Source organism: Grampus griseus (genome assembly GCF_964374135.1).
Source record: "Grampus griseus genome assembly, chromosome: 13".
Lineage (NCBI taxonomy): Eukaryota > Metazoa > Chordata > Mammalia > Artiodactyla > Delphinidae > Grampus > Grampus griseus.
Genome location: NC_139007.1, coordinates 440,680 through 512,768, shown reverse-complemented (window position 1 = coordinate 512,768; position 72,089 = coordinate 440,680). Strand labels below are relative to the sequence as shown.

General features: G+C 36.4%; 1 protein-coding gene and 1 pseudogene across 2 annotated transcripts; both read left to right on the top strand.

Annotated features, from left to right (window-relative positions):
- Nucleotides 1-8,578: 8,578 nt before the first annotated feature.
- On the top strand, nucleotides 8,579-10,007 carry LOC309831933 (Krueppel-like factor 4; annotated as a pseudogene). The gene has a single exon. The product of its transcript is annotated as a Krueppel-like factor 4 (transcript).
- An 11,844-nt stretch (nucleotides 10,008-21,851) lies between these two features.
- Nucleotides 21,852-51,072, top strand: LGSN (lengsin, lens protein with glutamine synthetase domain; the record flags this gene model as incomplete). The annotated part of the gene is made up of 5 exons (XM_082669395.1): nucleotides 21,852-21,881; nucleotides 35,651-35,780; nucleotides 38,242-38,439; nucleotides 47,555-47,721; nucleotides 49,873-51,072. 5 exons carry the CDS (start codon nucleotides 21,852-21,854, stop codon nucleotides 51,070-51,072), a joined length of 1,725 nt encoding a protein of 574 aa, XP_082525521.1.
- Nucleotides 51,073-72,089: the final 21,017 nt, after the last annotated feature.

The window sequence follows — 72,089 nt, the reverse complement described above, 5'->3', positions numbered from 1 at the left end:
AGTGTAGATAAGCAATTTACTCAAGAAGAAATTCAGGGTAGTGATTGTAAAGATGATCAAAGAACTCTGGAGAAGAATGGGTACACAGAACTAGAAGTTAAACATTTTTAACAAAGAGTTACAATTATAAAGAAGAACCAGAGATGAATACAGTAACCAAAATGAAAAATACACTAGAAGGAATCAACAGTAGATTAAATAATACATAAGAATGGATCAGAGAGCTAGAAGACAGAGTAGTGGAAATCACTACTGCTGAACAGAAAAAAGAAAAAAAAAGAAAAAAATTGAGGACAGTTTAAGAGACATCTGGGACACTATCAAGTGCACTAATATTCATAATACAATGGATCCTGAAAGAAGAGAGAGAGAAAGGTGTTGAGAGCATATTTGAAGATATAATAGCTGAAAACTTTCCTAACCTGGGAAAGGAAACAGACATCCAAGAAGTCCAGGAAGTCCAGAGAGTCCCATACAGGACTAACCCAAAGATGAACACATCAAGACACATTGTAATTAAAATGGCAAAAATTTAAAGATAAAGAGAGAATAGTAAAAGCAACAAGGGAAAAACAACAGATTATATACAAGAGAACTGTCATAAGTCTATCAGCTGAATCTTCAGCAGAAATTTGGCAGGGAAGAAGGCAGTGGCATGATATATTTAAAGTAATAAAAGGGAAAAACTTACAACCAAGATTACTCTACCCAGCATGGTTCTACTTCAGATTTGATGGAGAGATCAAAAGCTTAGCAGACAAGCAAAACCAAAAAAGTACCACAAAACTGGCTTTACAAGAAATGTTAAAGGAACTTGTTTAAGCAAAAAAGAAAAGGTCACAACTAGAAAGATGAAAATTATAAAATGAAAAAGCTTATTGGTAAAGGCAAACATATAGTAAAGGTAGGAAATCATCCACACACAAATCTACTAGGAAGGTTAAAAGACAAAGTAGTAAAATCATCTGTATCCACAACAAGCAGTTAAGGGATATATAAAATAATTAGATGTAAAATAAGATATCAAAAAGAGTACTTGTGAGGGGAAGAGAGTACAAATGCAGGATGTTTAAAATGCATTTGAAACTAATATCAGTAACTTAAAACAATCATGTATACATATAGATTACTATGTAAAAACCTCATGGTACCCACAAAAGTCTATAATAGATGAACACACAAAAAAGAAAAAGGAATCTGAACATAACACCAAAGATGGTCATCAAATCACAAAAGAAGAGAACAAAAGAAGATGAAAGGAATAAAAAATACCTATGAAAACACCCCAAAACAATTAAAACAAGATGGCAATAAGAACTTAAATATCAATAAATATATCCATAAATGTAAATGCGGTAAATGCTCCAATCAAAAGACATAGAGTGGCTGAATAGATATAAAACAAGACCCGTATATATGCTGACTATAAGAGACTCACTTCAGATCTAAAAACACACAGACTGGGGATTCCCTGGTGGTGCAGTGGTTAAGAATCCACCTGTCAATGCAGGGACACAGGTTTGAGTCCTGGTCAGGGAAGATCCCACATGCCACAGAGCAACTAAGCCTGTGCACCACAACTACTGAGCCTGCACTTTAGAGCCCATGAGCCACAACTACTGGAGCCTGCATGCCTAGAGCCCATGCTCTGCAACAAGAGAAACCACCACAATGAGAAGCCCATGCACCACAACGAAAAGTAACCCCCACTTGCTGCAACTAGAGAATGCCTATGTGCAGCAACAAAGACCCAATGTAGCCAAAAATAAAATAAATAAATAAATTCTTAAAAAAATAAAATAAAGCACACAGACTGAAAGGAAGGGATGGAAAAAGGTATTCTATGCAAATGGAAATCAAAAGAAAGCCAGGGTAGCAATACTTAGACAAAATGAACTTTAAAGTCTGTTATAAGAGACAAAGAAGGATATTATATAATGATCAAGGGATCAATTCAAGAAGATATAACATCCAACGTAGGTGTAACTAAAGTCCTAAAGCAAATATTAACAAGCATAATGGGAGATATTAACAGTGACACAATAATAGTAGGGGACTTCAACACTCCACTTACATCAATGGACAGATCATTCAGACAGAAAAATCAATAAGGCTGTAAATGACACTTTAGAACAGATAGACTTACTAGATATATGTATAGAATATTCCATCTGGAAGCAGCAGAATACATAGTCTTTTCAAGTGCACATGGAACATTTTCCAGGGTATATCACATACTAGGCCACAAATAAGCCTTGGTAAATTTAAGAAAATTGAAATCATATCAAGCATCTTTTCTGAAACACAATGCTATGAGACTAGAAAACAACTATGAAACAAACACTTGGAGGCTAAACAATATGCTACTGAAGAATCAATGGATCACTGAAGAAATCAAAGAAGAAATAAAAAAATACCTGGATACAAATGAAAACAAAAACACAGCAATCCAAAATCTATGGGATGCAGCAAAAGCAGTTCTAAGAGGGAAGTTTATAGCAACACAAGTTTACCTCAGGAAACATGAAAAACTCAAATAAACAACCCAAACTTAGACCTAAAGGAACTAGAAAAAGAAGAATAAGCAAATCCTAAAATTAATAGAAGGAAAGAAATCATAAAGATCAGAGCAGAAATAGAGACTAAGAAAACAGTAGAAAAGATCAATGAAACTAAGAGCTGGTTCTTTGAAAAGACAAACAAAATTGATAAATATTTAGCCAGACTCATCAAGAAAAAAAAAAAAAAAGAGAGGACCCAAATCAATAAAATCAGAAGTGAAAAAGGAGAAGTTATGACTGACACCACAGAAATACAAAAGATCATAAGAGACTACTGCAAACAACTATATGCCAATAAAATGGACAACCTAGAAGAAATGGACAAATTATGTATAATCTCCCAAGACTGAAGCAGGAAGAAATAGAAAATATGAACCGACCAATTACCAGTAATAAAAATTGAATCAGTAATTTAAAAACTGCCCCCCAAAAATGTTCAGGACCAGATAGCTTTACAGTGAATTCTATTAAACATTTAGAGAAGATTTAACAACTATCCATCTTAAACTGTTCCAAAAAATTGCAGAAGAAGGAATGTCTCTGAACTTATTCTATGAGTTCAGCCTCACCCTGATATCAAAACCAGACTAAGATATCACACAGACACACAAAAAATTATAGGCCAATATCACTGATGAACATAGATGCAAAAATCCTCAACATTATATTAGCAAACTTAAATCAACAATACATTAAAAGGATCATACACCATGATCTAGTGGGATTTATCCCAAGGATGTAAGTATTTTTCAATATCTGCAAGTCAGTCAATCACCTCATTAACAAATTGAAGAATAAAAACCCTATGATCATCTCAGTAGATGCAGAAAAAGCTTTTGACAAAATTCAACACTCATTTATGATAAAAACTCTCCAGAAAGTGGGTATAGAGGAAACATACTTCAACATAATAAAGGCCCACAGCTAACAATCATACTCATTAAACTTATCAAGCAGAAAAATTTTTTCTAAGATCAGGAACAAGACAAGGATAGCCATACTCACCACATTTATTCAACACAGTATTGGAACTCCTAGCCACATTAATCAGACAAGAAAAAGGAATAAAAAGAATCCAAATTGGAAAAGAAGAAGTAAAACCATCACTGTTTGCAGATGATGTGAACTATACATAGAAAATCCTAAAGACACTACCAGAAAACTACTAGAGTTCAGCAATGAATTTGGTAAAGTTTCAGGTTATAAAATTAACATACAGAAATCTGTTGCATTTCTATGCACTAACAATAAACTATCAGAAAGAGAAATTAAGGAGACAATCCCATTTACCACTGCATCAAAAAGAATAAAATACTTATGTATAAACCTACCTAAGGAGGTAAAAATCTGTACTCAGAAAACTGTAAAACACTGATGAATGAAACAGAAGATGACACAAACAGATGGAAAGATATACCGTGTTCATAAATTGGAAGATTTTATGTTGTTAAAGTGACCATGGTACCCAAGACAATCTACAGATTCAATCCAATTCCTATCAAAATAACAATGGCATTTGTCACAGGACTAAAACAAATAGTTTTAAAATTTGTATGGAAACAAAAAAGACCCTGAATAGCCAAAACAATCTTGAGAAAAAAGATCAAAGCTGGAGGTATCCTGCTCCCTGATTTCAAACAATACCACAAAGCTACAATAATCAAAACATTATGATATTGGCACAAAAAATAGACACGTAGACCAATGGAACAGAATGATCAATTAATATATGACAAAGAAGGCAAGAATATACAATACAGAAAAGACAGTCTCTTCAATAAGTGGTGCTGGGAAAACTGGACAGCCACATGTAAAAGAATGACATCAGAACATTTCTCTCACCATATACAAAAATAAATTCAAAATGGATTAAAGACCTAAATATAAGACCAGAAACCATAAAACTCCTAGAAGAAAACACAGAACACTTTTTCACATAAATGGTAGCAATATATTTTTTAGATCTGACTCCTAAAGAAAAGGAGATAAAAACAAAAATAAATAGATGTGACCTAATTAGACACAAAAGCTTTTGTACAGCACAGAAAACCATGGACAAAATGAAAAGACAAGCTACTGAATGGGAGAAAATATTTGCAAAAGTGGTTAATACCCAAAATATATAAATAGATCATACAACTCAACATCAAAAACACAAACAACCCAATTAAAAAATGGGCAGAGGACCTGAATATACATTTTTCCACAGAAGACATACAGTTGGCCAACAGGCACATGAAAAGATGCTAAACATCAGTAATCATCAGAGAAATGTAAATTAAAACGAGAATGAGATTTCACCTCACACCTGTTAGCATGACTATTGTCAAAAAGACCACAAATAAAAATGTTGGTGAGGATGTGGAGAAATGGGAACAGTCATACACTGTTTCTGGGGATATAAATTGGTGTAACCACTGTAGAAAATGGTATGACGGTTTCTTAAAAAACTAAAACTAGAACTACTGTATGACCCAGCAATTCCAATCCTGGGCATATATTTGAAAAAAAATGGAAACACTAATTTGAAAAGATACATACACTTCAATGTTCACAGCAGCATTCTTTATAAGTTCCCAGATAAGAAGCAACCTAAGTGTCCATCAACAGATGAATGGATAAGGAAGATGTGGTATATATATACAATGAAATATTACTCAGCCAAAAAAGAATGGAAGTTTGCCATTTGAGACAACATGAATGGGCTTGGAGGGTATTAGGTTTAGTGAAATAAGTCTGTCAAAGACAAATACTGTATGATATCACTTAAATGTGGAAACTAAAAAGTTAAGTAAACTAGTGAATATAACAAAACAGAAACAGACTCACAGATATAGACAACAAACTAGTGGTTACCAGTGGGGAGAGGGAAAGGGGGTGGGGCAAGATAGAGGTAGTGGATAAGAGATACAAACTATTATATATAAAATAAATAAGCTACAAGGATATATTGTACAACACAGGGAACATAGCCAATACTTTATAATACTATAAATGGAGTATAACCTTTAAATATTGTGAATCACTATGTTGTACACCTGTAACATATATTTTTTTACATCAACTATACCTCAATAAAAAAAGAATATAATCCATCTTAAGAAAAAAAAAGCAACCAGATTACCATGCATAGAAAGATAGTTAAATGAATTTGATTTTTTCCACTATGGAGTATTATGTTGCTTATATGATCAAATTTTTATAAAATTTACAGGAGCAATAACAACAAAAAAACAGATTTATTCTTCAGATTCACACGTGCTTGCTAAGTATCTTTTAAATATTTCCTTTTAAGCATTCTTTTCCTTTCAAGGTATTTTCTTTCTCTCTGAAAAATTGAGAAAAAAATCAAATTGGCAATTTCCGAAAAAGAAGAGACAAAAGTATGTGAAATACATTTTGGTTTCAGATTCTCTATAAATGTCATTCTGAAATTTTTCCTTTCCTTAAACTTTCAGCTATCACTCACTTTCTACAAATGAAAGAATTATATTTCCTCCTATGTAGACTTCCAACTGAAGATTTTACTATTTAGAAATGCTAAATATATGATATCAAACATCACTCCTAAAAACTCTAAAACACCTGTGCCCTCATAAAATCGATTGACAATTTGATTTTTGCTGTAAGTGGTCAAATAAATTTCCCACTCAGATGGGACAATTTTAGAGACAAAGAAATGATACGAATAGAGCTTCTTTAATCTGAATGGCTCCTGACAGTCTCACTAATGAAAAGAGAAAAGGGTTATTGAAGCTTCCTCACCTTATATTTATGCATCTATTTATGGTTTCTTAGGTGCTGAATTTTTTAAAAGTCTGGATTCCTTCCCATCTTGCCTTTGTGGTTGAGGGTATGGACTCTGGGCACAGGCTATTGGAGTTCATATCCTGGTTGTGCCATTTACTAGCTGTGTGAGGCTTCCACAAGACACTTAAGATTTCGGTGCCTCAGTTGCCCCCTCTGTAAAATGGTGGTAGTAATGGTGTTACCTCATTGGTTTTGGTAATTAAATGAGTTACTATCTGTAAAGCACTTAGAAGTTCACTCTAAGAACTATTTAAGTCTGTCTTATTTTATTCATTACAATAATGTAGTAGTGCTAAATATTTGTTAAATCCTTAAAGCTTTTGTTGTAATTACAAACTTTTACAACTGGAGTGGAGGAAGCAGTGTGGATACTCCAGCTTCATCTAGGTCACAGTTCCAAAGTAAAGAGACTGATATACACTGTGCTGTGTAGGCACATGGGCTCTCATTGAAGAAGCTCGGTTAATGAGCAGAGGAAAGAAGTTTTTTGGGAAGTTTTTAAAAATTTTTATTTCTTTTTCTAAAACATGTTTGCTTAATTAAAGACATATTACTTTAAAATTTATGATACCATCAGAAATTTATTTATTGTGTTGTAACATAAAACACACCAATGGACAGGCGATATACACCATTTAGATTATTATCTATCATCCTTTATAATAGCCAGTATACAATGGAAACTAAAGTCTTCAAGTGATTTTGGGCCCTATTATTTGAGAATCTAATGTCATTATGGTTTTTAAAAATATATTTGTATATAGATTACAATTATATCTGTTTTGCAGACAAAATTATTCATAAGTCATCTAGACTCAAGTAGAAGGTACAACTTATCTTTAATTCTGTCTACTATCTAGGAGGCAATGTGGTACGAATATCAAGTTAATTTTGTGAATCTTAAATGACTCCCCTAGAATGATTCTTAACAAACCCGAAACAGGAGTAGATAATACAGATTACATTCTAAATCAGGAATGTGGTTAGAGAACACTAAAGTGTTTGGTGTGTAAATTGTGTGAAGGGCTCTAACTTTATCTGAAAAAAAATTATGAATATAAATAATTACTTATGGGTGAAGATGTCTGACAGTAGATGTTTTCAGTCCTTTATCTAATAGAAAGAAGACACTGTGGCTATGGTGATTGACAGGAGTATAGAGGATATCACCAGAAACTAGGTCATCATAAAAATTTGATTTGGTGCAGCAGAAGAGAGTATTTGTTCTTTGGCAATACATACTTAATTCTCATAATAGAAATGTAACATATTTTCCTAGATAATAAGTTCCATTTTTCTCATATATCATTCATTCATTCAACAAATGTATACTGATCTCTTGTAATGAAATAGGCAGTGTTCCAGGTGCTCAAGTTACAAAAGAGAATCCAAATTCTAGGATGTGAACCCTCTGCTATGTGAAACTCTAGGAATTCACAGCTTAGGTGGGAGATATAAAAACAGATAAAATACAGTAAAACTTGATGAGCACTATATAGTTATATGAAAGCCAGAGGATAGAGTGACTAACTGTACATAAATTAAATAAGATATCATCAAATAAAGAAAGATCAAATAAATACAATTGAAAGAACTGCTTTTTGAAGAAAGAATGTCAACAATTTATTCATTTCTCTATGCCCCCATTTTCATATTTTTAATTTTATGTTGGAGTATAGTTGATTTACAATGTTGTGCTAGTTTCAGGTGCACAGCAAAGTGATTCAGTTATACATATACCTATATTCATTCTTTTTCAGATTCTTTCCCCATGAAGATTATCACAGAATACTGAGTAGCATTCCCTGTGCTCTACAGTAGGTCTTTGTTGATTATCCATTTTATAGATAGTAGTGTGTAGATGTCAATCCCCAACTCCTAATATATCCCTCCTCCACATGGGAGACAGGGTGTGGTGTGGACGCTGCTGAGTGGAAGAGAGCACAGCCCGGCCATCAGACCTACTTCCTCATCTTGCTGATTATCTATTTTTATGGGTTTACAACTTTCCTAAGAACTTTTGTATACAAAGGAACTTTTTTTTTAAAGTAATTTCCCCTTTATATTTAATCCAAAGAAGGATCTCGGGCAATTTGGGGTTTTTGGTTTTGGCCTCGTTTCTAAGTCTTTTTTCCTCTTTGTTGACTTTGGTGTTCGGGCACCCCCACTGCTTCGGATTCCTGAGGACCTTCTGGGCACCCACATTAATGAGGCAGCCACCTGGCGAGTCTGACTTGGCTGTCAGCGACGCACTGCTCCCATCCTTCTCCACTGTCCGTTCCGGCCCCCAGGGAAGGGGGAAGACACTGCGTCCAGCAGGTGTCCTAAATAACCGTGGGTGGGGGAGCTCTCCCACGTGAAGTGACTTCCCCCCGGGGCTTCCTGTCTGCCCCTACGACCTGGCGGCGGCGACCGTGGCCACCGACCTGCAGAGTGGCAGAGTCAGCGCGGCTTGCGACAGAGCAACCCGGCTCTCCTACCCTGGAGGGAGACGGAGGAGTTCAGTGATCTCCTGGACCTGGACTTTAATCTCTCCAACTCGCTGTCCCATCATGAGCCAGTGGTTTCCACCGTGTCGTCGGCATCAGCCTCATCCTCGTCCTCCCCTTCGAGCAGCGGTCCTGCCTGTGCACCCTCCACCTGCAGCTTCAGCTGTCCAGACCAGGCTGGGGGCGACCCAGACTTGGAGCCAGGCAGCAAGGGCGGTGGCCTGCTCCATGACCGGGAATCTGCACCCCCTGCAACAGCTCCCTTCAACCTGGCAGACATCAACCACGTGAACTCCTCTGGCTGCTGCGTGGCTGAGCTCCTGTGGCCCGAATTGGACCCAGTGTACACTCCATGGTAGCAGCCGCAGCCGCCAGGTGGCTTGATGAGCACCTTGATGGGCAAGTTTGTGTTGAAGGCATTGCTGAGTGCCCCTGATCATCGGTGTTAGCAAAGGCAGCCTGGATGGCATCCACTTGGTGGTGGCGGCATCCTACAGTGGTGGGCCGCCCCACTTGTGCCCCAAGATCAAGCGTGAGGCTGTCTCCTCATGCATCCTGTCGTTCTGACCCTAGAGGCCCACTTGGTCACTGGACCCCCTCTCAGCAATGGCCACTGGCTGCTGGCGCATGACTTTCCCCTGGGGTCGCAGCTCCCCAGCAGGAGTACCCCAACCCTGGGTGCCGAGGAACTGCTGAGCAGCAGTCATCCTGCCCTGCCGCTACCCCAGGCTTCCATCCCCACCCAACTACCCTCCCTTCCTGCCCTACCAGATGCAGCCGCAGGTCCCACCGCTCCATTACCAAGAGCCCATGCCACCCAGTTCCTGCATGTGGGAGGAACCTGAGCCAAAGAGGGAAGAACGTCGTGGCCCCAGAAAAGGATGGCCACTCACACCTGGGATTATGCAGGCTGCGGCAAAACCTACAGGAAGAGTTCTCATCTCAAGGCACACACCTGTGAGTCCACCCAGGTGAGAAACCTTACCACAGTGACTGCGACGGCCGTGAGTAGAAATCTGCCCTCTGAGATGAACTGACCAGGCACTACCACCAACACACCGTGCACCACCCCTTCCAGTGCCAGAAGTGCGACCCAGCATTTGTGAGTTTGGACCACTTCGCCTTACACGTGAAGAGGCACTTTTAAATCCCAAAACAGTGGGTATGACCCACTTTGCCAGAAGATAATTCAGTATTTTTTACCTTTCACACTGTCTTTCTGGTGAGGGAAGGAACCCAGCTGGAAAGCACTACAATCATGGTCAAGTTCCCAATGAGTGAACTTGTGAATGGATAATCAGGAGACCTGAGGAAACCAAACAACAAAGAACAGATGGGGTCTGTGACTGGATCTTCTATCATTCCAATTCTAAATCCAACTTGAATATATATTCCTGGACTTCGAAAACACCAAGGGGGCTACTGGAAGTGGTGGATATCAGGGTATAAATTAGATCAGTGAGTGTGGGGGAGGGAAGACCAGAAAACCTTGAATTGTTTCAATGCAATATAAGCATAAAGATCACCTTGTATTCTCTTCTAAAAGCCGTTATTATGATCTTAGAAGAAGAAGAAGAAAATCAGGTACAGAAAATGTGTTTTAATAGCCTAAACAATGGTGCTTGGTGAGTCTTGGTTCTAAAGGTGCCAAATGAGGCCAAAATTTTCAAACTGCTGCATACTTTGATGAGAAAATCTATTTTTGTCTTCGAGTCTACATTTATAACCTAAGTCAGGTAAATGCACCTGGTTTACTTTAACCTTTTTAGGCAGAGAGTCTTTTATGCACTGTGGTTTCAGTTGGGCAATAATTTGTACAATGGTTTATCTCCAAATATGCCTTAAGCAGAATTTTTTTATATATATAGTTCCTTGTCTTAATAAACATGTAATATAAATTTTAAAAAAATGATCTCACTGCAATTTATGTCAAAATGTTCTGCCTATATTTTCCTCTAAGAGTTTTATAGTATCTGGTCTTACATTTAGGTCTTTAATCCATTTTGAGTTTATTTTTATGTATGGAGTTAGAGAATGTTCTAATTTCATTCTTTTACATGTAGCTGTCCAGTTTTTCCAGCACCACTTATTGAAGAAACTGTCTTTTCTCCATTGTATATTCTTTTCTCCTTTGTCGTAGATTAATTGACCATAGGTGAGTGGGTTTATTTCTGGGCTTTCTACCCCCTTCCATTAATCGATATTTCTGTCCCTGTGCCAGTACCATACTGTTTTGATTACTGTAGCTTTATAGTAGAGTCTGAAGTCAGGGAGCCTGATTCTTCCAGCTCCATTTTTCTTTCTCAGGATTGCTTTGTCTATTCAGGGTCTTTTTTGTTTCCATACAAATTGTAAAATTTTTTGTTCTAGTTCTGTGAAAAATTCTGTTGGTAATTTTTTTTTTAACATCTTTATTGGGGTATAATTGCTTTACAATGGTGTGTTAGTTTCTGCTTTATAACAAAGTGAATCAGTCATACATAAACATATGTTCCCATATGTCTTCCCTCTTGCGTCTCCCTCCCTCCCACCCTCCCTATCCCACCCCTCCAGGCTGTCACAAAACACCAAGCCAATATCCCTGTGCCATGCAGCTGCTTCCCACTAGCTATCTACCTTACTACGTTTGTTAGTGTGTATATGTCCATGACTCTCTCTCGCCCTGTCACAGCTCACCCTTGCCCCTCCCCATAACCTCAAGTCCGTCCTCTAGGAGGTCTGCGTCTTTATTCCTGCCTTCTGTTGGTAATTTGATAGGGATTGCATTGAATCTGTAGATTGCCTTGGGTAGTATAGTCATTTTGATGATATTGATTCTTCCAATCCAAGAACATGGTATATCTTTCCATCTGTTTGTGTCATCTTTGATTTTTTTCATCAGTGTCTTATAGTTTTCAGAGTACAGGTCTTTTGCCTCCTTAGGTAGGTTTATTCATAGGTATTTTATTCTTTTCGATGCAATGGTAAATGGTATTTCTTTCCTTAATTTCTCTTTCTGATCTTTTGTTGTTAATGTATAGAAATGCAAGAGATTTCTCTGTGTTAATTTTGTATCCTGCAACTTTACTGAATTCATTGATGAGCTCTAGTAGTTTTCTGGTAGCATCTTTAGGATTCTCTATGTATCATGTCATCTGTAAACAGTGACAGTTTTACTTCTTTTCCAATTTGGAATCTTTTTATTTCTTTCTCTTCTCTGATTGACATGGTTAGGACTTCCCAAACTATGTTGAATAAAATGGTAAGTGTGGACATCCTTTTCTTTTTCCTGATCTTAGAGGAAAGAGTTCAGCTTTTCACCGTTGAGTATGATGTTAACTGTGGGTTTGTCATATATTGCCTTTATTATGTTGAGGTAGGGAACTTACATATGCCCACTTCATGGAGAGTTTTTATCATAAATGCATGTTGAATTTTGGCAAAAGCTTTTTCTGAATCTATTGAGATGGTCATATGGTTTTAATTCTTCAATTTGTTAATGTGATGTATTACAATGATTGATTTGTGGATATTGAAAAATCCTTGCATCCCTGGGATAAATCCTACTTGATCATGGTGTATGATCCTTTTACTATATTGTTGGATTGCTTTGCTAGTATTTTGTTGAGGATTTTTGTATCTACATTCATCAGTGATATTGCCCTGTAAATTTCCTTTTTTTTTTCTGGCATTTTTGTCTGGTTTTGGTATCAGGGTGATGGTGGACTCATAGAAAGAGTTTGAAAATGTTCCTTTTTCTGCAATTTTTTGAAATAGTTTCAGAAGTATAGGTGTTAACTCTTCTCTAAATGTTTGATAGAATTTGCCTGTGAAGCCATTTGTTCCTGGACTTTCGTTTGTTGGGCATTTTAAAATCACAGATTCAATCTCAGTACTTGTGATTGGTTTGTTCATATTTTCTATTTCTTCCTGATTCAGTCTTGGAAGATTGTACCTTTGTAAGAATTTGTCCATTTCTTCTAGGTTGTCCATTTTATTGGCATATAGTTGCTTGTAGTAGCCTCTTATGACCCTTTATATTTCCGGGGTGTCTTGTAACTTCTTTTTCATTTCTAATTTTATTGATTTGAGCACTATTCCTTTTTTCTTGATGAGGCTGGCTAAAGGTTTATCAATTTTGTGTATCTTTTCAAAGAACCAGGTTTTAGTTTCATTGATCTTTTCTATTGTTTTCTTCGTCTCTATATCATTTATTTCTGTTCTCATCATTATGATTTATTTCCTTCTACTAACTCTGGGTTTTGTTTGTTCTTCTTTCTCTAGTTGATTTAGGTGTGTGGCTAGGTTGTTTATTTGAGATTTTTCTTATTTCCTGAGGTAATATTGTATTGCTATAAACTTCCCTCTTAGAACTGCTTTTGCTTTGTCCTAAAGGTTTTGGATCATCATGTGGTTTTTTTCATTTGTTTCTAGGTGTTTTTTATTTCCTCTTTGATTGCTTCAGTGATCTATTGGTTGCTTAGTAACATGTTGTTTAGCCTACACATGTTTGTGTTTTTTACAGTTTTTTTTCTTGTATGAGATTTCTAATCTCAGAGCATTTTTGGTCAGGAAAGATGGTTGATATGACTTCAATTTTCTTAAATTTACTTAGGCTAGCTTTGTGGCTTAGGATGTGGTCTATCCTGGAGAACATTCCATATTCACTTGAAAAGAATGTATATTCTTCTGCTTTCAGATGGAATGCTCTATAAATATCAATTAATTCCAACTGATCTAATGTGTCTTTTTTTTTTTTTTTTTTTTGCGATACGCGGGCCTCTCACTGTTGTGGCCTCTCTCATTGTGGAGCACAGGCTCCGGATGCGCAAGCTCAGCGGCCATGGCTCACGGGCCCAGCCGCTCCACGGCATGTGGGATCTCCCCGGACTGGGGCACGAACCCGTGTCCCCTGCATCGGCAGGTGGACTCTCAACCACTCTGCCACCAGGGAAGCCCTAATGTGTCATTTAAGGCCTGTGTTTCCTTATTGATTTTCTGTCTGGATTGTCTATCCATTGATGAAAGTGGGGTGGTAAACTCTCCCACTATTTTTGTGTTACTGTCAGTTTCCCCTTTTATGGCTGTTAGCATTTGCCTTATATTTTGAGGTGCTCTTATGTTGCGTGCATATATATTTACAATTGTCATATTTTCTTCTTGGATTGATCCCTTGATCTTTATGTGGTATCCTTCTTTGCCTCTTATAACAGTTTTTATTTTAAAGCTTATTTTTTTCTGATATGAGTGCTGCTACTCCAGCTTTCTTTTGATTTCCATTTTCCTAAAATACCTTTTTCCATCCCCTCACTTTCAGTCTGTATGTGTCCCTAGAGGTGAAGTTGTTCTCTTCTAGACAGTGTATAGATGGGTCTTATTTTTGTATCCATTCAGCCAGTCTATGTCTTTTGGTTGGAGCATTTAATCCATTTACATTTAAGGTAATTATCAATATGTATGTTCTTATTACCATTTTGTTAATTGTTTTGGATTTGTTTTTGTAGGTTTTTCCCCTTTCTCTTTTAGTCTGTTGTCTTGTGATTTGATGTCTGTCTTTAGTATTGCATTTGGGTTGCTTTTTCTTTTTTGTGTGTGTATCTATTGTAGATTTTTGGTTTAAGGTTACCATGAAGTTTTGATAGAGCAGTCTATATACATACAACATTGTTTTAAGTTGCTGGTCTCTTAATTTCATGTGCATTTCCAACATCCTGCATTTGCACTCTCCTCTTCTCACAATTGCTTGTTTTGATATCGTATTTATGTGTGGATGATTTCTTTTTTTTTTTTTTTTTTTTTTGCGTTATGTGGGCCTCTCACTGTCGTGGCCTCTCTCGTTGCAGAGCACAGGCTCCGGACATGCTGGCTCAGCGGCCATGGCTCACGGGCCCAGCCGCTCCGCGGCACGTGGGATCCCCCCGGACCAGGGCACGAACCCGTGTCCCCTGCATCGGCAGGTGGACTCCCAACCACTGCGCCACCAGGGAAGCCCATGTGTGGATGATTTCTTACCTTTACTGTATGTTTGCCTTTACTGGTGAGCTTTACCATTTATAATTTTCTTGTTTCTAGTTGTGGGCTTTTCTTTTCTGCCTAGAGAAGTTCCTTTAGCATTTGCTGTAAAGTTGCTTTGGTGGTGCTGAATTTGCTTAGCTTTTGCTTGTCTGTAAAATTTTGATTTCTCTGTCAAATCTGAATGAGAGCCATGCTGTGGAGTACTCTTTGTTGTAGGTTTTCCCCTTTCATCACTTTAAACATATTGTGCCACTCCCTTTGGCCTGCAGAGTTTCTGCTGAGAAATCAGCTGATAGCCTTATGGGGAATCCCTTGTATGTTATTTGTTGCTTTTCTCTTGCTGCTTTTAATATTTTCTGTTTTTTGTCAATTTGATTAATATATGTCTTGGTGTGTTCCTCCTTGGGTTTGTCCTGTATGGGACTCTCTATGCTTCCTGGACTTGAGTGAGTCTTTCCTTTCCCATGTTAGGGAAATTTTCATTTATTATCTCTTCAGATATTTTCTCAGGCCCTTTCTCTCTCTCTTTTCCTTGTGGAACCCCTATAATGTGAATGTTGGTGTGTTTAATGTTGTCCTAGAAGTCTCTTAGACTGTCCTCATTTTTTTTTTCTTTATTCTGTTCCACAGCAGTGATTTCCACCAATCTGTCTTCTAGTTCATTTATTCATTGTTCTGCCTCAGTTATTCTGCTATTGGTTCCTTCTAGCATATTTTTTCATTTCAGTTATTGTATTGTTCATCTCTGTTTGTTTGTTCTTTAAATCTACTAGCTCTTTGTTAAACATTTCTTATATCTTCTCCATCTGTGCCTCCATTCTTTTTCTGAGATCTTGGATCATCTTTACTATCATTATTCTGAATTCTTTTTCAGGCAGATTGCTTACCTCCACTTCACATCGGTGTTCTTCTGGGGTTTTATCTTGTTCCTTCACCTGGAACATATTTCTCTGCCGTCTCATTTTGTCTAGTGTTCTGTGTCGTGGTCGCTATTCTGCAGAATGCTGAATTGTAGTTCTTCTTGCTTCTGGTGTCTTCCCCTTCATGGGTGAAGTTGGTCCAGGGGCTTGTGCAGGCTTCCTGGTAGGAGGGACTGGTGCTCACTGGTGAGTGGAGCTGGGTCTTGTCCCTCTGGTGGGCAGGGCTGTGTCAAAGGGTGTGTCTAGAGGTGGCTGTGGGCTCAGGAGGACTTTATGCAGCCTGCCTTGATGGGTGGTGCTGTGTTCCCACCATGTTGCTTGTTTGGCCTGAGGTGCCCCAGCCCTGGACCTTGCAGGCTGTTGAGTGGGACCAGGTCTTGGTGACAAAATGATGACCTACAGAAGTGATCATGCCTAGGAATATTCACTAGGGGCTTCAACCTCCAGTGTCCTTGCCTCCCACAGTGGGCCATAGCTGACTCCCTCCTCCCCTGGAGACACTCCAAAACCTGCAGTTAGGTCTGGGCCAGGGTCCTATGGTGTCCCTGCTTTGCCCTGGGTCCCAGTCCATGTGAAAATTGTGTGAACCCTCCAATAGTTGAGTCTCTGTTTCCCCCTGTCCTGTGGAGCTCCTGAACTGAAGCCCTGCTGGCCTTCAATGTCAAATGCTCTGAGGAATCCTCCTCCTGATGCCAGACCCCAGGCTTGGGAACCTGATGTTGGTCTCAGAACTCTCACTTCTGTGGGAGAACCTTTGCAATATAATTATTTTCCAGTTTGTGGGTCACCCACCTGGCAGGCATGGAATTTGATTATATTGCAAAAGTGTCCCTGCCTTCTGTCTCATTGTGGCTTCTTCTTTTTCTATGGATGTAGAATATCTTTTTTGGTAGGTTCCAGTCATTTTTTGTTGATGGCTGTTCAGCAGTTCATTGCGATTTTGCTTTCATGAGAGGAGGCGAGCTCAAGTTGTTCTACTCTGACAACTTGTCTACAATCATTAAAGTTATAAATGCCCATGGTTTAAAGAGTTAAACAGTTCTTTGTTCTACCTCTTTTTCTCCTCCAAAGACATCCATTCTCAATTTCTTTAGCTATATCTTTTGTTTGTACTCAATATGTCTAAAAATTATACTTAAATTACTATTTATTCCTCTGTAATTGTTTGGCATTAACTACTGACTTCTCACATTGGATAAATGAGGATTTAACTCTTTTTCCTCCCTCCTCCCTGAATGCACATGCACACTTTCAATTTTCCTAATCATCTTAATAAAGTATTGTGATTTTAGTAGAACAAATATTTAGTCTTTACATTGTGAATGTAATTCACAATTGTAACGCTATCCACAATTGAGCCATGTAGTATTATTATATGATAATTTTTCCTTGCTCATATAATTTTTTTCTTTTCCATGGAGTTGATAGGCATAGAGTAGTATAATTAAACAGTTAGTTTAGAAATCCTACTAGAAGATTAAAGGAAGAAAGGGAATTTTAAGGGAGTTTGGAAGACTGTTGTAAGCCAGTGACCACTTAAGAAAATAATCCAGTAGCCTAGCAACAATTTATTTTACCTTGAAGGAAGACCAGGTGCATTTAAGCACCAGGCACACTCAAGCCACAAACCCTGATAATTAAAACACATGACAATAGATATGGGGTCTGAATCTTGTTACATGAAGTCAGGAAGTTAATGGTCCTCAAAGAGTAGAATCTCTGCATGTAACCAAGACAGGAATACAGGTGAAAGGGGAAACAAACTAGGTGAAAGGGGACATTATACAAAAACCTGGGATGAATCACCATATTTTAGTATATGTTACCACCATTTTGTTAATATACCTATGATTTAAATAGCACCATGAAAGTCCCTGTTATACGATATAGGGTCAAAGGAGGAACTAATGACATAAGCCTTGATGTCTACCCAAAAATGAGGAAGAAGGGAGTCTTATCTCCTCCCAATTTTCTTTGATTTTAAAAATGTAACGCTCTTTGTTCTTAGGGCTGCGCTCCCTTGCCTACCTGCTCATATCTCTCACAAGCATCCCTCGCTAATAAACTCATTTTTTGCCTGTCACCTTGCCTCTTGCTGAATTCTCTCTGTGCCGAGACAAAAGAACCTGAGCTTCAGTAAGTCCTGTGGCCAGGTGTACAGTTTCAATCAAAAGACTGTGGGTTTGAGTTCCCTTCTACATCAGAGACTGTGGGTTCAAGTCCCAATCTGAAGTGCAGCTGGCTTCAAGTCCTATCCAAGGTGTGTGGTTTCAGAGTTAATAATTGTCTTTTTTTCCTAGTTGCTTACTATCCCATATATATATATTAGAAATTCAACCTCAATTATTTCCCAACATTCATGTACAAGAGGTATTTTATTAACTTATTCTTCTTGTAAATTATTTCTTGGGCTTTTGTCCTGAACATATCTGATAGTACTTTACTGCTTATAAAAGTAAAGTACTATCATATATGTCATTCAGCTGTCATTCTGAGATTTCACCTTATCAATTTCCTGGGGATTCCCTTTACTCTCCACCATTTGGATCTCCTGTTACTTGGTTTTATGGTTTTCCTCTGTATTGGTTTCCTATTTCGGAGAAACACATCTTTCATCAGTTTTTTGAGAAAAGTATATGAGTGGTATGTGAAACATGTCTTCATTTTGCTCTTCACTTGATTGTTAGTTTTGACTCAGTATAGAATTATGGGTTAGACAATTTCCCACATGATTCTGAAATTCTTTCTCCATTGTTTTCTAAGTTCCAGTGATGTTATTAAGAAGTCTGAGTTCATTCTGATTCCTCATCCATGGTATGTGCTAGCATTCTGAAATTTTATGACGGTGAGTCTTGTATCAATTGTAATCTACTTAGCTAGGTATACAGAGTACCATTTCATTCTGGAAACTCATGCCCTTCAATTCTGGGAAATAAATATTTTTGAAGGTTTATTTCCCTCTATTTTCTCTCATCTTTTTCAGAATCTTTTATTATTCATATGTTGAACCTCCTGGATTGGTAATCTTTTTCTTTTTTAATCCCTTCTATCTTATTTTCCATTTCTTTGTTTTATTTCTCTTATTTTTGGAAAGTTCTATGTGGTACACTGCATTGTTTCCTGGTTTTCCTCACTAATTATGTGGGAATAGCTCTCTGAGTTTTGTTAAATGTTTGGTACAATTTTTCTTACTGCTTTATTCCACCCAGATCTTTTTTCTTTTGTCCCCATTTCCATTTTCTTTTCTCGCTTTTTGCTTATGGTATTTTGTTAACTTTTTTTTTGAAAGAGGCAAAAGTAAGTGCATGTATTAAATGTGGCATTTCTCCCCAAAAGGCCTCATCAACATTTTTAAGAAAAGCTTATAAAGGTAAAAGATGTATTTTATCCTAAACAATCAGGTAAGAAAATTGGTTGGTTAATCAAGAAAGTCAGCAGAAATAAGGAATCATAAAAAAGAGTAAATATTTTAAACATATTATTTTAAATTGAGTTGTATAATTATACATTTGTTAACCAACATATTGAATTTAGAACAATGTCTTTTTTTGAGTATACATCCATTGGTTTGAATCTCATATTGTCTTTCTTGCAAAAAACCATTATCATAGTGCATCATATAAGAATAATATAAGATTTTTTGTTTTTTGTTTCTTGGATGCTAGGTCTTAAAAACCATTGTAAGACAATCTGAAAGAGAATTCTAAATTTAACAAATTGTTTTAATTTTTTTTTACATTTATATTACCCAAACGGAATTCAACAATTTGTATTTGACATATACTGCTATGAACTGATCTCTCATAAATTGGATTAGTGCCCTTATGAAAGAGACTCCAGAGAGCTCCCTCACCCTTTCTGCAAAGTTAGGACACAGTGAGAAGACAGCTGTCTATGAATCAGGAAGCTGCCCTCCCCAGATGTTGAATCTGTTCTTGATCTTGAACTTTCCAGGCTCCAGAACTGTGAGAAATAAATTTCTATTGTTTATAAGCTACCCATTCTATGGTATTTTGTTATAGAAGCCCAAACTATGGCATGTATTATATTTTCAAGTCTTTCTAAAACATTCAGCTTAGATTTTAAGAAATGTTAAATATCTTTCTTCATATTAGTTTACATAATATTTAATTAAATTGCATGTATGCAATAATCAGCACAACTATGATAAACAATTGTGAAAATAACCACAGTCAGTATACAACTAGACTGGTGGGAGAAGAAGCTGGGTGGGGGGCGGGGGGAGACTGTTAAAACAGTTAATCTTGAGGTTTAGTTCAGGAAGAGTCCAATTATAATGAGGAGGGGCTAAAGATAATTTGATTAGTAGGTTAGATGATGACGTACAGGCCCAATGAGTACAACAGAGTTGGAAGGATGCTCGTGAGTAGGTTGTCACTAGAAATGAGAATCTCTGAATTAAGATCTCTTTGACTTAATAATGTGCAGTTTATGCCTCTATTGGGCAGATAAGACAGCTCTTCATGACATGGAAAATCTTATAAATGAAGAATAACTAAGTTCTAACAACTTAGTAAGATCTAATAGTTTATCTGATTTATTTGTCAGAAATGTACCAACTCTGTGTTTTATGACACAACAATTTTTCCACTTTACTTCAAATATTAGAATTAGGATGAGTTATTAATTTGGAGGGTTAGGAAAAAGTTGTGGCTGTGGATGCAAACTGTATTTAGATTGTTGTGTTTTATGTAAATAATATTGATTATCTGGCAACTTCAGGTATAAGTTTTTACTTCATCTTGATTCTACAAAATAGATAGATGCATTATTAAATTTTATAAAGAGAATCAGCATTTAGGTTTGGATGAAAAACAACCAAGTGAACAGGTAAATAGGTTAATTTTAAGCTTTTTAAGTTTTAAAAGAGAAATGAAAACACTTTCAAATACTCATTTTTGTAATTAAGAACAGAGATAAAAATTTCTCAGCAATATAGCAACTGTTGTACACAGTATGTTTGAATTTTATATTGCAGTTTGAGTAGAAAGAAACAAAGAGGGTAAATGGAGAAGATATTGACATTCATAAGGTAGGAAAGAGAGACAACTGGAACGATGATCAAAGAAATAAAGGAAAAGGTAGAGTTGATTACAACAAACATAAAATAATGACTATGTAATTGCAGAGATAGAACAAGAGAGTCAGTCCCAGCTGACCAGTTGGAGTTGGGCCTGGACTTTCTTGGGCCTAGACGCCCTGGAAAGGAGTGATCAGCTGTGGAGACTATACATCACACAAGGAGGAGGGTACAGAGGGTTTGACTGTATTCAGAAAAAGCCTCCTACCATCCCCCATCAACTAGACTTGAAGTTGTGGTTGAAGGCAGCAAACTCCCTTTGAGAAAGCATTTCCTATTTCCTCTGACTGAGTTAGGATTGTTTCTGGGACCATGTAGAGCAGCTTGTAGATGATTTCTGTGCTCATTGTGGACAGCTGCAATGGCTGGGGTTCTTCAGAGACTGACATTTGGAGAATTGAAAAGGCTAAAGAAAGATGACAGTAGTTATACAACACAGGACCAGAATTAATTTAGAGACTAGAAGTGATGCTAGAAAGGAAAATAAAAATAGAAATTACAAATAAGTAGATCTTTGACATCAGTAAAAATCTGGGTCACTTACAGGTGTATTTTTCCAAATATGTTTTTGTCTGTGGACTTCGATAGCATAGTTGTCTAATAAATATTTCATTATCTCAGTCTAACAATAGATTTCATTCCAGAATACAATTGTTATATAACAAAACCAGTATGTTGCAGAAAATGTTGATCAACACAGTTTTAAACTTTGTATATCCTTTGTTTGTAGGGAGTCAGGCATAAATGAACATTTGTCATTAGACTTTTCTAGTGCATTTCTAGTGTATTGTGCCTTGGGCATGACACATCAGAGTCTGGTGCTTATCTTTTGTTACCTGTCAGACCCCTCTGGAAAGAGCCTCTATGCAATTCATCATCTGCAGTGTTTGTTTTGGGTATACATATAAATACATGTTGAATGCATTTGTTGGGGAGACTGTGGTTTCCTAAGCCAACTTAAGTAAAACTGTGTGAGATGAATGATGAAGGGGACCTTCTGAAGGAGGTATGAAGTTAATAATTAACATGTTATTTATCAAAATACTGACAGCAAAGCTTTTTATTATTCTATGTCAACTGTTTGAGTGTCAGAATGAATAAGGACAACGTGATTACACTTGTTTTATGTCTGCACTGGGGAAGTTTATGAAGAAACTCTCTACTACACATTGAGTTTATAAATGTAATAAAAACTAAATTCAGAATTTGCATTAGGAAAGCATATTTAGTTTGATGAATCATTTAAAATAACTTCATTAGGCACTGAGTTTGAAGCATAAGTATGATGTAAAAATTTTTATGCCTATTTTGGTTGTTATTGAGAGAACAACCTTTGTTTTCCCAAAGTTTTTGTTTCATTCAAACAAAAATGCTTTGAGGTTAAATGACTAAAGGTAAGAAGCCATTTTCAAATTATATTTGAAATGCATGTCATTTTAAATAGTGACAGCCACTCATCTCTTTTAGAATATATTTAAACAACTCAGTTGTCAACATGTAGCATTTCTCATTACTTCTTAATGTGTATATACCCAACTTTGACTCCTGTTATTCTCACAGACCATTCTGAAAGTCTAGAATGTAGACTGGGATGTATGTTGTGGTCAAGTCTGGGAGTATGTGGGTTTTCATTAGTTGAAGTTAAGAAAATACTGTGTAAGAAGCATGCCTACTCTGTGTGAGGCACAGTGTTAGACCAATGCACTGTGTTTGAAATAGTGGCAAATAGAGAATAGACTCCTCCATCTAGTGGGGAAGACAGCTAAATACCTAAGGAAGCGGGACTTGCCTGGTGGTGCAGTGGTTGAGACTCCGCCTGCCGATGCGGGGGACAGCGGTTCGAGCCCTGGTCCGGGAGGATCCCACATGCCATGGAGCAACTAGACCTGTGTGCCACAACTACTGATCCTGCGTGCCACAGGTACTGAGGCCCGTGTGCCTGGAGCCCATGCTCCACAGCGAGAGAGACCACCGCAGTGAGAAGCCCGCGCACCACAGTGAAGAGTAGACCCCGCTTGCCACCACTAGAGAAAGCCTGCACGCAGCAATGAAGACACAACACAGCCAAAATAAATAAATAAATAAATAAATTTATTAAAAAAAGAAAACAAACACCTGAGAAAAAATGGGGTAACTGCTGTGTCTAATGAGCATAAGCAGTGTGCTTTGGGATGGAGACAAGTGCTTTCCACAAGGAAACCGGGTTACACTGTGTGAAGAAGGGACCCACTGCGGAGTGGCTGTGGCTTATCAAGTAGTGTCCTGTCATTGTCAGAGGCATCAAATGATAGACATGTGTAAGAGAAGAAATTAGTCTGAAAGTAAACTTGTAGCTGCAAATGATGGCTTAGAGAAAGTAGTTAGTATACACATAATAGCTTTTAGAAATTTTGATTTCTAACTATTTAATTTCTTCTTGGATTAGGTTTTACTACTCCTGAGCCTATGGCAGAACTGTGTTTTCTCCCCCACCTTCCACAATTTTAAGGATTCCAGGTGACCCAGATTTTGTGAAAATATATGAGTCACACTCTCCCCAAGACCAGCCTAGACCAAATGTTGATAGTTCACTCTTAGGAGAATACAAAAACCAACAATACGATTTTAAAGTACACAATTTTTACAACAAAAGACATATTCTGCCTTTTGGGAAAAAGTTCCCTGCTAACTGGGATGGACATTATATTTAATAGATGTAGTAAAGGTGAGTCTTGGTGTCCACTTTACCCAACTCTTCATTGAATAACCTCCTCTGTGTTTTCCTGCCTAGGGTCATATTTCAGAGAGAGAATGAATATGAGAGGAGCGAGGGAGATGGTGTATGATATCCTTTTCCTGTTAACTGATGCCTAGAAAAGGACAGTGATTGTGTGCTGTACCAGACACTCTGGTAAAGGAAGCAGCAGCAGCACGAGGTTAACAAAGGCCCGATGGATTCAGGAGGGTGGATTAGATGTAGGAAGAAAATCCCCAGGATGATCATGTACCCAATCTGAACAAATTCTTTGTCAGAATCTTCAGTAAAAATGAACTGTTATTAACCTTAGATATGGTATGTCCCTAAAGAATATTTTATTGACATTCCCTATTCCAGTGTCATGAAGTCGTGTGTTCAGCCAAATTCTTATCAACAGTGAAAAGAAAATAGATCAAAAACACATTCTTATTCCTCAAAATACACCCTATGGGTGTATGACATTGTGAAACTGAGGAAAATAGCAGCACATCAAGTTATCAAAATTAAAATCTATCTATCAAAAACCTTGAGTGCGGCACTGAGTTGCGTGATACGCCAAGAGACCTGGGTAAGATCTGCTCTCTGCCCTGTAGATGCTTATGGCTCAATACGGAAAACATCCACCCAGGTGGACACAAAAGGCTGAGCCTTCCACATTGAAATGTGGAAGAGAAATGGGTGCCAGCTGGGGTGAGACCAGAGGCTTCTCATCCTCTGCAGCCTCTGTGTGTGTTGGCAGCAAGCATGGCACCGGGGGAGGCTGTAACTGACTGAGGCCGCACTCAAGGCTACAGATTTACCTACCCTACTTTTCCTGCTCTATGCTACTGTGTGTGCAAGTTGCTAAGGACTTCTTGATCCTATTTTTATATTTTAAATGTGTTTTGTCTTTTAGGATTCAAAGTCTTGTTTTCAAGGTTTTTAGCTCATTTTATACTTATTTTCATTTGCCTCAAATGTACCTCCTTCCAGTTCATTAAACGCCTCTCTCAATGTTAAAAATTAGGTTTGTGTTTCACATGCAGTGACTAAGAGTACATTCCCTGAAGCCAAAATGTCTGTGTTTTAATCTCAGCTCTATTACTCACTATCGGTGTCACATAGGGCAAATTATTGGACTTCTCTGTGCTTCATTTGGACATTAATATTACCAAATGGAAGAGGTATTGTGGAGGGATTAAATGTCGTAATACATGCAAAGTGCTTAGAATAGTGCTTACAACACAGTGAGCACTCATGAAACAGGAATTAGTTATCATACATACTTCAGTATATTTTAGACTGACTAGTAATATCTTCCCTAAGTTTTCATTTTTACAGCCTTAAAGAGTTTTACACTTTTTATTTACATGGTAGAACTTCATTTGCTTTTCTATGTCATAATGAAATAATTATATGTGGTATACATTTATATAAACACACATCTATTCACTTCTAGCCCATTAAGTCTTTCCTAAGGTATAGTGATGAGAACTATATTTAGTATTCTAGTTATAGGGACATCATATTTTTAAAAAGATAGAATGCCTTCTCCTGTCATATTTAAAATATTTTTGATGAGACCCAGTATTTTTATCTACTGCAGCCTATCAGTTGATATTTTCACCAACAGTTCTATAATGTTCTTGGATCTTATTTCAACTATATTACAAGAATCCATTATCATAAATATTATATTATATTCTAAATGTACATTAAAATTTTTCTACAAGTCTTTTCTTAGTATTGAAGTATATTTGTTGCTTTTCTGCCCATGCACAAAGCCTTCAAAAATTACTTTGATCCTATCTACACAGATAAATATATTTTTAGGTGAAAATCTTAATTTCTCTGGAAAATGTGGAGATTTCTTTTTTGGTTCACTTATGAAAAAGCAAAGTAAGACTGGTATACTAGCACCAAGCCCAGGGAATTGACCGAACGTTTTGCTTCCTTTATTATTTCAGCTTCCTTTGTTATTTAGTTTCATGTTATGAAAATAACATGGTGTTAGACCTTTATAAGAACATTTTTCCCTTATCTGAAACTATTGATTAGGCTTTTTTTTTCTTGTATAGAATGTACTGTTGCATATTTTGCTTTGCCCCCGAAGTTGCGATTTTCTCTGGGCTTGGTGCTGATGTTGCTTATTTGCCATCTTGCTGGGAATGGAAGCAAGATCCAGAACTCTCCACTTGAGGAACAGCCATATCATTTACACTGTGACAATTGCTTCACACAGAGGCTTTTTATAATGATAGTTTCTCTATAATTCTTGGGCGGATGTGGATATATATTATGTTCCACCTAATCTGCCAACTAGTATATAGATTATCTTATTGCAAAGGTGGTGAGCATCTATGGTGGTAGAACTGGAAATGATCTGGGTCATCTCTGACATTTGACTCTCTAACCTTTCCACAAATGAACTTGAGGATAAGAAGCTTGACACTTTTCCAAATAGCCCATCCCATGTTAGCCCATTATATTAAGTAAAATTTGGATTCTCTGTAACTTCCAAAAAATTTATTTGTATTTTTCGTCGATGCATAGTTTCACTTCAAAGGATGGAGATGGCACTCTTCGGTTGGAATGTGAAGTTTAAAAAAAACCCTCAGATTTCTTATTGCTTTTCATGTATTCAGATGAAGGTTCCTAAAATGCAACACAGTTTAAGGATGAAAATTCTTTAAAATATAAAGATGAAGGTCTAGTTTTTATAATAAGTAGATATGTAGATAGTGTCTTTGTAAGAATATCTTATTTTCTATAAGTTGGGTCCTTGTGCATAATGATCTCAGGGACTCTCTAATTTAGTGAAAGACTAAAGTGACTTTGCAGAGACAGCTTGGTGGAAGGAGTGAATTACTCACTAAGCCATAAAGCGGTGTGGAAGTTTTTCTTTTTCTATTTAATTATTTATTGCCATGTGGGATCTTAATTCCCCTACCAGGGATCGAACCTGTGTCCCCTGCAGTGGAAGCTCAGATTCTTAACTACTGGACATCCAGGGAAATCCCTGAAATTTTTAAATAAACTCCAAATGATGTTCATTTATCTGGGAAGCCAGACAACTTAAAAGGAGAATAATTTGACTAAGGTTTTAAATAAGACATGGAACAGATCAGCGTATACAAACATAGTTAACTGCCAGTGAATATTTTCACTGAAAGTGAATATTTTGGTTCTTTTTAATGTTTCTGAGTTTTCTTTATTTTCTTTCATATAGTTCTTTAATGTTTAAAACATTCTTTTGAAATATTAGCATGTTTCAGCTATGCTATAAGGAAGCATTGGAAATAAGATTCTATATTTTAAAGGGAGTAATCATAACCCTGGAGATAAGGTGTTTTGAGGATAAATATGGTGAATAAAACCCTGAAGGAAATTATGAAATGGTGAAATTAATGGGGAGAGGGGACAGAGTTGTGGAGCAGCTTGTCACCAGCAGAAGCTTCTCTTTCTCTAAGCCCTTCTCGAGAAAACTTTGAAGGATTCCACATAATATTTTATCTAGGAAAGCTGTTTTGATTATGTCAACCTATTGGATTACTATCAAGTCCTGTTGGACATTTAAAGAAATCTCATTTGGTATTATTTATGAAGGAGAGATCTGAATCAAATGTCCCTTCTGGCCTTGTGTTTCAACATGGTAGACCTTGATTGCCATTAATTCATTCATTTATTAGAAAATACTTAATCAATTTCCATTTTATTCTAGTCAATATATTAAGCTCAAGGGTATATCTAAAATGGCCCCTTCTAGGACTCTCCAATCCCTTGACTAGGTTCTCTTTGTCAGTCTTTCCTGATTTCACTTCCTATGCCATCTGTCTTGGATTTCATGTCTCATTATTTTAGCCTCTTACTTGCCAATATCTTCAACTTATTTTTGTCATTGTCTTCCTGAGTTTGTATCATCACAAAACCTCAACCATGTGTTTTTCACAACACCAACAGAGCTTTGCTGGAGAAAAATAATTTACCTGTGAAGATTGGTGCCACTAAAACTTTAAAGTCTTCAGTTCTTTTAGACACTAGACATTTTTGTTTCCTGAGTTGGATTTTTCTTGTTCTCTGCTATGTCTATGTCAAACCACTTCCATTCTTCTTAAACCTTTAGTTTTCCATACACTTACTGTCTGAGCATACCCAGAATGGATAAGAAAGATCAAAGTTTAAAATTAGTTTTAAATTCAGATTCTGCCACTCATTAGGTGCAATTAATCTTACTGAGGTACAGTTATGTCATCTGAAAAGCACTCATTAAACGTTGAGGATTCCTTCTTTCTCTCCTACTCCTAATTCTCCTCTTCCTCCAGATTTTTCCTCTTCTCCCCTCCTCTAAACTTCTATCTTCTATCTTCTTTACTTCCTCTTATGGAAGGAGATATATTAAAGTTATTCCTTCATTTCAACTCTAGTTTCCATAATTTTTGCCCTTTCAGGGATCTCGCTTTATCCTTTTTCTCCTTTCTTCAACATCTCCTTCTTTATAGACTCCTTTCATTAAGTATTTAAATACAATACACGTAAGTCTTTTCTTCCTAAAAGCAACATAAGCTTTTCTTGGACCCCTAGGCACTACTCTCCCATTGGCCATCCTGTCTGTCTTCTTCTCTTGTATTTTTGAGTTGTATTTCCTGCCTGTCTCCACTCGATGGTGGTGGACATCTCTGGTGCACTTATTGTGTGTGGACCCAGGACTGAACACTTCTCAGTCCTCCTCAGTTTACTGCATTCTGGCTGCTGCTTACATTCTTCCACTGAAACTGCTCTTACCAAGGCCTCCAGTGACCTTGTTGCAAAAAACGATGGGCAAGTTTTAATGCTAACTTTATTTATCATTTCAGTAGCATGGCCTATTGGTGCTCCCTTCTTTGAAATATAGCTTTTATCTTTTTATGTCAATGAAGCCATGCTGTCCCAGTTTTTTCTTTCACATTCTCATCCTTTGTTCTCTGACTACTGTCTGAGATTCAATTTCTATGTTTAATCATTAAATATTGTTGTTCTCATTTTTATCTTAGTCCTTATTTTTTTCAGTCTCTGCTCTTTTTTTCCTTAATAATTCCAACCACTGTCAGGCCTTTGCTTTTTTCCTTTTGTTTCATCTTTTGGGTTCTGACCCATATGGCTAATATTTGCTGGGTACCTCCAGATGACACACTTATCTTAGATTCTATATACCCGAAATAGAACCCAGAAACTCTCCTCTCAGGTCTCCTCCTCATTTGGGTTTCCTGGTCAGAAACCTTACTGCTATCTTTAATCCTTCTGTCTACTTTATTTCCTATATCCAGTCAAACACCAACCTGCCAAATCTACCTCCTCAATATATCTGTAGTATGCTCATTTATTGCCTCATCTCTACAGCCATTATCCTAGTTCAGATCACTGTAATCTATACCCTAGATTGCCCAAGTGGATATTGGGAGGTCTAAGTAGTTCCTTGGTTTATGGCTGCAGAAGTTCTTAATTCTAGAAGGGGCACCTAAATACATACTTGGCACTTAAGGAATCATGATACTTGGGCTAAACTAATCATTGCCTTAAGGTTTGGAGAGATTGGTAAGGCTGGGTTATGCAGGGCCTCAGAGAATACTAATTTGAATTTTTCCTGAAGGAGATGGGAAACTGTGGAAGTATCCTAAGCAGAGAAATAACAAGACCAAAATTGTGATTTAGAGAAGTGTTATGGGCAGAAGTCTGGAGGATGGGTAGGAGAATGGTAACACTGAAGGTAAGGAGAAAGTTGGTTATGACTGTGGTAATCTAAGAAAAATGTGGGAAATGGAAGCACGTACTTTTAAATGGGGAATTGTTGAACAGAATTACCACACTGTATTCAACTCTTCCTACTTTATGCTGCTTTCAAGTTTTCACTATTATAACAAAGATGGCACTGGACATGCATATAACTTTACATATTTTGAATTATTTTCTTAGACCAAGTTGCCGGAAGTAGGAAAATGTTTAATAGGTATGGATATTTTTAGATAAGCTGATGTGAGTTTAGAATGTGTTCTTTGAAGTATCTTTCTACAAATATTTTGAACACATTTCTTCCCCTTTTCTTTGAAGAATACATTCTAAGGAAACTGAAATTCTTTTCTCTTTGATATATTCTTTTAAATTTGATAATCACTGATCCTTTTTAACATTATTTCTAACACAGGTTAAAACTTGATGTGGCTTTTTTCCCCCTGTGCTGTACAGTAGTTCCTTGTTTGTTACACATTTTAAATATAACAGTGTGTACATGTCAACCCCAAACTCTGATTTTATTAATGAGGGGAGGTACATGAAAAAGCAAGCAAGCAAATACAAAAACAAAAATTAAAAAGAAACAAACAAAAAAAATACTTGATGTAGGGATGTGGGATTTTTTTTTTTTTCTTGCTGGCTGTTTCATGCATCTCCCCTCATCAACAAAATCAGAGTGTATGGTAAATGCATTAATAATTATACCACAGACTATAGCCAGTATACAGGGGTTAAAACAAGGATTTTTAAAGTATTGACATTGAAAAGGTAACTGTTAGAGAAAATTAAAAATAAATGAACAGAATCAGTGATATCTAGAATCTAAATAACACTGGTTACTTTATTGGAAAGAAACTTATTAGGTCAAATTATGCCTAAATTTAATGCTTGGCAGTATCCCTTTAGGTTAAATCTTTTAGATAACTTGATCAGCCACTGAGTGTAAATGCAAAATGACAAACATATTAAGCCATATAAACAATTTTCAAAGGAAATGCTGTGATGAAAAAAACATGAATTATGAAAATATCTTGTAATATGAAATATTCTTTAAAGACCATTCCTGTGTGTGAACTGAAGTCATCTGATAGAATGAAAGTAGAAAAGTATCTGAAGTGTGAAAAGCTTCTCTGGTGGAAATGTCAAAAGAAATCAGAGTCAACCGGTTGTAGTAGAATTTTGAGACTGTCCAAATTAAGCATAAATTAGATTTGTATGTTCACACACATCCGTGTTTATGCTCATGGTTTTTCCAGCTTCGTTTATTGACTTCTTTCTATCTTTAGTTCAAGTGTCCCCTCTTCTGTTTAAGCTTGGCCTAGTTTCCCTGAAGACTCTCTGAAGACCCTATTTATAAAACAATCTGCCTGTTTAATAGCAGTGCTGTAGAGTACAAGCATGAGTATGTTGGCTCCCAGCTGAGAACCCTCAGACTACTTGACATATCCTCACCTCTCTGAGAGGTTCCACTAGTTTACTGTGTTCAGAGTCTAGAGATGCTTAGAAAAGAGAGGGATTAGAGCCTGACTGAATAAGAGTCATCTCTCATGAGTTAAGGGCCCATGAGGTAGCCTAGAAAGAGGTATCTTTGAAGCAGAGATCTTCAGTAATGCATGGTGCCTGGGTAAAGATAATCATGACTAACACCTATTTAGTACTTACCACGCATCAGGCACTGCTTGTCCGACTAAACGGTGCAACCAGGAAATTTGTCGGCTGCACCTGTAATGTCAATTACTTGATCAACATTTCTAAACTGGTTGGTAAATAGCTGCTGACGAGTCCCTTGAAGATACCCCAACCCTCTGAATTTCTCTAGCTCTCCTACTGTTTCCCTGGGGCCCTTAGACCTCTCCATAATCCATCTACTAAAGAGTTAACATCTGGTCCTGCAGGGACCCTCTAGAATCCTGTCCTGGCTTCCCAGCACCCCAGCAATGATTCTGGGGCATTCTGACTGACTGTATTCATTAATAATGCATTAAGCACTTGTGCTCTGGAGCCAGTTTCCTGGGCTCGAGTCCTAGCTCCACCACTTACAAGATGTGTGGGCTAATTAGTCTTTCTTTGACTCAGTTTTACTCATCTCTAAAATGGAGATGACAATGTATCTCTCTCAAGTGGTTGTTCTGAGACGAAACGCAGAGCATTTAGAAGAGAGCTGACACATAGTAGGTAAAATAAAAGTATTTGTTATTTTTATTATCTGTACTAATGGTTAAATATCTTGACCATCTCTACTAACCACCACTGATGGGGAAAAGATAGGTGGTCTCTGCTGCTATCATTGTGCCCAGGGCCTCTAGCACTGCTGAATATTCTGAACAACATTCCAGTCTTTTTGAGATCTGGCTATATGGGAATTGAGTATCTTTCTTCTCTTCTTTACTACCTACTTTATACTTTAAATTGATTGTCAACATTTTAAAAAATCATAGAATTTCAAATGAAAATCCAGATTTCTGGCATTCCTTGGAAATTTGGAAAACTGGCATCACTAGGGCCACATTTTGTCACGGCAACTGTTGGCTACAGCCACACATTGGTTCCTTCCTTGGATGGATGTCAGCTCTGGTGTTCACCATACAGCCCACTGCATCTCTGTTACTTGCTCAGCATTGAGTTTGCTGCCTCTGAACTAGGGTATCCTAACTATATCTCTTTCTTTGTAACATGGGAGCCTTCAACTTCAATAACAACACTTTATCTCCTATACTAGATTGTAAGATTCTTTATGAAATGGACCATGTTTTATTTATTTTTATGTCTTTGATTTTACCTTACCCATAGTCCTCATTGTTTGGACTGATGAAGTTTAAGCTAATAGTGACTTAAGATGGTTTTAACCCTTATTCAGGAAAGAGTTATTAAAACACAATATAACTGAGGGAGTTGAGTGAACAAATTTTTACAAGTCATACAGATAATCTTATAAAATAGAAGTGGAATTTCATCTAGTTCAGCTGTCTGCTATGGTGATGTGGGAAGCTCCCCAGATAATTCCTATTCTTCCTTGGCAGTCATATGACCTTGAACAAATCATTTCCTGGTGAACCTGTTTCTGCCTTGGCAAAACGTAGGTGATAATAAATGTTCCCTGAAAGTTGTGAGTATTAAATAAGATATAACATATTTTTTAAAATACTTGTTATAATACTGGTTATAAAAATACTTGTAAAATGTTAATATACTTTTGGGAATTGTACTTATAGCAGTGTTTACAGATGAAAATACCAAGGATCCAGAGGACTTGCTACTTAGTGGAAAAGTCAGAATTAGGACTCAAATCACATGAATCTTGACTAGTAGATTTTTTTTTACTGAAACATCATTCACATTGTAACTAAATGTAGTTAAGAGATTAAGGAGAATAAAAATACTTATTGGAGGTGAGGTAAATCAGGGATCCACTAAATTTGTTTGAGCTATTATAGAAATGATCATTTTAGTATATAAAGGAAAATCAGAGGACTGAACTAAATGTATTCTTCATTTGAAAAAAAATTGAGCATCTATTTTGGAGTCAGAGGCACATACTATGACTTAGTTCTAGGGTTTTTATTGGTGAAATTCTCAGTGTAGGAACTTGATAAATTGTCCTTGTTTTTCTCTTAATAAACTTTCCCTTTTGGTCTGGTTTATATGAAGGCAGGTGAAAATTACTAAAATAAACATTCTCTGGGTTTGAGTTTCTGAAATTTAGGAAGCAGAATGGCATTTTGGAAACCAGAGGACATGTTTGCATCAATACTCTGTACTTTCCATTCACTTTTGTGGCCCTGGGCAAGTTATTCAGGGTCTCACTTTTCTCATTTGTAGGATGGAGATTCTACCATCTTGAGGGTTATGCTGAAGAAATGTGCCTGACAGAGTGCTCAATTGTAGCACATTGTTATTTGGTTGCAGTTAGAGTTTGAAGCTGGAAGAACTCTTAAAATTTGTTTCATTTGATTCCATCAATCTGTATATGAGAGGATCCCTATGAATCAAACTAACACAAATATTAGTCTGCTCAGTTTCCTTTGAAATTTGTGTAACTGGCCTAATAAGTCATTTTCTAAAGAAGACTTCTTAAAAATAACCAGAGACATGAATATGTAAAAACATTTGCCAAAATTACAACTATATAATGTATATTTCTGGCAATGCAATCTTAGAAATTGTGAATATATACAATAAGGCTAGTATGTCACTGTCAGAATCCTATCCAAAATGCATAGGGATAATTTACACAAATATTTGAATAAAATTATAAACTACTAAAAAAAATAAATTACTATAAATATCATACGATCCAAATATAAGATTATCTGTAGTGAAAGACCACAATTTTCTAAAAAGTGAAACTTAAAATCACACAAGATGTTAAAAAAAAAAACACTATGGCCAACTTAAAAATTGCTTCAAAATTTAAAAGGCTAGATCTCATGTTAAGTGTTCTTACCATAATAAAATTTAAAAAATTTAAAGTATAATGTTGGTATTTAGTATCCATTAAGTGCTTAATAAATATTAGTTTCTTGAAAAAAAATAACACAAAGACTTTATCCTATGAAATATATCTTCTTAAAAACCATGGTAACAATAAGAACAATGTACCATAACTATATGTAGACACAAAACAGTTAAATTCATGTTTCTTCTTTTAGTCTTCAGAGATTGAATTGATTTAATTGACAAATGGTACAGCTGTTCCCCAGCAACCATTCTGGACATGTATTTATAACTTGCCTCCAGGGATGGAAACTTCAGAAATAGCTCTTCAAAAAGAAAATAGCTCGAAACATTTTAGAATATAGTTTTTGACCCTGATCCTCTCACCTCAAACCACAATGAGGAGTTTGTAAAAAAACATTAAAAATACCAGTGACAGCATAATTCCCTCCAGGTTCATCCAACTTGTTGCAAATGGTAAAACTTCATTTTTTATGGCTGAATAATATTCCATTATATATATATGCCATATTATCCTTAGTGAAATAAGTCAGACAGAGAAAGACAAGTACTGTATATTTTCACTTATATGTGGAATTTAAAAAAATGAACAAATATAACAAAACAGAAACAGACTTGCAGATACAGAGAACAAACTACCAAAGGGGAGAAGTGTGGGGAGGGATGGGCAAAATAGGAGTAGATGATTAAGAGATACAAACTACTAGGTAGATAATAAGTTACAAAGATGTAATGTGCAGCACAAGGAATATAGTCAATATTTTATAATAAATTTGTATGGAGTATACTCTATAAAAATATTTAATATTGTACACCTGAAACTAATATAATATTGTAAGGCAATTACACTTCATTAAAAAAAATCAGAAAAGTTGACTTGGTAGAAGTAATGACACCTACACAAAACTTAAAATAGAATCTGTAGTCAGTACATTATGATGTGCATAAAGTATCAAGCCATTTGAGTAGAAAATAATTGATTCTTTTAAAAATTATTTCAGTGAAGTAAAAATAAAAGTGTATAAATGAAAAAAATCAATGTCAGCTTTTTACTTTAAAAAATTCTTATTTATTTCAGTTGTGACTCAGGACTGCAGGGATTATTCTGTCCACTGATGGGGCAGAGACACCATAGCTCTCCATCCCCAGCCCCTGCCTCACTGTCCAGCTCCCCGTGGGGAATTGCCCTTGACAGCTCTGTCAAGGGATCCTGTCAAAGATTATAACTAGAGTGTTGAAGTTAGGTTATTTTGTTTTAATATGTATTTCTTTAGGTTTTCCTAAGCTATAAAACACTTTGAGCATGACATTGTTTCACATACATAAAATACAGTCACAAAATAGAATTTTATGAAAGCATGTGCTTTTTTGAAGTAAATATTGACGCAATTAGGATGAGGGTAAGAAGAGGAGAATCTAATTCCTTAGGTATAATACTTATGTCTCTGGTCAGAAACATTAGAGATCCTAAAAAAGAGAGAGAGAAATTATAAAAGAGGGCTTTTAAAGCTAAAATGGGTTTGGTAAAATTACTTAAGAATAAATAATGCAAAATATCCCAGAGTAAAAAATATAGAAAATCCTGACTAGTTGGGCAAGATTTTAATTTATTTGGTGATATTTTTTGTACCACATATAAAAGGAGATACAGAAAATCCATCCTGTCAGCAGAATGTTAAGCCTCTTAATTTTGAATTATTCAAGTGGATGTGGAAACAAAATTTACCTTGTTTTTAAAGTCTTCTAGAATCATTTTTATATCATCATTCTTTCTTGACCTCCAAATTTCATTGTGTGCATGATCTGTTATTTGACTTTTTGTTTATTAATTATTACAGGACATCAGAGATGAAGGTAATGAGACTAAAGCCAGCAGGATGAGTAAATTAAGAAATACAAGAAAGGAAGTCACTAAACTACATAGTTTGTCAACTGAAATAGGAGAAGTGGATATAGCCAACTCAAAAGGTATCTTGCTACTATGATCCCTCAAGAATATGTAGTCAAAGATAATCTCTATTTGGTCTCTTCTTCATAAAACATTTTTCTTCTCTTCTATGGGAGAAGCAAAGAAAGAAAGAAAATTTATTCCTACATAGGCAACATAAAAGATGGAAAATATAGGCTTGCAGTATAAATATATAAAAATAATAAAAATATTTAGAATTTTAAGGGAGTAGAACTAAGAAAATAGTAGTGTGAACAAAAGAGAGTACAGAACAGAAGGAACATATGAGTAAGAAAAGAAGCATATTTCTGCTCTGAGAATGAGTACAAAGATCATTACTGAGAGAGGCCACAATGAAGATGTGGATCAAGTTTTCATAACACATGTTGGAATTCCAACTAGACTCCAGTGGATTTGAAACAGTGCTGAAACTAGGAGTTGATGTGGACAACAGTCTCAATTCTAGGAAGAGTGGTGTTCCAAGGCAGGGGCAGTACAAATGGCCAGTGCATGGCAACAATAAAATGCAGTTAGACTTTTGTAAACTTTATTATTGTTTTAAAATTCTCTACAGAAAATGCAACCCCATATATCTTGAAACCAGGGTGAACTACTCCCACTGCCCCTTATTTGGTATGTCATTGCCTAGGAATAAATTATTTTATCAAGTATTCCTCTTTACATCATATTGAAAGACAGTTGAAAACAGTGCCAACATTTTTAAACATTTTTCTTTCTTTATTTAAATTGATGTATAGTTGATTTATAATATTGTGTTAGTTTCAGGTGTACAGCAAAGTGATTCATTTATATACATTTTTTCAGATTATTTTCCATTATAGGTTATTACAAAATATTGAATATTGTTCCCTGTGTTATACAGTAAATCCCTGTTGTTTATGTATTTTATATATAGTGATGTGTATCTGTCAATCTCATACTCCTAATTTTTTCCCTCCCCACTCTCCCCTTCCCCTTTGGTAACCATAAGTTTGTTTCTATGAAAACCGTTAAATCTACTACAGAACCAGTAAGTCCGTTTCTGTTTTGTATATAAATTTGTCTTACTTTTTTAGATTCCACATATAAGTGATTATCATATATTTCTCTTTCTGACTTACTTCACCCAGTAGGATAATCTCTAGGTCCATCCATGTTGCTGCAAATAGCAATATTTCATTTTTGGGGCTGAGTAATATTCCATTTTATATATATATATATACACATACATCACACATACCACACCTTCTTAAACCAATCATCAGTTTATGGACAAGTGGGTTGTTCCCATGTCTTGGCTATTGTAAATAGTGCTGCTATGAACATTGGGGTACATGTATCTTTTTGAATTAGAGTTTTCATCTCTTCTGGATATATGCCCAGGAGTGGGATTGCTGGAACATATGGTAGCTCTATTTTTAGTTTTTTAAGGAACCTACGTACTGCTTTCCATAGTGGCTACACCCATTTACATTTCCACCAAAGGTTTAGGAGGGTTCCCTTTTTTAATCTAGCATTTATTTGTAGACTTTATGGTGATAGCCATTCTGACTGGTGTGAGGTGATACCTTATTGTGGTTTTGATTTGCATTACTCTAATAATTAGTGATATTGAGCATCCTTTCATGTGCCTGTTGGCCATCTGTATGTCTTCTTTGGAGAAATGTCTATTTCATTTTGATAAAATGGCCATACTACCCAAAGCAATCTGCAGATTTAATGTGATCTCTATCAAATTATCTATGACGTTTTTCACAAAACTAGAACAAATAACTCTAATATCTATATGGAACCATGAAAGACCCAGAATTGCCAAAGCAATACTGAGGAAAAAGAACAAAGCTGGATGTATAACCATCCCAGATTTCAGACAATACTACAAAGCTACAGTTATCAAAACAGCATAGTATTGGCACAAAAGCATCATACAGATCAATGGAACAGAATAGAGAGCCCAGAAATAAATCCACATACCTAAGGTCAATTAATATTTGACAAAGAAGGCAAGAATATACAATAGAGAAGAAACAGTCTCTTCAGCAAGTGGTGTTGGGAAAGTTGGACAGCTGCATGTAAATCAATGAACTTAAAACATTCTCTCACACCATATACAAAAATAAACTCAAAATGGTTTAAAGACCTAAATATAAGACATGACACCATGAAACTCCTAGGAGACATGAATTGTAGCCATATTTTCTTACATCAGTCAATATTTTCTTTAGGCCAAGGCAAAAGAAATAAAAGCAAAAATAAATAAATAGTACGTAATCAAATTTAAAAGCTTTTGCACAGCAAAGGAAACCATCAACAAAACGAAAAGACAACATATGGAATAGGAGAAAATATTTGCAAACAATGAGACCAACAAGAGGTTAATATAAAAAATACACAAACAGTTCATAAAACTCCATATCAAGAAAACAAACAACCTAATCAAAAATGGGCAGAAGACCTTAACATTTTTCTTTATTTCTACAGAAAGGATTAGAAACCAAATGGTGTGTCACAAATTGGGGGATACCAATAAACCAGTCATGGGACCTGGCTCTGCTGAATCTCATTTGTCAGAAGATGACAAGGATTCCAAAGATCAGAAAATAGTGATAAAGCCATTGCCCATCAAAACATCAGTTAACGCTCCTGATGGTGAATTTCACCCAAACTCCAACTATACTGGTAAGGACTCTGGGACAAACTGGCATATGGGTCTAGTTGCTAATCCCAAATTTGTATTTGAATTAGTGATATTGTGTTGTTGGTTGAAGATGCTTGCCGGAAAGTCAGAACACTTAAAATAATTTATACACCTATCATTTATAAAATGCTTTACAGTTTTCTTTCCCCACTAGGCTGCTCATATGGAAAATGGAGGGGTTGCCATGCATGGTCTCTCAAGTCTTTTCTAAAAGTAAAATTGTTATTATTATTATTTTTTTTTTAGATTCTATTCCCATATAGGTCATTACAGAGTGTTGACTATTCACTGTGTTATACAGAAGATTCATATTAGTTACCTATTTTATATATATAGTGTGTATATGTTAATCCTAATTTATCTCTCTCCCTTTTCCCCTTTGGTAAATGTAAGTTTGTTTTCTTCATCTATAACTCAATTTCTGTTTTGTTAATTGGTTCACTTGTACCTTTTTTTTTAAGATTCCACATATAGGATGATATTTGTCTTTCTCTGCCCTTTGTACTTCCCTCAGTATGACAATCTCTAGGTCCATCCATGTTGCTGTAAATGGCATTATTTTGTTCTTTTTAATGGCTGAGTAACATTCCACTGCACATATGTACCACATCTTCTTTAACCATTCATCTGTTGATGGACATTTAGGTTGCTTCCTTGTCCTGGCTATTGTAAATAGTGCTGTAATGAACGTTGGGGTGCATGTATCCTTTTGAATTATGGTCTTCTCTGGATATATGCTCAAGAGTGGGATTTCTGGATCATATGGTAGCTCTATTTTTATTTTATTTTTTATATCTTTATTGGAGTATAGTTGCTTTACAATGTTGTGTTAGTTCCTGTTGTACAACAAAGTGAATCAGCTACAAGTATACATATATCCCCATATCCCCTCTATCTTGAGCCTCCATCCCACCCTCCCTAGCCCACCCCTCTAGGTCATCACAAAGCATCGAGCTGATCTCTCTAGGCTATGCAGCAGTTTCCCACTAGCCATCGATTTTACATTTGGTAGTGTATATATGTCAGTGCTACTCTTTCACTTCATCCCAGCTTCCCCCTTCCCACCCCCCATGTTCTCAAGTCCATTCTTTACATCTGTGTCTTTATTTCTGCCCTGCCACGAGGTACACCAGTACCAGTTTTTTTTTTATATTCCATATATGTGCATTAGCATATGGTATTTGTCTTTCTCTTTCAGACTTACTTCACTCTGTATGACAGACTAGGTCCATCTACCTCATTAGAAATAACTCAATTTCTTTCATTTTTATGGCTAAGTAGTATTCCATTGTATATATGTGCCACATTTTCTTTATCCATTCATCCGTTGATGGACATTTAGGTTGTTTCCATGTCCTAGCAATTGTAAATAGTGCTGCAATGAATATTCTGGCACATATCTCTTTTTGAATTATGTTTTTCTCAGGGTATATGCCCAGTAGTGGGATTGCTGGGTCATATGGTGGTTTTACTTTTAGTATTTAAAGGAATCTCCATACTGTTCTCAATAGTGGCTGTATCAATTTACATTCCCACCAACAGTGCAGGAGGGTTCCCTTTTCTCCACACCCTCTCCAGCATTTATTGTTGTAGACTTTTTTGATGATAGTCATTTTAACTGGTGTGAGGTGATACCTCATTGTAGTTTTGAGTTGTATTTCTCTAATAATTAGTGATGTTCAGCATCTTTTCATTTGCCTCTTGGCCATCTGTATTTCTTCTTTAGAGAAATGTCTATTTAGATTGTCCACTCATTTTTAATTGGAATATTTGGTTTTTTGATATTGAGCTGCATGAGCTGTTTGTATATTTTGGAGATTAGTCCCTTGCTGGTTGCTTCGTTTGCAAATACTTTCTCCCAATCTGTGCTTTGTCTTTTCATTTTGCTTATGGTTTCCTTTGTTATGCAAAAGATTTTAAGTTTAATTAGGTCCTATTTGTTTATTTCTGTTTTTATTTTCTTCACTCTCAGAGGTGGATCAAAAAAGATCTTGCTGCAATTTATGTCAGAGAGTGTTCTGCCTATGTTTTCCTCTAAGAGTTTTTCAACATAGTTTTGGAAGTCTTAGCCATGGCAATCAGAGAAGAAAAAGAAGTAAAAGGAATCCAAACTGGAAATGAAGAAGTAAAATTGTCACTGTTTGCAGTTGACATGATACTATATATATAAAATCCTAAAGATGCTACCAGAAAACCACTAACGCTCATCAATTAATTCAGTAAAGTTGCAGGGTACAAAATTAATATGCCCAAATCTCTTTCATTCCTATACACTAACAATGAAAGATCAGGAGAAATTAAAGAAACAATCCCACTTACATCAAAAATAATAAAATACTTAGGAGTAAGCCTACCTAAGGAGGCAAAAGATCTGTAGTCAGAAAACTATAAGATACTGATGAAAGAAATTGAAGGTGACACAAACAGATGAAGAGATATACCATGTTCTTGTATTGGAGGAACGAATATTGGCAAAATGATTATAGTACCCAAAGTAATCTATATATACAGAGTAATCCCTATCAAATTACCAGTAACATTTCTCACAGAATTAGACAAAATATTTTACAATTGTACAGAGACACAAAAGACCCTGAATAGCCAAGGCTATTATGAGAAAGAAAAATGGAGCTGGAAGAATCAGGCTCCCTGATTCAGGCTACACCACAAAGTTACAGTAATCAAACAGTATGATACTGGCACAAAAACAGAAATATAGATCAATGGAAGAGGATAGAAACCCCAGAGATAAAGCCACACACCTATGGTCACCTAATCTATGACAAAGGAGGCAAGAATATACAATGGAGAAAAGACAGTCTCTTCAATAAGTGTTGCTGGGAAAACTAGATAGCTACATGGAAAAGACTGAAATTAGCACATTCTCCAACACCATACACAAAAATAAATTCAAAATGAATTAAAGACCTAAATGTAAGACCAGATACTAAAAATTCTGTTATTCTAAATTTATGGGTTATCAATAGTGATATAGCTATTTTGACCTATGAGTGTATTGGTCAAAAATCTGTGGGATCCAAGTGATAGAAAATAATTTTAAACTTATTTATTCCACATAGGAATCCATGATGAAAAGATTGAACAAACAAAGTTTGGAAAGGTAGAAATATAGCAGGGTGTAAGGTTAGAGATACAGTGTCTACCAGGCTACTCTCACTTCTGAAACCAATTTCAAGATTGGGAGTTCCCTAAGACTAACCTTAGTTTTGATAATTAGCTATAAGAACTCACAGAACTCACCGAAGGCTATTATCCTCAAGGTTATGGTTTATTACAATGAAAAAAATACAGATTAAATTCAATTAAGGAAAGGATTCATGATGAAGAGTCCAAGGAAGTTCTAAGCATGGAACTCCCACTTGTCCTCTGCCACTGAAGTCATGAACAACACTATTTTCTTGGCAATGGTGTGTGACAATGTAAATGGAGTATTGCCAACTAGGGAAGCTCACCTTAGTCTTGGTGTGCAGGTCTTTATTGGAGCTCCACAGTCAACTGGTCACACGGCTGACCTCAGTCTCCAGCTCCACTGCGGTCAAGCTGATGCCACATGACTCAATAATAAATGACATTGCTGGACTTTCTAGTGTGGCCAGAGACACAAGGAAAACAAAGACACTCTTGTCAGGCAGGACATTCTAAGGGCTTAGAGATTACCAGTCAGGGCCAAGGGTAAAGGCCAGAGCTCTCTTTGGGCAAGGTTAAATTCTTTACCACACACAGGGCCTAAGAAGGACATAGAGCCTGGGAGTGAACACTGTAAGGATTCCATATATATTAATTTTCTGTTGCCACCATAACAAATTTATCATTTTAAAAGAACGCAATTCATTATCTCACAGTTCTGTACATCGGAAGTCTAGGTTTGCACAACTGATTTCTGTACTTCAAGTATGTCAAGGCCAAAATCAAGGTGTTGGCCATCTTAGTTCTTAGCCAGAGATTCTAGGAAACAATACACTTCCAAGATCATTCACATTGTTGGGAGAATCCAATTCCTTGCAGTCATAGGACTGAGGTTCCTGTTTCCTTTCTGGCTGCCAGCTGGAGTGGCCCTTATCTCCTGGAAGCCTTTGGTTCTACATCTCTGAGCCAGTGGTGCCTCAGATATTTCTCATGTTTGGAATTTCTCTGAATTCCTCGTCTTCCACACCTCTTTTATGCCTACAGCTGGAGAAAGTTCTCTGCTTTTAAGGGCTCACCTGAATAATACAAGACAATGTCCCTGTTTTAAGGTCCATAACCTTAATTACATCTGCAAAGTCCTGTTTGCCCTGCAGTTTAACATATTCTACATGTTCCAGGGTTTAGGGTGTCAACATCCTCAGGGGCAATTCATACCATCTCTCATGCCTGCATTTCTCCGTGGCTTCATGATGTCTCTTTCTGTGTTTGGCTTCATGAATTTCTCCATGAAGTGAAGAACATGAGCACTGACAGCCTCCAAGCATCAGGGACTATCAATACAAATGCCACAGGGGCCAGGCAGATAATGCCAATGAGTGAGGCATGCTGGTGAGAAAGTAGTGAGTGCTACTCACTCAGAGACCACATGGCTTGCAAAGTTGTGAATATTTACTATCTGGCCATTTACAGAAAACATTTGCCAACCCATGAATTAGAGGATGCATACATACCCCATTTGAAGGCCACCTCAGAGTTCCAGCCAATGTTTGCTGCAGAGAAATGTTCACCCAGTGTTGCCCAATCTTTCTCTTTTCTCAAGAGAAGGTTGAACTCAAGATTTTTATATGGAATTTTCTGATATTTAACTGTCAGCTAATTTAAAAAAAATTCCAAACCCTGGGAAGGCTAATGAGAAAATATCTGCTGATTACACTGGCTCTTTCACAGTTTGTGACCTTTGTTTTATATAGTTTCAGGCATAAAAAAAATGGAATTTACCATTGTTTAGACTCAAGTCAAAATATCTGAGAAAAGAACTGTGTCATGAGTTCTCTTCTTACTAATCAACTATGACCAGGGGTGTGGGTATAATTATTGATTGATTCAACTTGATTAATTCACAGTCTTCTTCTTTGGCCCAGGGCTAGATTTTTTACAGGCCCCAAGTACCAGGAAGTTCACAACTCCAAACAAACCACCAATAAATAATTTCAAAATAAATATAAAAATAAATCTCCAAAATAAGTGTAAGGATTTTCAATGTGGTATTTTCTTCTCTGTAATAACTACTTTGAATTTATTAAAAATATATTTTTTTCAAAGAATAGCTCCCCCTACCCTCGCTTTTTATTGTTTTTGTCCCGGCTTTTATACCAGGTTATTCTGCCATCCTTGTTTTCGAATACTGCTGGGCTAATGTGATGTGGCCAAAGGTGGGGTCACATCTGCATTAACAGTGTGGCTCTCAGAGCAGCCAGGTTGATGAAGGAAAGGAATATGGCAGCCGTCCCTAAGCTGAATGTATTACAGAGTGTACTCTCAAATGCACTTTTCCTCTTTTTTTTTTTTTTTTTTTTTGCTGTATGCGGGCCTCTCACTGTTGTGGCCTCTCCCGTTGCAGAGCACAGGCTCCAGATGCGCAGGCTCTGTGGCCATGGCTCACGGGCCCAGCCACTCTGCGGCACGTGGGATCTTCCCAGACCGGGGCACGAACCCGTGTCCCCTGCAGCGGCAGGCGGACTCTCAACCACTGCGCCACCAGGGAAGCCCACACTTTTCCTCTTTTGAAATGAGTTTTTTGAAAGCCCAAACACCTATTTAATTTGCCTTTTATAAGTGACCATGGCTTGTTCTCTATAACTGAAACATGTCCTCATTGTCACGGAACATGGACATTTCTCCAAGGCTTTCTAGCTGCTATAGATCTTTGAGGTTTGCTTGGTTTTTCATGGTTTCTTATTTTTCCCCTTAAAAATTCACAACCATGAAACTTCCTCTATAAAAGCGCATTGATTTAATTTATTAACTCTCTGAGGAGATGGGAAAGGAGAGCACCTCTCAGGAGCCACAGTATAAGTAAAACAAATGAGCCCCTGAACTGGCAAATATCTGTCTTCTCTTCTATCATACACATGTATGTTCTATCATACACATCTAGGAAGGGCTGACCAAAAGTTTTAATTGTAACTAAGAAGTGCAATTTATTTGAAGAAAAGAAAGTCAGACAATTCAGATTAGTTGATGTCATGAAAATGAAATTTGATTGAATAGGGCTCTCATATTTGGTGAAAGAATTAAACTTTTAAATGAAAATTTGATACTTAGGATACATATCAAAATATGTGATGCCAATTTTTACTTTTTAATTAGACAAGGTCAAATCACATGATGTATTAATTACTTAACTAAATAATTAAATCACATTAATTATTAAATTATTAAAGGAATAGCCAGTGAGTGCCTATGATATGCCTGTACTGCTTGGAGGTACTGGGGATACAATAGCAAGTAAGTAAATACATAATAAGTAAGCTCTCCTGGAGCTAACATGCAAGTGGTGAAGACAGTAAACATGTATTACACAACAACATGGCAGGTGGTGATTAGGACCCTGAAGAAAATGGAAACTGGTCAGTATATTATTATGGGCTGAATTGTGTCTCCCCAGAATTCATATGTTGAAGTTCTAACCCCTACTACCTCACAATGTGACTGTATTTGAAGACAGAGTTTTAGAAGAGGTAATTAATGTTGAATGAGTTCTGTAGAATGGGCCCTAATCCAATATGACTGGTGTCCCTATAAGAAGAGATTAGGAAACACACACACAGAGGGAAGACCATGTGAAGAAGATGGCCATCTACAAGCCAAGGAGAGATGTCTTCAGAAGGAAACAACCAATCTTGCTGACACCTTGGTCTTGGACTTCTACTCTCCAGAACTGTAAGGAAATAAATTTCTGTTTAAGCCTCCTGGTCTATGGTATTTGTTATGGTAGCCCTAGCAAACTAATATATGCACTCACTGTCCAGCCATAGTGCAACTTGGTGATGTTAGAGAGAATCAGTGGTTGGACCTGTCCACATTGTGATCAAATCTCACAGAATTAATACTTCAGATGGCTATGTTATTTTTCCCCAGCACTTTCACCATGATAAATTATCCCACCTTTGCATTTGATGGCATGTTTATTGTCTATAGCTTCCTCACTCAATAACATAAAGCTCTCTAAGGGTGCCCAACCTTTTTCTGGCTGCCCCTATAATATATGTGCAGTATAAATAGTATGTGGTAACAAAAAAAAATCTATATTGAGTGGATAAACCTTTTTCTTATTTTAAAATAACACTCATTTATTGTAGTAACTGTAGATGATACAGATAAGGCAAAGAACTAATGACTACCTGTGATTGTATTATTGGTGAACCAGTAAAATGACTATTCTTTTAATAGGAGATGTCTTCTGATTTTTTTATGTTATTAATATATTTATGGTTTACATGTAATTGCTTATTAGGTTTAGAATACTGATTATCTGAAATTTTCCATATTTTAAAATGCCTATAAATTTTATTTTCTTTAAGGAGAATTATTCATCTTGGGCAGAACACCCAATACTTCAGAATAAGTTTGGGAACACAGCAACTGATAATTTGACATAAAACACTGTAACTGCTACAGCTTAATTGTTTCTGTTAAATGGAAGGTAGTTATAAAGCCTATGGAGCATGAGAGCAGCCAAATTTATCAGTGACGGGACAGCATCCCTAATATATTTGCATAGGTAGAACCAGTCATTGCATAGGTAGAACCAATCAAATGACTACATGTGCTTCATGTACTTAAAATCTACTTAATCTGTGTTTTTAAACTGTCAATCTTTATGTTTTAAAAGCCTAATTATATCTCAAAAAATGATACTCAAGCATCACTTTAAAATTACAGCTGTTCAACATCAGATTGATGGGTATTCAGATTCAGACATGATCATGGTACCATTTACCAGGGTTAGAGTAATTGTGCTCACTTGATGCATTTAAGAAACATTGATATGGTGCTTACTGTCTGCCAAGAACTGTTAAATAACTTGTTTAATCATCATAACAAGCCTATGAAATAGGTAATATTGTGTCAGTGAGAAAGCTGAGACACATAAGAAAGCTCAGATAAGGAAAGTTGCCAGGGCAAAGACAGGATTTGTAGGGAGGCAGATGAGCTTCAGTGTTTTTGCTGAATGACTACAATCTGCTGCATCTCCTAAAAGTCAGACAGTAGCCAACATCTATGATGTGTACTGTGTGCCCGATCCTTCTATACACTTTAGATTCATTCAGTCATTTTATGGTATTGAGCCACCCACCCAGAATCAAAAGGTCTGGGTTCCAGTTTCGATTTTGGTGATGGACTGAGAGCGTGATTCAGGGAACCTGGTTGTACTTCTCTGGGACTTAAGCTACTGAGTTGGTTGAATTAGATGTTATCTCCAGTCTCTTCTAACTCTAGAGTTTTAGAATTTGTAGACTATCTTAAAAGTCTTGAAAAAAACTTCTTTTTAAGTTTTCTAGTTTTTAAAAATGGAGTACTCAGTCTAGATTTTTCATCTCCTACACTCTCATTCTTGGAAAACACTTTTATATGCTCATTTATACAAGTTTTAAATTTGACAGAGATGTAGATGTCTTAGATTCAGATGCCGTTATAAAGATATAAAGCTCTTTTGGCAAAGAAAATGAAACAAAAAAGCAAACCCACAGAAAATAAAACAAACAAATAATTTTACCTTTAATCATACAGGAACTTTTTATTTGGGTAAAACCAGTTAGTTCAAGAAACTTAAAGTCTCTTTGATGATACTCATCTATATACAGCCTTATATGGTGCCAAAACAGTGATGTAAATATATTCTAATTTCCATAAGCAAAGACATTTTCAGTAAGTGCTTACATATAATATTACTATTTACTTAAGCAAATAGAGTTAACCTTCACCTTGTCCCAGGTGATAATCTCTTAGACTGTTTAGAGACAATGTTCTCAGGAATAAGCCAAAGACATGGAAACATATGATGCTTTTGTTAATGATCATAATGACTAATTCACTATTCTCTAGCCTCATTTTACTACGCAGTTCATCATGATCTAATGATTTAGACCATTTTTTATTTTACAGATAACACTGGGAACAGCACTCAAATTCCTACTGCACCTCAACTCTCCTCTAGAATGAAACACATTAAACAAGAGATGGCCAAAAATCACCTTCAGTTTGTGCGATTTGAAGCAACAGACCTCCATGGTGTATCCCGGTCTAAGAGTATCCCTGCACAATTTTTCCAAGTGAGTTTTGCAAGTAGAGTTATGATTGAATATAATTTCATTCAATTCATTTGCAAGCAAATGGTCCTTATTGCTCTTTCTTATTTTATTGTAACCTATACAGCAATTCTAGTTGAAAACCAATCATTCATTTTGTTTCTTCCCTTGCCACTCCCCAGACACATTATTGTTCCCCTAAGAGCTGAATGTATACTTTCAGCTCCCAAACAGCAATTCATTTACCCAATATAAATATAAAACTAATTAAGACTGGTAAATTTCATCCTTCAGCCTTGAATAATTTCACTACTTTTTTCTCTTATCGCAATTATGAAGATTATAATTTGTTTGATATAAGAAAATTACAACAGAAGACCTAGGAGTAAAAACAAAGAGAAAAATAAGATTAAATAGAATTTTCTAGATAAAAAGTATATCCCTTTTAGCTTCTAATTCTGATAAGAATATATCCTATTTTTGTTGGATGACAATAAATATTATTAAGTTCTCAAAAATAGTGATATCAAGAAATATGATATTTTTAGATATGTTTTGAGATTTTCTGAGTATTTTTCAGTTTATGTCATGTATTTACTTTAATAACTGACTTACTGTGTTACTGAAACATCATTTCTTAGGAAGGGACATCAGTATTATATACAAAAGTATGAAAATTAAGCATCCTCTAAGATTATTGTTTAAATATATCTTACTTATTACTTCAATATCAAATTGTAATTTTTCTCATTTGCTTTATATTGGGAAAAATTGGGCATCTTCAAAACATTTTTTAAAGAATTCCAAAAGATTCAAATCTGTTTCTTCAAAAATTCTTTAGATCTGCCTGCACACACACACACACACACACACACACACACACACACACGAAGTTTATGTATATAGGTCCTTGAGTAGGTTGAAAATTAAGCAGGCGCTGAATAAACAGTGCTTGACTTACTCAACTTTACTACTGGCAAAAGCAGTTTTGGATCATCCAGGTCAAACGGCACTTGGAAATGTGCAGAGATGGTGGAAAGTGAAGGAGGAAGTGGCTCACCGACACCTGCAGAAGAGTCGCTTCTGCGAGCATCAGCCCTTCCTCATTAGCCACCCTGTTTGAGATTTGGAAGTAATATAACAACCAATTTGGCTTGCAGAATGTGAGTAGGTTTTGTTAACCTCACGGTGTTCACTGACATCATAGGAACCAAACTTTACAGTCAGCTTTTTCTCCACCCATTAATGGAAACGTCAACACATGAAACCTTATTGATATTCCTACTACACAATTTCTACATTTTTATGTGCCTGTTCAACTTTATAACTTCATTATTTCCCTGTTGTAGGGCACATAGAAAAGTTAAATAAAAGTTAAATCCATTGAACCCAAGAGGTATTTGACTAGAAAGTGCCTTAGCAATGATCTACTCTAACACTTCTGTTTCACAGATATGGAGGCTGAGGCACATAACATAGTTCTGTGACCTGCTTAACTTCACACAAGGAATTAATGACAGAGTTAGGACTGCTGACTTGAAGGCTGCAACATTTTGGAAACTATAACATAGGTCCACATTCACGGGCAAGGTTTCTGGAACTCTGCGCCTGTGAGGTAGTTTGTTCGTTAGTGTGTTGTAAAGGTGAGTGAAGAGAGGAGTGCAGCTGTCAGCAGTCCTGGCTCTTCTGTCCTGTGTGTCCCGGGTGTGACAACAGTCAGCTCTCTGAGAAAGACTGAGGATTCTTTACTGTAGACTTTGGAGAGTCAATTACCTGTGGGGATTACAATAGAATAAGCCTTATCTGAAGTATTAGCCACTACGCCACATGATAAAAAGTGCTTTAAAAAATATTTTTGGTTATGAGCAGTTCAAATAATTCTGTTAGGTTTTACCTTTGTCATTTGCTATAGACATTTTCTTTATCATTATAGCTTTTCTTTATGAGTGCTGTTTTCATGAACATGAGCATATAAAGTCTCCAAGGCTAAAGCTATTAAGACTTGTTTATAAATTACCTTTGGGGGTTCTATTTTAAACTATTTAAAATTTATCTGATACTAAGCTAGCTTTAACCAACAGATGTTAAACATTTTTTTCTCGTTCTCCCACCCCCAACGTTTTTGTTTGTTTTCAAGTTTCAAAACTTGATTGCTCTATCCTTTAACTTCTTTAGGAAAAAGTGATCCATGGCGTTTACATGCCCCGAGGTTATCTTGAATTGATACCAAATCCTAAGGACAATGAAGTGGATCACATAAGAGCAACATGTTTTAATAGTGACATAGTCCTGATGCCAGAGCTATCGACCTTCAGAGTTTTGCCGTGGGCCGAGAGGACAGCAAGGGTGATCTGTGACACGTTCACTGTGACTGGCGAGCCTCTGCTGACTTCCCCAAGGCACATCGCAAAGAGGCAGCTGAGCCGGCTGCAGGACTCTGGCTTCTCCCTGTTCTCTGCCTTCATCTATGATTTTTGCACTTTTGGTGTACCCGAAATTATCAATTCAAAGACCATATCTCTTCCTGCTTCAGCATTGCTAAATGACCACAACCAGCCTTTCATCCAGGAACTCGTGGATGGGTTGTATCACACTGGGGCCAATGTTGAGAGCTTTTCCTCCTCTACCAGGCCTGGCCAGATGGAAATCTGCTTTCTGCCCGAATTTGGCATCAGTTCAGCTGATAATGCATTTACCTTTAGAACAGCTGTCAAAGAAGTGGCAAGGAAATATAATTACATCACCAGCTTTTTCATTGAGACTGGATTCTGCAATTCAGGAATTTTGTCTCATAGTCTCTGGGATGTCGATGGAAAAAAAAACATGTTCTGTAGCAGTTCTGGAATGGAGCAGCTCACGACCACTGGGAAAAAATGGTTGGCAGGTCTCTTGAAGCACTCTGCTGCTCTCAGCTGCTTGATGGCTCCTGCTGCTAGCTGCCGGAAGCGCTATTTCAAGGACAGTAAAGACCTGAAGGAGAGTGTGCCGACAACGTGGGCATACAACGATAACAGCTGTGCTTTTAATATCAAGTGCCATGGTGAGAAAGGCACCAGAATAGAAAATAAGCTGGGCTCAGCCACGGCAAACCCTTACCTGGTGCTGGCTGCCACTGTGGCTGCAGGCTTGGATGGACTTCAAAGAAACGATGGTGTTTTGGCTGCTCCAGAGGATGGCACAGACCTTCATCAGCCCAAATTTTCTGAGATCCCTTTGAAACTAGAAGATGCCCTCATGGCACTGGAGGAAGATCAATGTCTGAGACAGGCTCTAGGGGAAACTTTTATTCGATATTTTGTTGCCATGAAGAAATATGAGTTGGAAAGTGAAGAAACAGATGCTGAGAGAAATAAATTCTTAGAGTATTTTATTTAGTGTGAAACCCTTGACTGTTCCTTTAGCGATGTGAGTTTTACTTAAGTAATTGATCTGCCAGAAAGAAAAGATTGGATTTTTGCAACAACAACAAGACTACAAATGCTTTCTCTCTTTTTGGTCCCCATGGAGTATTTGACAGATGAAGTGGGGTTGCTGAGAGGATTCTGATTCAGAAACAAACAATAAAGTTGTGGTGCAGCTGTGATGTGAAAACCCAGCAAACCTTGTCACTCGGTGGTCATTGCCTCTGCATATGTTGACCTAGATACGAATATTCAGTTTTGTGGGAGCAACCAATATATTCACACAAATAAAAAGACTTAAGAATTAGAATGCAAAATTTAAATAACTATAAAAAATGAAATAATTTCAAATATACACATAGGTTGTGACTGCCAGGAAAACAAAGGTATTTGCTAATATAATCTCACTCATCAAGGCATTCTGAAGGTCTATTTTGCAAGCATCATTGTGATGCTTCTAAATGATTTAATTAAGTTTTACAAAAATATGTCATGATGACAAGTTAGCAGAAGTTTTCACATATGTCCCTTCTCTTTCTACCCTTTGTCACCAGTTCCTAAAAGGCCAAGGAATTTCAAGGCTGTAATGTCCACTAGAAACAAATCCACAAGAAATAGATTTTGAGCTGGGAACAATGAGGTCAAATATTTAAAAGTAGTGAAAATGTTTCTTTAAACAGTATCTCATATAGAAGCCATATTCATAAAATGCGGATGGAATGGGGATGGGCTGTGGTGGGTGGGCTCTGCCTGGTTTGTACCACTCTTTGAAACTGGAGATTTCAAAGATACCTCTGGTGCTTTGTGGAGCATGAAAGCAACTGCCTTGATAACCAGGGCAATGCTTTCAGCTAAAATTGTCTTTAAATTACTGAGTCTCCTGCCCACAGAAGTTGGTATCTCCCCAGAGAATCTTAAATGTTCTAGACCTTTGTGTGAATGAGATACTATTGTAACTATCACCAAAGTTTAGCTTCTTTTGGGAGGAAATTCAAAATCCACTTACTAGCAAATAAAAACCCTATTCCACTGCTTAGAATCAAATAGGAGATTTTATGTTCAATAAAAAACAACTGTGGTCTCAGTTGAGCAAGCAAACATGCAGGCACAGGATTAGAATATGGCTCAGATCCTCCTAATTCAAATCCATGGTACTCAGTAGCTTTAATACTGAAAGTCAGACTGTCTTCTTCTAATTGCTCACCCTCTTTCCTTTGAGCATGGAAACTCTAGGAAACTTCCTTCAAGGACAGATTCTCCATTCCCTGTCCTTTCCCCATCCTTCTGCCCTCACCTTCCTGCCGACTAACCTGCAGGTGATGTGGCCAGAGTGATGCACTGAGGAATGGAGCTGCACAGGATAGTAACGGGGTGGAAGCTTTGTCCTGTGGGCAGAGCACACTTTGCCCACATTCAGATTTTTACTTCTATCTCCTTTAAGGCACCATGAGTTTGGGTCTTCGTTACTTGGACAAAAATCACCTTTCTTGCTTGTGTGTGAGTGTGATTGTATGTGTGTGTGTGTGTGTGTGTGTGTGTGTGTGTGTGTGTGTCAGAGTGTGTGTGGGGAAAATGTGAGGGATTTGGGGATGAAAGAATAAAGGTAAAAGAACCAGTGAAAGATCAGTTCCTCAACCTTTCTATTCTAGGAGAATCTGAATTAGAGGGATTCACACATGCAAAAAAGTTACATTGTCACCCACCCTAACAGAGCTGTATAGACCTGTACAGCAAAGAGTGTTTCCCACCCTTCAGTTCTACAAGGATCGAGTCTTTAGCCACTGCAGTCACTGACCAACAGTGTACCCCAGAAAGAATTCAGGATGAAAAACAGGATGAAATGTGCTTTGGAAAAACAGGCCTTTAGACAGTGAGATGCATATCTGAGGAAGAATTTTAATGAACCCAGATTCTTGTATCTTCCCATGCATAGAAAAGCACTAAAATCATTAACTGAACTACCTGTTCATTGTGACTAGAGATAATCGTTTACTGAGAGGTATGCTTGGTTGACTGCCCTTATTCCTTAGCCCAAAGTCATGTATATCCTGGCTCCTTCCCTACTTCTTTGGAGCAGTTCCTCAGAGCTGTCTGAGAGGCTGTCTCCCAGGCTACAGTCCACAGTAAGACCCTGAATAAAACTTAAACTCACAGATCTTACATTGTACCTTTTTCTTTCAGACCCCTTATGCAGCTTATGTGCCTTCATGAAACGTGTCTAGTGCTTTGGCTTAGTTTTACCACTGTGTAAAAGATGGCATAAAAACTCTGTTAATCAAGGTGTTTGTAGGCTTTTTTTCTCCTGGAATATGATATTAGCAAAATAATTTTAAAACCCCACAATATTCAGGATGGCAGTGTGAGGGAATTATGTAACTGGGAACGCTATCATTGGTGTTCAGTATACAGTAGTGAGTTGACAGAAAATATTCAGCCATGTGTTACCAATCGGTTTATAATATAAACTGGTGTGGCAAGCTTCACAGAGATTTCCTTTAGGGTGTTCTGATGTATATATTCTTGCTTTTTAAGGCAAACCAAAAATAAACATTGGCTAAGAGAGTTCAGAGCTAAAGAAAAATTGGAGTAGACATACAAATTCTGTTGTATGTTTCTTTCCTATTTATCCATTCACAGGCTTTTTATTTTTGAAGGGATTTTCTCTGATGCTTCTACTGTCTTAGTCTAGGTTAAGAGGGCCAAGCAGTCATTCAACAGCATTTGTTGGACATCTGTTGTGTGCTAAGCCTTTTGCTGGGACTCACAGTTCTAGGGGAGACCAAGACAAATATGGGCAGACAATGAAAGGGTTTGGGATCTGTGTATTTTAAACAGAACAGCAAGAATTTTTTGTAGCCCTAATACTGAAAAAACTAGTTAGAAGGCTGCACTTTAGCTGGAAAAGGATACTTTATGAATCTCTTCACGAAATTACTCCTTTATTTTCAATTACTGTAATTGTTCTAATCAAAGATTAGGGGAAATGTGATTACTGAATTTAAGGCTGATTGTTAAGTGAGTACCCATAAGAAGTATAAACTAAAGACTATAATAAGGCAAGGAAAGAAATATCAGTATCATAGTAGGAAGCTTCTGTTTTCAAGAACATTTTATGATATAAAATTTCATTTTACAGTGATTGTCTGAATAACAACGAAGCTTGAAATACTTATTTGAAGGCAATGAGAGATGTAAAGACTTTAATATGAATAAAATTTGAAAGCACATAGTAAAGTCTGAACTTATCAGTGACACATAACAGTTTACTGACATATCTTCAGTCAACTCTTTGACAAAACAGGTTACCAATGTATTTGTAATATGGATATTATGGGGCAATGCCTTTAATCTTGGGTTTCCAATTACAGGTGTTAAAACTTGTATCTCTAAACGTTACATATGTGCACTGTGCCTTGTATCTTCCCTGTTAAAGCTCTTCTCATATTGCCTATAATTAGTAGTTTACATGACAGATTTTCTAATTAGAATATGAGTTCCAAGAAGGAAGGGCACAGATCTTGTTCATATTTATATTTTTTATTCCTTGCAGATATTCTGAAATTCAATAACTGTTTAACCAGTCAATCGATTGATCAAACAGCTTATATCCTATAGGCATAATACAGTTCTATAGTATAGTATAATACTCTCACACACATGCACATACCCAGAGAGAGTGAGAAATAAAGATGGGGAAAACTGAAAGAATCAGTGATTTGTGGTTTGTTATTGGCCCTAAAATTTCTGCAATTAGGTGAACTTCTTTAGCTTCCTCTGTTTTCAGAAACTCATGTGTAAACACTATTTGATCAGCTTGATGGGGATCATAAAAAACAGAGATCTGGGTGGAATAGTCATGCTTATTTGCCGAGCAGAACCCTTCAATGGCTTTCTTTTTTTTTTTTTTTCTTTTTTAACATCTTTATTGGAGTATAATTGCTTTACAATGGTGTGTTAGTTTTGGATGTATAACAAAGTGAATCAGCTATACATATATATATGTTCCTATATCTCTTCGCTCTTGAGTCTCCCTCCCTCCCACCCTCCCTATCCCACCTGGCTGCTTCCCACTAGCTATTTATGTTACGTTTGGTAGTGTATATATGTCCATGCCACTCTCTCACTTTATCACAGCTTACCCTTCCCCCTCTCCATATTCTCAAGTCCATTCTCTAGTAGGTCTGTGTCTTTATTCCTGTCTTACCCCTAGGTTCTTCATGACCTTTTTCTCTTTTTTTGTTTAGATTCCATATATATGTGTTAGCATATGGTATTTGTTTTTCTCTTTCTGACTTACTTCACTCTGTATGACAGACTCTAGGTCCATCCACCTCCCTACAAATAACTCAATTTCGTTTCTTTTTATGTTTGTGGAATTTCCCTCCTTTTGTCTCCTGTCTTGCAAGGTAGAAGTCAGAACCTCACCTCCAGTTTCTGTCACAGCTATGGTACAAAGACTGTCAATCAGATGCAATCATTCAACCTTTGTGGACTCCATTCTGGGTAAGCCTGAGGGAGGCCACAGTGGCAAGAGTCCCAGGGGCAGCATCCTTGGACTCTTGTCCCTCTGGCCTCCTGCAGGCTTACCCAGGGATAATGTATCCATAATGTTACAGAAACATTAACTGCATTATGTGATGTGTGAAATTAATCCGGGTTTTTTTTTTAACATCTTTATTGGAGTATAATTCCTTTACAATCATGTGTTAGTTTCTGCTTTATAACAAAGTGAATCAGCTATACATATACATATATACCCATATCTCCTCCCTCTTGCGTCTCCATCTCCCTCCCACCCTCCCTATCCCAACCCTCTAGGTGGTCACAAAGCACCGGGCTGGATTACTCTGCCAGTGGTAGTCGCTTAGGGCCTCTCAGAGCAGTCAGACTTATCTTCCAAACCTGATTTTCTGACCTTCCCAGATTCTGTGAATTATCTAATATCTTTTAATACATTTCTTGTCTGCTTAAGCTAGCTAGAATTTGCAAAAAGTATCCTGACTGAAAACAGTCTATAAAAGGACACAGAAAGAGCAAGACACTTTGATAAGGGGGAAGGGGGAAAGCAGGGAGTGCTCTTTAATCAGAAAAGTAGGAACAAGTTAATGTTTATATTAGATGTAGATTTGTACCAGTTTATTAAGCTACATCATACTGGTGCTTTCTCATTCACTGCCTTATTTGATGCTCCCTACAATTTCATAAGAATAGTATGCTCATTATTTTAATAGGAAGAGATGTAAGACTCAGAGAAGTTAAGTGTGGAGACAATTGGCAGGTGAATCCGGGCCCCATACTTTGAGTCTCATGGTCTCCATGCTACACACCGAAACACCATTCACTAGAGTTCCAGCAGAGTCACTAAAAAGAATGTTATGTTTCAATTTTAAGGCTTCTGGGCACCAACAGGTAGGTTCTTTAGCTAGATAACTAAATAATTGGACCTTTTCTTTTTTGTTAATATGTACTTCAATTTAAAGTAGTTTCACTAAGTTTTATTCAATGTGTTTGACTACAAACAAATCTCAGCAAACCAGATGTGGGATTGTTCAGGTAATAGCTATCTGCCAGCTACTCCACACAGGCCAGAAAATCTCATCAAAAAGGAAGATCATGCTATAACAGCATTTATATTACATTCAGAACTTTTCTCAGAGAAGAATAGTAATTTAAGCCATAAAATTTTTTATCATTTTTTGAATATAAAAATACCTGGTTGAAATCCCTAAGTCCCTGGGATTTAAACTGAAATTATTTTGTTCCACCTTCAGAAATATTCCTTGACAAGAAATCTGCGTTCACTGAGGGCATAAAATATTTGATACTTCTCTATGTCTGCTTAAGGAATAACACATAAGAACGTACATTGATGTTTTTTTAAAAAGCAGGCAGCTTACCTGAAGGGAAAAGGTATAAATTAAAGTGAATTGACTAGAACCTAGCACACAATGAGAGTTTTTTTCTTTTCTTTCTTTTTAGAGGTTTTTCTTTTAAGGTCAATATGATCAGTTGATTCATCACCAATCATCAGGATCACTTCACACCTGTCAGAATGGCTATTATCAAAAAGGCAACAAATGTTGGCAAGTATACGGAGAAAAGGAAACCCTCATGCATTGTTGGCGGGAATGTAAATCGGTGCAGCTACTGTGGAAAACAATATGGAGATTCCTCAGTAAATTAAGAATAGAACTACCTTATGATCCAGCAATTCCACTCTTGGGTATTTTTCCAAAGAAAATGAAAACATGAATTGGAAAGATATATGCACCCCTATGTTCATTGCAGCATTATTTGTAAATAGCTTGGCTATTTGCAAATAGCCAAGATATGGAAGCAACCTAAGTGCTCATGAATAGATGAATAGATATAGAAGATGTGGTATAGATATACAATGGGATGTTACTCAGCCATAACAAAGAATGAAATCTTGCCATTTGTGACAACACAGATGGACCTAGAGGGTATAATTCTAAGTGACATAAATTGGACAAAGACAAATCCTGTATGATTTAACTTATATGTGAAATTTAAAAATGCAAAACAAGTGAATAAACATAACTAAACAGAATCAGAGGTATAGATACAGTGAACAAATAGATGGTTGCCAAAAGGGAGAAGTGGGGGCTTGAGAGAAATAGGTGAGGGAGATTAAGAGGTACAAATTTCCAGTTGCAAAATAAATAATTCATGAGTATGAAGTGTACAGTGTAGGAGATATAGTCAATAGCTATGTAATACCTTAGTATGGTGACATATCATAACTAGAGTTATCATGATGATCATTTTGAAATGTACAGAAATATCGGATCACCATGTTGTGTACCAGGAACTAATGTCCTGCTGTAGGTCAATTATACTTGAAAAATAAACAATGTATTAAAATACTAATAACATATGCACTTACAATCACAGGGCTTACATGTGAATATATTTAAGTCTACAGATATTAAGTACAGGCTCAATATCAGTGGGGAGAGGAGAGAGGAACATTGAAAATATTTAATATTACTGACATCTATGGGTATATTCAAGAGCCAGTAGAAATATGAAACTATGGAAACACTACATGCATTATGGGATGCCTGAAATTAATCCAGGTTTTAAAAATTCTGGATTACTCTGCAATGCATTTGGAATAAATAGTCTGAAAGGGACTAAGAAAGAAATATTTACTATTTAACAAACCATGAAAGGATAAAAAAATCTAGCTATAATTTGTTACTTGTTTGGAGGTTGATGTAAATGAATCAGATTATAAAAACCTCTAAAACATCTACAAATTAAATAAATTTTACAAAGTGCTAAATTCCTTTCTTTTTTTCTTAACATCTTTATTGGAGTATAATTGCTTTACAACGGTGTGTTAGTTTCTGCTTTATAACAAAGTGAATCAGTTATACATATATATATGTCCCCATATCTCTTCCCTCTTGTGTCTCCCTTCCTATCCCACCCCTCTAGGTGGTCACAAAGCACCGAGCTGATCTCCCTGTACTATGCGGCTGCTTCCCACTAGCTATCTATTTTACATTTGGTAGTGTATATATGTCCATGCCACTCTCTCACTTCGTCCCAGCTTACCCTTCCCCCTCCCCGTATCCTCAAGTCCATTCTCTAGTAGATCTGCGTCTTTATTCTCATCTTGCCGCTAGGTTCTTCATGACCTTTTTCTCTTTTTTTGTTTAGATTCCATATATACGTGTTAGCATATGGTATTTGTTTTTCTCTTTCTGACTTACTTCACTCTGTATGACACACTCTAGGTCCATCCACCTCACTACAAATAACTCAATTTCGTTTCTTTTTATGGCTGAGTAATATTCCATTGTATATATGTGCCACATCTTCTTTATCCATTCATTTGTCAGTGAACACTTAGGTTGCTTCCATGTCCTGGCTATTGTAAATAGAGCTGCAATGAACATTTTGGTACATGATTCCTTTTTGAATTATGGTTTTCTCAGGGTATATGCCCAGTAGTAGGATTGCTGGGTCATATGCTAGTTCTATTTTTGGTTTTTTAAGGAACCTCCATACTGTTCTCCATAGTGGCTGTATCAATTTACATTCCCACCAACAGTGCAAGAGGGTTCCCTTTTCTCCACACCTTCTCCAGCATTTATTGTTTCTAGATTTTTTGATGATGGCCATTCTGACTGATGTGAGATGATATCTCATTGTAGTTTTGATTTGCTTTTCTCTAATGATTAATGATGTTGAGCATTCTTTCATGTGTTTTTTGGCAATCTGTATATCTTCTTTGGAGAAATATCTATTTAGATCTTCTGCCCTTTTTTGGATTGGGTTGTTTGTTTTTTTGATATTGAGCTGCATGGGCTGCTTGTAAATTTTGGAGATTAAACCTTTGTCAATTGCTTCATTTGCAAATATTTTCTCCCATTCTGAGGGTTGTCTTTTGGTCTTGTTTATGGTTTCTTTTGCTGTACAAAAGCTTTGAAGTTTCATTAAGTCCCATTTGTTTATTTTTGTTTTTATTTCCGTTTCTCTAGGAGGGGGTCAAAAAGGATCTTGCTGTGATTTATTTCTGAGATCACTAGGAAACATACACCAAATCAGTTTTTATGAAGTAATCAGAAATTATTTTTCTTTAGTGTTCACAGTGAAAAAGGATGGTTAGATATTTTGAAGTTTACAAATGCTTTTTATTTGTATTTATTTTTATTTTTTAAATGAACCTTTTATTTTAGAACAGCTTTATATTTACAGAAAAATTGCAGAGATACTACACAGAGTACCATAAATCTCACACCCAGTATCACTTATTCTTAATATCTTAGTATGTCTATTTGTTATAATTAATGAACCACTATAGATACATTATTATTAAGCAAAGCCCATACTCTATACAAATTTGCTTAGTTTTTCTATAGTATCCTTTTCTTAAAATGGAAGTAAAATTGACCTACAGCACTATGTTTATTCCAGGTGCACAACACAGTGCTTTGATATATCTATACATCACAAAATTATCACCATATGAGTCTAGTAACCATTTGTCATCATAAAAAGTTATTATAGTATTATTGACTCTATTCCTCATGCTGTATATTTCATTCCTGTGACTCATTTTGAAACTGGATGTTTGTACCTCTTAATCTTTCTCGCCCAGTTTACTCATCCCCAACCCTCCCACTGTGACAACCATCTGTTTATTCTCTTTATCTATGATTCTGAAATTTTTCTTTCTCTCTTTGACATTTCAGTTAACATAATACCCTCTATGTCGATCCATATTGTTGCAAATGGAAAGATTTCATCCTTTTTAAATGGCTGAGTAATATCCCATTGTGTACATGTATGCCACATCTTCTTTATCCCTTCATTTATTGATATATGCTTAGGTGGCTTCCATATCTTGGCTATTGTAAATAATGCTGCAATGAACAATGGGGTGTATATGTCTTTTCAAATTATTGTCTTTGTTTTCTTTAGAAAAATACCCAGAGGTGGAATTGCTGGATCACATGGTAATCTTATTTTTAATTTTTTTGAGGAAACTCCATAATGTTTTTCACAGTGGCTGCACCAATTTACATTCCCACCAACAGTGTATGAGGGCTCCCTTTTCTCCACCTTCTCACCAACATTTGTTATTTGTTGTCTTTTGGATAACAGCCATTTTGACAGGTGTGAGGTGATATATTTTTGTGTGTTTTTAAAAAATTTATTTATTTTATTTATTTATTTTTGGCTGTGTTGGGTCGTTGCTGTGCACGGGCTTTCTCTAGTTGTGGTGAGCAGGAGCTACTCTTTGTTGCGGTGCATGGGCTTCTCATTACAGTGGCTTCCCTTGTTGCGGCTCATGGGATCTAGGCACCCGGGTTTCAGTAGTTGTGGGCCACAGGCTCTAGAGCGTAGGCTCAGTAGTTGTGCCACATGGACTTAGTTGCTCCACGGCATGCAGAATCTTCCTGGACCAGGGCTCAAACCCATGTCCCCTGCATTGGCAGGCAGATTCTCAACCACTGAGCCACCAGGGAAGGCCCTTGTTGTGTTTTGCTATGCATTTCCCTGATGATTAGTGATGTTGAGTATCTTTTCATGTATCTGCTGGCCATCTGTATGTCTTCTTTTGAAAAATGTGTATGAAGGTCCTCAGTTAATTTTTTAATAGGGTTATTTGGTGTTTTTTGTATGATGTTGAGTTCTTTGTATATGTTGAATTTTAACCCCTTATCATCAACGACTATATCATTTGCAAGTATCTTTCCCCATTTATCAGTAGACTGTCTTTTCATTTTATTGATATGTACAAAAGGATTTTAGTTTGATATAGTCCCACTTGTTTATTTTTGTTTTTGTTGCCCTTGCCTAAGGAGACATATCCAAAAACATATTGCTAAGACTTAGCAATATGTGTTTTCTTCTAGGAGATTTATGGTGTCAGGTATTACATTTAAGTTTTTAATCTATTTTGAGTTTACTTTTGTATATGATGTGAGAAAGTAGTCCAGTTTAATTCTTTTGCATGTAGCTGTCCAGTTTTGCCAACCCATCATATAGTCTTGCCTCCTTTGCCATAAATTAGTTTAACATATAAGTGTGGGTTTATTTCTGGGTTCTCTGTTCTGCTCCATTGATCTATGCGTCTATTTTTTTGCCAGTACCATACTGCTTTGGTTATTGTAGCTTTGTAGTATTGTTTGAAATCAGGGAGCATGATACCTGCAACTTTGATCTTTTTCTTATCAAGATTGCTTTGGTTATTTGGGCTCTTTTTGTTTCCATTCAAATTTTAGAATAATTTGTTCTAATTCTGTGAATAACATTGGTATTTTGATAGGGATTGCAGTGAATCTGTAGATTGCCTTGGGGAGTTTGTTCATTCTAATAATGTTAATTCTTCCAATCCATGGGACAACATATCTTTCCATTTGTTCATGTCATCTTCAATTTCTTTCACCAATGCCTTATAATTTTCCAAGTATACGTCTTTTAACTCCTTGGTTAGATTTATTCTTAGGTATTTTATTCTTTTTGATGTGACTGTAAATGGGATAGTTTTCTTAATTTCTTTTTCTGATAGTTCATTATTTGTATATAGAAATGTGACAGATTTATGTATATTAATTTTGTGTCCTTCAACTTTACTGAATTCCCTTGTTAGTTCTAATGTTTTTTTGGTGACATTTTAGTATTTTCTATGTTTACTATCATGTCATCTGCAAATAGTGACAGTTTTACTACTTCCTTTCCAATTTGAATTTTTAAACTTCTTTTTCTTGTCTGATTGCTAGGGCTTCCAATACTGCATAATAAAAGTGGCGAGAGGGGTCATCCTTGTCTTGTTCCTGATCTTAGAGAAAAGTATTTTCTGCTTGATGAGTATGATGGTCATATATAACCTTTATTATGTTGAGGTTTATTATGTTGTGGTATGTTCCCTCTCTGCTCACTTTGTTGAGAGCTTTTAGCATAAATGGATATTTAATTTTGTCAAAAGTTGTTTCTACATCTATTGAGATGATCATATGATTTTTATTATCCAATTTGTTAATGAGGTGTAACACATTGATTGATTTGTGAGTGCTGAAACATACTTCATTCTTTGGAAATAATCCTGCTTGATCATGGTATATTATCCTTCTAATGAATTGTTGAATTTGGTCTGCTAATAGTTTCTTGAGAATTTTAAAATCTATGTTTGAAATTGGACTGTCATGTGTGTGTGTATGTGTGTGTGTGTATGTGTGTGATATTTTTGTCCTGTTTTGGCATCAGGGTGATGCTGGCCTTGAGGACTGAGTTTGGAAGCATTCCTTCCTCTTTAATTTTTTGTAGTAGTTTGAAAGGATAGGTGTTAACTCTTCTTTAAATGTTTTGTAGAATCCTCCTTTGAAGCCATCTGTTCTTTTGTTTTTTGGGAGGTTTTTGATTACCGATTCAAGTTCATTACTAGTAATTGGTCTATTCCTATTTTCTATTTCTTCTTGATTCAGTCTTGGGAAATTGTTTGTTTCTGGGAATTTATTCATTTATTCTAGGCTGCCCTTTTCTTTGGGCATATAATTGTAGTAATCTATTATAATCCTTTGTATTCCTATAGTGCTGTTTGTAACTTCTGTTTCATCTCTGATTTTAAATTTGGGCCCTCTTTCTCTTTTGCTTTGGGAGTCTGCATAAAGTGTTACCAATATTGCTTATCTTTTCAAAGAAACACTTCTTAGTTTCATTGATCTTTTCTATTGCTTTTTTAAGTTTCTATTTCTGCTCTGCTCTTTATTATTTCTTTCCTTCTGCTACATTTGGATGTTGTTTGCTCTTCTTTTTCTAGTTCCTTTAGGTGTAAGGTTAGGTTGTTTATTTGTCATTTTCTTGTTCCCTGAGGTAGGATTGTATTGCTACAAGCTTCCCTCTTAGAACTGCTTTTGCTGCATCTTATAGATTTTGGGTCATTGTGTTTCCGTTTTCATTTGTCCCCAAGCATTTTAAATTTTCTTTTCAATATCTTCAGTGACCCATTGTTTGTTTAGTGGCATATTATTTAACCTCTATGTATTTGTGTTTTTTTGCAGTTTTTTTCTTGTAATTGATTTCTAGTCTCATAGTGTTGTGATTGGAATAGATGCTTGATATGATTTCAATTTTCTTAAATTTACTGAGATTTTTTTTTGTGACCCAGCGTGTGATCTATCCTGTAGAATGATCCAGGTCCATTTGAAAGGAATGTGTATTCTGCTGCTTTTGGATGGAATGTGCTATACATACATATTATGTTCGGCTGATCTAATGTGTCATTTAAGGACAGTGCTTCTATATTGATTTTCTGTCTGGGTTACCAATTTACTGATGTAAGTAGGGTGTTAAAGCCCCTACTATCATTGTGTTACTGTGAATTTCTACCTTAATGTCTGTTAATATTTGCTTTATGTATTTAGGTGTTCCTATATTGGGTGCATATATATTTAGAACTGTATACCTTGTTAAATTGATCCCTTTATCATTATATACCCTTTTTAGTCCTTCTTACAGTCTTTGTTTTAAAGTCTATTTTGTCTAAGTATTTCTACCTCAACTTTCTTTTCCTTTCCATTTCTTTGAATACCATTTTCAATCTCATCACTTTCAGTCTGTGTGTGTCTTTAGTACTGAAGTGAGTCTTTTATAGGCAGCATATATATGGGTCTTGTTTTTGCATCAATTTAGCCACTCTATGTGTTATGATCAGAGCACTTATTTCATTAATAAAGTAATTATTGATGTGTACTTGTTGCCAGTTTTTTAAAGTTTTGGGGGATTTTGTAGTTTTTGTTTGTTTCTTTCTATCATTCCTCCTCTTTTGTTCTCTTCCTTTGTAACTTGATGACTATGTTTATATGTTATATTTTCCTTCAGTGATGAGATTTTTCCTTTTGGAATTTTCACATTTCTAGTTGTGGTAATTTATTTTCTGCTCAGAGAAATCCCTTTAATATTTCTTGTAAAGCCAGTTTAGTCATGCTGAACTCTAACATTTTGCTTGTCTGTAAAACTTTTGATCTCTTCTTCAAATCTGACTGGTCATTTTGCCAGGTAGAATACTCTTGGTTATAGGTTTTTCCCTTTCATAATTTTAAATATATCATGCCACTCCCTATTCTCTGCAAAGATTCTGCTAAAAAGTCATCTCATGGTCTAATGGGAGTTCCCTTGTACGTAATTGTTGCTTTTCCCTTGCTGCTTTTAATATTCTTTCTTTATCTTTGCTGTAGATAGTTGCTACATAAATAGTTTAAATTTGGGTGTACCCATGGGAGAAGGTGAATTCAGGGTCTTCTTATTTAGCTGGTTAGATTTTCAATTGCTATTGATGTTAGATACCAAATAGCATTTCTATTCAATTTATTAAATAATTGGTTTTGAGAGCCATTTGTTACTGAAGAGGAAGGTGCAAAGCTTTGTTGAGGATTAGTTGATTATAGGGGTGTGGGTTTATTTCTGAGCTCCCTATTCTGTTCCATTGATCTATATGCCTGTTTTTGTGCCAATACCATGCTACTTTTTTTTTCGGTATGCTGGTCTCTCACTGTTGTGGCCTCTCCCATTGCGGAGCATAGGCTCCGGACACGCAGGCTCAGTAGCCATGGCTCATGGGCCCAGCTGCTGCGTGGCATGTGGGATCTTCCTGGACTGGGGCACGAACCCATATCCCCTGTATCGGCAGGCGGACTCTTAACCACTGCACCACCAGGGAAGCCCCACCATGCTGTTTTGATTGCTGTAGATTTATAATGTTGTCTGAAGTCTGGGAGGGTCCTGCCTCTAGCTTTGTTCTTATTTTTCAGGATTGCTTTGGCAATTTTGGTTTTTTGTGGTTCCATATATAGTTAAGGATTATTTGTTCTAGTTCTTTGGAAAATGTCATGGTAATTTGATAGGGATTGCATTAAATCTGCAGATTGCTTTGGGTAGTATGGCCATTTTAACAATATTAGTTTTCCAATCCAAGAGCACAGGATAACTTTCCATTCTTTGAATCATCTTCAGTTTCCTTTATCTACATTTTACATTTCTCAGCGTATGTCTTTCACCTCCTTGGTTAAGTTTATTCCTCCATTTTTGTTTTGTTTTGTTTTTTTTGCAGTACGTGGGCCTCTCACTGTTGTGGCCTCTCCCGTTGTGGAGCACAGGCTCTGGACGTGCAGGCTCAGTGGCCATAGCTCACGGGCCTAGCCACTCCATGGCATGTGGGATTTTCCCAGACCGGGGCACAAACCCATGTCCCCTTCATCGGCAGGCAGACTCTCAACCACTGCTCCACCAGGGAAGCCCTGTTTTGTTTTTTTGATGTGATTTTTAAAGGGATTTTTTTTTTACTTTCTCTTTCTGATATTTCACTGTTTGTGTAAAGAAATGCTACAGCTTTCTGTATATTGATGATATATCCTGTCACCTTGCTGAATTCATTTATCAGTTCTAGTATTTTTTTGTATGGAGTCTTTAAAATTTTCTATATGTAGTATCATGTCATCTGCATATAATGACAGCTTTACCTCTTCCTTTCCAAGTTGGATATGTTTTATTTCTTTTTCTTGTCTGATTGCTGTGGCTAAGACTTCCACTACAATGTTGAATAGAAGTGGTGAGAGTGGGCATCCTTGCCTTGTTCCAGATTTTAGCAGGAAGACTTACAGCTTTTTCACTGTTGAGTATTATGTTGGCTGTGGGTTTGTCATAAATGGCTTTTATTATGTTGAGGTATGTTCCCTCTATACCCACTTTGGTGGGAAATTTTATCATGAATGCAAGTTAGATTGTATTAATATTTAAATTCTTTTGCTACTCAATTCCCTTTCAGAAAATTTGCACAAATTTGCAGTCTCAAAGGTAGTATGTCAGTGCTTGTTTTCAACATAGTTAAGAAAACACCCATTTATATTATCCTGAAACATTTTCAGAGACCTCAGATTGTCTTTAGATTTAGTCTTCTTGGTGTTACTCTAATTATTCCTTTTTATTTTTATGTACTCAGTTGACCCTCGAATAATGTAGGAGATAATCTTGCAGTACTTTATAGTTGGCCCCATATCTGTGATTCCTGTGCATCTGCAGATTCAATCAGCCACAGACCATGGAGCATGGCAGTATTTATAACCCCGTGTAAGTGGACCCTCTCAATTCAAACCCACATTGTTCAAGGGTCAGTATCCTCTTCCAGGGTTGTAATTTCTTATTTAATTATGAACCGGGGGTGCTTTGGGCAATTACATTCATGTGTTCTGTCAAGAGCTGACTAAATGGGTACAGTATAATATTAACTGTGACATGATTGTGACAAAAATATAAATTATCAGTGTGAAAATGATGTAATAGTTTAAAAAAGTCTACAGTATGTTATTATGAAATCATGTGCAGTATGATTACAGCTGTATAATATATTAAAGGAAGGATTAGAAAATATTATACCCAGGGGATGCTGTTGTGTATGGTAGTGTTTAGTTATTGTTTTTTATCTTCCCTATTTCAAAGCAACTCTATATAGTTATGCTGTTGGTTTTTAATGATTAAATGATTAATGCAAACCAAAATATCATGAGTCCAATTCAGTCTACTCTCAGTGCATCTACTGTTTATCCTTCCAGTCATAAAAAGTTCAAGGGAGTGAAAGTAGATAAATGAATTGATTTTCCACCATTTCCCTAATATTAATAATGTGTTCATCACCACCTAATTCCAAATAGTACTTACAATGATTAGTAAGAAAAGTAAAATACTGTAAAATAATAAAATTCAGCCATGAGTGCACCAAAAAAAAAAAAAAAAAAAGACAAAACTAAACTGCAGGGGGAACATAAATGGAGGTAAGAATGAGGCTAATCAGAAGCATACATTTTGGAACTGGAAAACATGTGGTATGAGGGATATATACCTATTTCAGATTTTCCAATAACCAGAACAAAAAGCACATCACATCCACAGGATTAACAGCACAAATAAACTCAATACCATCCAGGTATTTAATTCTTCAAATGAAGATGTAAAGTTCCAAGATGAGACCTTTGATCCTCAGAACCCTTCTCCAGAGAGTGCTGTGGAAGGGGATGGACACACCCTCCATGTACTCTCTGAGGGCCTGGCTGTCTTGTTCTTAGTGGCCACACCCTGGTTCAGCTTGGCTGGAGCAGTTCTTGAGGTCAGTGTGGCCAGGTGTGGGGTGACAGCCATCTGCTGGCCTGACACAGATTTTTCTCTGTACTCCAGGGATGGATAGCGTGCATGTAAAGAAATGGTTGCATGCTGTACTTTGTGACAATTTTTTACTTTTTTTACCCTCAGTCAAACAGTTGATGTTTGTTAGGAGAATGCACTTGCTGGGATGTCTGGGATGCACAGACTATATTTACCACTTAAATAGAGACCCTTTGGCCTTGAAAGACAGACAGTGGAGCTGGGGCAGTGCTGAGAGCTGAGGAAGTGAGTAGCCCAGGCTAGGATTGTTCCCACATGCAAGGCAGCCCATAGCTATGCGCTGACACGTCCTAAGAGTGTTGATGGGAAAGACATCCATGCCTCTCAGGGAGTAATCTAGATCCTCCCGCATGCACAGACCAAAGGGGATGAAATCTTCTGTATACAGCACCGTCTACAGAAAAGTTAACAAGCATTATCTTAAGGTGACAACCAAACTGTCATCTTGACTACAGTGGTTTCAACAAAGCACTCTTAGAATGCCTCACTTCAGTTGTTACAATTTTCTAGTGGGCCCTCTAAAATAAACTATTTGTGAATTACAGCTCTGAGTTATTTGAGAGGTCATTATTTATAGTCCAGTTAAAAGATGGGGAAATATCTGCTAAAAGAAACTGTTTTCTTTTTTGAGATTGCTAGCTTGTGGCCTGTTTATGCCACTTTCAGATTGTGATTTTAAATCTTCTGATATGCCTAAGGTTGAAAGCTTGTATCTGTTTTCTTTAATAGGAAGAAATGATCCATTTCAATAAAAATCAAAATAGACTTCAAGAATTTAAGGCAATGGAGTAGTGCCAGGGAGAATTATTCCTGTTTTAACTCATATAAAACTATGGTGTAATTTATTAAAAGACAACTTTTATTGGTCTTGACCCTTGTAGTTCCTTAATATTCATTGTGTGTCTGTTATGTATACAGAAAAAAACTGGGGGAAAACAAGTTGTATAGGATGTGGTTGGTGACTGGTGGCAGGAAGCTTACATATCCTACTTGGGAAAATAATAAATACTTTTCAGAATTGTTAAATAGAAATACAACAGGGAAAAAGACATACATGGGTAGTTGAGGAAATGCGACAGGGCAGTTGTTAATTGAATTCAAAACTTAGTGACAATCAGCACAAATGTCAAGGAAACTATGCCGGCTACAGTTTGCTCACCTAGCTTCTCAGAATAAAGCAAATATTTAGTGCTGGTTATGTGGAGGTGTTCTGTACATATGATGACGATATTTAATTCCTCTAAAAAGGATTTTTCAAAATAAAGGAAATGTGTGATTATTCTAATCAAACATAGATTAAATAAATCAGAACAAGTAGTAATCATGGTGGTTATACTTGAATCACAGTATGTGGTTTTCATTGCTCTTTCCACATAGTTTTTGCTCCTGCCTCACTCCAGTCCTATGAAAAACACAAGAGAAGCCAGTTTTCCTGAATTACTGGTGAGAACACTGAGGCCTCATAAAGTTATGACATTTGTCTGGGGTAGAGCACTGATTATATCCTAGGAGTTTTGTCTGCTCCATATTTTTCTTTATATGGTATAGTTGTGAAAAGGTTTAGATATCATGGATCACTTGATACATTTGCTTTCCATTTGATGCACAAAAAGTACCCATCTGGTACCTTGTTAATAAGCAAATGAAGAGCATATTAATAGTGGGGGAGGTTAACAGCCCACTTTCAACAATGGACAGATCATCCAAAATGAAAATAAATAAGGAAACACAAGCTTTAAATGATACATTAAACAAGATGGACTTAATTGATATTTATAGGACATTCCATCCAAAAACAACAGAATACACTTTCTTCTCAAGTGCTCATGGAACATTCTCCAGTATATATCATATCCTGGGTCACAAATCAAGCCTTGATAAATTTAAGAAAATTGAAATAGTATCAAGTATCTTTTCTTAACACAATGCTATGAGACTAGATATCAATTACAGGAAAAAAATCAGTAAAAGCACAAATACTTGGAGGCTAAACAATACACTACTTAATAACCATGAGATCACTGAAGAAATCAAAGAGGAAATCAAAAAATATCTAGAAACAAATGACAATGAAAACATGATGACCCAAAACCTATGGGATGCAGCAAAAGCAGTTCTAAGAGGGAAGTTTATAGCAATACAATCCTACCTCAAGAAACAAGAAACATCTCAAATAAACACCCTAACCTTACACCTAAAGTAATTAGAGAAAGAAGAAAAAAACCCAAAAAATCCAAAGTTAGCCAAAGGAAAGATCATAAAGATGAGATCAGAAATAAATGAAAAAGAAATGAAGGAAACAATAGCAAAGATCAATAAAACTAAAAGCTGGTTCTTTGACAAGATAAACAAAATCAATAAACCATTAGCCAGACTCATCAGGAATAAAAGGGAGAAGACTTAAATCAATAGAATTAGAAATGAAAAAGGAGAAGTAACAACTGACACTGCAGAAATACAAAGGATCATGAGGGATTACTACAAGCAACGATATGCCAATAAAATGGACAACCTGGAAGAAATGGACAAATTCTTAGAAATGCACAACCTGCCAAGACTTAATCAGGAAGAAATAGAAAATATGAACAGACAAATCACAAGCACTGAGATTGAAACTGTGATTAAAAATCTTCCAACAAAAAGCCCAGGACCAGAGGGCTTCACAGGTGAATTCTATCAAACATTCAGAAAAGAGCTAACACGTATCCTTCTCAAGCTCTTCCAAAATATAGCAGAGGGAGAAACACTCCCAAACTGATTCTATGAGGTCACCATCACCCTGATACCAAGAGCAGACAAAGATGTCACAAAGAAAGAAAACAACAGGCCAACAACACTAATGGACATAGATGCAAAATTCCTCAACAAAATACTAGCAAACAGAATCTAATGGCACGTTAACAGTATCAGAAACCATGTTCAAGTGGGGTTTATCCCAGGAAAGCAAGGATTCTTCAAAATACACAAATCAATCAATGTGATACATCATATTAACAAACTGAAGAAGAAAAACCATATGATCATCTCAATAGATGCAGGAAAAGCTTTTGACAAAATTCAACACTTATTTATGATAAAACCCTCCAGAAAGTAGGCATAGAAGGAACTTATCTCAAGATAATAAAATCCATATATGACAAACCCACAGCCAACATTGTTCTCAATGGTGAAAAACTGAAAGCATTTCCACTAAGATCAGGAACAAGACAAGGTTGCCCATTCTCACCACTATTATTCAACATAGTTTTTGAAGTTTTAGTCACAGCAATCATAGAAGAAAAAGAAATAAAAGGAAACAAAATTGGAAAAGAATAAGTAAAGCTGCCACTCTTTGCAGATGACATGATATTATACACAGAGAGTTCTAAAGATGCTACCAGAAAACTACTAGAGCTAATCAATGAACTTGGTAAAGCAGCAGCATACAAAATTAATGCAAGGAAATCTCTTGCATTCCTATACACAAATAATGAAAATTCTGAAAGAAAAGTAAGGAAACACTCCCATTCACCATTGAAACCAAAAGAATAAAATACCTAGGAATAAACCTAGCTAAGGGAGACAAAAGACCTGTATGAAGAAAACTATAAGACACTGATGAAAGAAATTAAAGATGATACCAACAGATGGAGAGATGTTCTTGGATTGGAAGAATCAACATTGTGAAAATGACTATACTACCCAAAGTAATCTACAGATTCAATTCAATCCCTATCAAACTACCAATGGCATTTTTCACAGAACTAGAACAAAAAATTTCACCATTTGTATGGAAACACAAAAGACCCCGAATAGCCAAAGCAATCTTGAGAAAGAAAAACGGAGCTGGAGGAGTCAGGCTCCCTGACTTCTGACTATACTACAAAGCTACAGTAATCAAGACAGTATGGTCCTGGCACAAAAACAGAAATATAGATAAATGGAACACGATAGAAAGCCCAGAGATAAACCCATGCACATATGGTCACCTTATCTTTGATAAAGGAGGCAAGAATATACAGTGGAGAAAAGACAGACTCTGCAATAAGTGGTGCTGGGAAAACTGGACAGCTACACGTGAAAGTATGAAATTAAAGCACTCCCTAACACCATAAACAAAAATACACTTAAAATGGATTAAAGACCTAAATATAAGGCCAGACAGGATATAACTCTAGAGAAAACCATAGGCAGACCACTCTATGACATAAATCACAGCAAGATCCTTTTTGACCCACCTCCTAGAGAAATGGAAATAAAAACAAAAATAACAAATGAGACCTAATGAAGCTTAAAAGTTTTGCAGAGCAAAGAAACCAT